Source organism: Acipenser ruthenus, chromosome 3, assembly GCF_902713425.1.
Source record: "Acipenser ruthenus chromosome 3, fAciRut3.2 maternal haplotype, whole genome shotgun sequence".
Lineage (NCBI taxonomy): Eukaryota > Metazoa > Chordata > Actinopteri > Acipenseriformes > Acipenseridae > Acipenser > Acipenser ruthenus.
The window spans coordinates 390,740-462,500 of record NC_081191.1 but is presented as its reverse complement, the minus strand read 5'-3'; the positions used below and the strand labels follow the sequence as shown (position 1 = coordinate 462,500).

At 40.7% G+C, this 71,761-nt stretch overlaps 3 protein-coding genes across 3 annotated transcripts; 1 reads left to right on the top strand and 2 right to left on the bottom strand.

Moving 5' to 3' along the window:
• Positions 1 to 14,580: 14,580 nt before the first annotated feature.
• LOC117435453 (uncharacterized) lies at positions 14,581 to 26,148 on the bottom strand. The gene is made up of 3 exons (XM_034058609.3): positions 25,912 to 26,148; positions 24,855 to 24,985; positions 14,581 to 18,456 (listed from the first exon to the last, which is right to left on the bottom strand). The coding sequence occupies exons 2-3, from the start codon at positions 24,928 to 24,930 to the stop codon at positions 15,707 to 15,709; spliced, it is 2,826 nt and encodes a 941-aa protein (XP_033914500.2). The 5' UTR covers positions 24,931 to 24,985; positions 25,912 to 26,148; the 3' UTR covers positions 14,581 to 15,706.
• Positions 26,149 to 27,630: 1,482 nt separating this feature from the next.
• fbxl6 (F-box and leucine-rich repeat protein 6) lies at positions 27,631 to 43,004 on the top strand. The gene is made up of 10 exons (XM_034059109.3): positions 27,631 to 27,755; positions 30,453 to 31,044; positions 32,091 to 32,249; positions 32,793 to 32,856; positions 33,258 to 33,389; positions 34,788 to 34,895; positions 38,425 to 38,538; positions 38,769 to 39,000; positions 41,196 to 41,436; positions 42,437 to 43,004. Exons 2-10 carry the CDS (start codon positions 30,488 to 30,490, stop codon positions 42,591 to 42,593), a joined length of 1,764 nt encoding a protein of 587 aa, XP_033915000.3. The 5' UTR covers positions 27,631 to 27,755; positions 30,453 to 30,487; the 3' UTR covers positions 42,594 to 43,004.
• A 7,384-nt stretch (positions 43,005 to 50,388) lies between these two features.
• Positions 50,389 to 70,467, bottom strand: LOC117435818 (epiplakin-like). Its single transcript, XM_059010041.1, has 2 exons — positions 70,348 to 70,467; positions 50,389 to 60,580 (listed from the first exon to the last, which is right to left on the bottom strand). The coding sequence occupies exon 2, from the start codon at positions 60,535 to 60,537 to the stop codon at positions 51,583 to 51,585; it is 8,955 nt and encodes a 2,984-aa protein (XP_058866024.1). The 5' UTR covers positions 60,538 to 60,580; positions 70,348 to 70,467; the 3' UTR covers positions 50,389 to 51,582.
• Between the last annotated feature and the right edge of the window lie 1,294 nt (positions 70,468 to 71,761).

The following is a 71,761-nucleotide window of genomic DNA, read 5'->3' as shown; positions in this document are numbered from 1 at the left end:
TGTGACGTGGCCAGTAACTTCTATAATCAATTCAAAATGAAAAAAGATGACAGCCAAAACAGGGTTTATGTTTTAATATATATACCAAGAAAATCCATGAAAACCAGAGTGGCAGTGGATTAGGCACTAAGACAACATTAGTAAGACATCACCTAGAATATTGTGTTCAGTTCTGGTCACCTTGTTACAAAAAGGATATTGCTGCTCTAGAAAGAGTGCAAAGAGGAGCAACCATAATTATCCCGGGTTTAAAAGGCATGTCGTATGCAGACAGGCTAAAAGAATTGAATCTATTCAGTCTTGAACAAAGAAGACTACGCGGTGATCTGATTCAAGCATTCAAAATCCTAAAAGGTATAGACAATGTCGACCCAGGGGACTTTTTCGACCTGAAAAGAAACAAGGACCAGGGGTCACAAATGGAGATTAGATAAAGGGGCATTCAGAACAGAAAATAGGAGGCACTTTTTTACACAGACAATTGTGAGTGTATGGAACCAACTCCCCAGTAATGTTGTTGAAGCCGACACCCTGGGATCCTTCAAGAAGATGCTTGATGAGATTCTGGGATCAATAAGCTACTAACAACCAAACGAGCAAGATGGTCTGAATGGCCTCCTCTCGTTTGTAAACTTTCTTATGTTCTTATGTTCTTAACACTATTGTACGGAACAGGCTGGAAAAGGGATCTGAATAAACATCAATACATTTGGTCAGCTGTTGGTCCAGAAGAAAATAACACATTAGTAACGTCAGACCTTCTAAATTAGAAATTGCCATTCAAAATGAAATGCACGCTCTTTCTCAAACCTCCATTTTCGATAATGGTATTGTTTTGAGTTATGTTAATTATATGGGTTGAATAAACACACCTGGGGGAAAAAAAACACCACAGGAGTATCAGCAGTATTTTGATCTGCCACTTCATACATCATTAACATAGACCACACCCAACTTAAAGTGACCAGAGGTTAGATCATTGTGTGTTTGAAAGCATTTGGTCTTTATCATCCAGAAAAAAAACAGATCACAGGGGAAAGGTTACTGACATTTTGATTGAGGAGTTTCCATGCATTTGAGAATATGAAGACATGCCTCAAGCCATCTCAAACAGTCTTACAGCCGTCCCAAAAGCAGCGACTGCTGCACTATCTAGGTTCATTCTATTAATACAAGTTACATACTGTACGGCTTGGAAAAAATATATGTGCCATTTGTATAAAATACTGTAACCCGGAATTGAAATATGGATTAGGAATGCCTTTGAATCATTTGAACAGCAGTTCCTTATTTAACAGACACTTTTATGAAGCTACAGTAGCTGGCATTATTGATTGATCCCTCAAGTGCAATGCAATTAGAGGTCTGTACCCTTTTACCCAGCATTGTGCCTAAATCAGCGCTTCTGAGACTATATGGGAAATCAAGACTCATTAGTAAAGAGGCGAAAAAGGACACTTAAAACCTTCATGGCTTTCAGAAAAGAATGATGAGTCCTCATAAAAGTGCTTAGTATGCAGTCGTGTTGATTACACTGAAAGCAGGGCTGTGGTGGCAAAACAATACTATAGCTGTCTGCAAATCATAATGGTACAATAATACAGCAAGCTTGAACTTACTTCCTATTTCCATCAGGGTTGCATTTAGCCTGACAGCAATAGCTTTTTATTGATTGTAAATATGTATTAAAGTACCAATATACTCTTCATTTTACACGTCTCACCTGTATTTCTAAAGTACATAATAGCATATATCAATAGAAATGCAAAGTACAATCATATCTACTGTTGAGTAGGCTTATTAACATATTGGTATGAACACTATAGGTAAGATATAAGCAGCTGATGAGTGCTTCAGTTCAAATTTTCTTGCTGCTTACTACATATAGGTGTCAAATGTGCAGTTTTGAAAGAAACACATGTTACAGCAGACATGTTTTTTCATTTATAACATGATATCCGGAACTACTTTACAATAAAGGAAGCTCTTTATCAGGTCATCTGTTACACTTGCACTTCCGGGGTCATTTTACCTCAGGAGTTTCTGGATCAAAGCATATCACTGGCTGGAACATGGCAGTCAACAGGGGTGCAGCTGGTTGGTTTCTGACATGAAAGAAACAACTGACCAAGCAAGCGAAGCATGGCTTTCAAACAGGGATTTCTTTAACCTCGTGGAGCATCAGGTTTTAAAATAACAAATACTGCTGTTTACTAAAACATGTTTCTTTCAAACTTGCCCATTTTGAGACATACTGAATGCACAGCAGGCATGATTTACTGAATGGTTTTGTTTGCTACAATCATTTCAATGGAAACTTTCTTTCTTGCACCAGGCCACTGCCTGTGGTGTAACAGGCAGGCTTGTTTGCACAGTGGTCACAATGCTCGCTTGCAGTGTAACGGGCAGGCTTGTTTGCACAGTGGTCACAATGCTCGCTTGCAGTGTAACAGGCAGGCTTGTTTGCACAGTGGTCACAATGCTCGCTTGCAGTGTAAAGGGCAGGCTTGTTTGCACAGTGGTTACAATGCTCGCTTGCAGTGTAACGGGCAGGCTTGTTTGCACAGTGGTCACAATGCTCGCTTGCAGTGTAACAGGCAGGCTTGTTTGCACAGTGGTCACAATGCTCGCTTGGGTGTAATGGGTAGGCTTGTTTGCACAGTGGTTACAATGCTCGCTTGGGTGTAACGGGCAGGCTTGTTTGCACAGTGGTTACAATGCTCGCTTGCAGTGTAACGGGCAGGCTTGTTTGCACAGTGGTTACAATGCTCGCTTGCAGTGTAACGGGCAGGCTTGTTTGCACAGTGGTTACAATGCTCGCTTGCAGTGTAATGGGCAGGCTTGTTTGCACAGTGGTCACAATGCTCGCTTGGGTGTAACGGGCAGGCTTGTTTGCACAGTGGTTACAATGCTCGCTTGCAGTGTAACAGGCAGGCTTGTTTGCACAGTGGTCACAATGCTCGCTTGGGTGTAACGGGCAGGCTTGTTTGCACAGTGGTTACAATGCTCGCTTGGGTGTAACGGGTTGCTGGTTCACTCCAAGCCTTCGCCCTGTTAGATACACTCACACTTTTAAACTCCTTACTGATCATGTTAGGCAAGACTTGAATGAAGCTCGGAAATACTGCTGGTTCCATGCGCAGTGCCAAGACGACAAGCGATGATTAGAACTTTTAATACGTGGCTAAAAATCTGGTGTAGACAAGAGAGGCGCAGGTTTATGGGTCCCTGGGGAAACTTTTCGACGGGGCGTGGGCTGTCCAGGTGGGACGGGCTGCACCGGAACAGGAGAGGGCATACAGTGCACTGGGGGAGACAGTTAACAGAGTAATCAGGCAGAGTTTAAACTAGGGAACTGGGGGGCAGGTAGGCTAGAGCCAGGGGCAGCTACACTACAAACTACACAGCAAACAATAATCAAAAACAGGATTGGAAACCATGTAGAGGGAACAAGAATAAAACATACAAGTGCAACTAAATTGTCACAGATGTTAAAAAACAGATTACTATATTTAAATGCAAGAAGCATTAGACATACATTCTAGAATTAGAAGCCATTGTCAATGTGGATAATTATGACATCATAGGGATAACAGAATCCTGGTTAACTCCAAATGATGGAGACGAGTTTTACATGTAAGGATATAGGTTAGTTAGGAAAGATAGACGCAATAAAAGAGGGGGAGGGGTCTCGCAATATACATTAAAACAACTTAGAAAGGGAAATACTGGAAAGTAATGGTACTGTAGCGTTACTGAAGTGGTGTGGGCTAAAGTATATCTGTCCAATAACACACTGAAGTATTTCTGTCCAATATCACACTGCACGACTGAAGTATATCTGTCCAATACCACACTGCACGACTGAAGTATATCTGTCCAATATCACACTGCACGACTGAAGTATATCTGTCCAATATCACACTGCACAACTGAAGTATATCTGTCCAATACCACACTGCACGACTGAAGCATATCTGTCCAATAATACACTGCTCGACTGAAGTATATCTGTCCAATATCACACTGCATGACTGAAGTATCACACTGCTCGACTGAAGTATATCTGTCCAATATCACGCTGCATGACTGAAGTATATCTGTCCAATAACACACTGCTCGACTGAAGTATATCTGTCCAATATCACACTGATGTATCCCTTTTTTACATGGATTTTTATTCCTTGGTCATCTTTCTGGCTCTTTTGAATAGTTAAAATCAAACAGTTCAGAATCACCAGTGATTACAGTGTACTGGGACTGAGGCTGGGGTTCCGTAGCAGCACAGGCACCCTTGCGTAGAAGATGATCTGAGTGTCCGAACCGGAGGTCAGTATTTATTATTAAACTTGATCCTTAATGTATTTTAGCTAGCTGCCCGCATAGATACCGCCCCCTATGTGCCAGCACGTCCAGTATATATCACCTTGGCACGTCCAGTATATATCACCTTGGCACATCCAGTATATATCACCTTGGCACGTCCAGTATATATCACCTTGGCACGTCCAGTATATATCACCTTGTTATGTCCAGTATATATAACCTTGGTATGTCCAGTATATATCACCTTGGCACATCCAGTATATATAACCTTGGTACGTACAGTATATATAACCTTGATACGTCCAGTGACTGCTGTGAATAGTGCAGCTGGCAACAAGGGAAAGACCACGTGACAGCCTGGAGAGACAGCTGACAGGAGGAAAGAGACCCCATTGGGGCTGGCAAGGGTTAGCTACCCTTGTCGGCAGTATCCAGCTCTGTGTTTACAGTTTGCTGGAGACACCCGCCCAAGGCTTCTAAGAAATTAAAGAGAAAAATACCCCTAGAGTCTGCGAGAGCGGGGGCGGAAGATGACTCAACGTTGGACAACACGGTTAACTTAGGAACAGAAACGGATATGAGTATGGAGAGTACTTCACAAAAGACTAGTTCAAGATCTGCAGTTAATAAAGACTTGGAACTCCAGGTTTGTGTCTGTGACTGGAGCAAGGCGACAATGGTCAGGGGTTTGAAGATTCATCAAGGGAGAATGAAATGCTTGAGGGAGAAGGGACAAGGGCCTCGCATTGATCAGTACTTCTTACGAAGTCAGTCAAGTCAGTCGAATGAAATCCAGCGACAGGAATCAAACTACAGTTTGCAGGATATCAGCACCCCTGTCATAGACGTGAGGAGGACTTGCATGGACACAGTTAGTGATGAACCTAATGATCCTTGTGAACCCGGTCAGACAAACCAGCATAAGAGAGAAAAGAACCTCAACAGGCACAAGCCTGGAGTTACATGGCCAAGGGCTTGTGAGAAAACTGTATGGGACACAGTAAACACAGATCTCTGCTTTGCATTGGAAAGGTTAAGTGGAACAGTTGAAAAGAAGCTGGATAAATTTGGGGACATCATCTACGCATATGGAAGCGAGAGGTTTGGAGTTGAAAAAAGGAAGGACAAAGTACAAACTATTCCTGGAAAGTCTAGACAGCAGCAGAAGATTGAACGCTTAGTTAGAGAAAAGAGACAGCTGAGGAAGTAATAGAGAAGAGCAGAACAAAGTCAGAAGGAGGGATTCAATCTCTTACAAAGGGTCATAAAAGATAAGCTTGCAACATTGCGCAGAGCTGAGCGCCTACGGAAACGCTACAAAAAGAAGGAGCGTGCGAGAACTAACTTTTATAAAGACCCATTCAAATTTGCAAAGAAGTTATTCACCAGCAAGAAGAATGGCACACTAAAAGCATCTAAGTTTGAGCTGGAGAGATATTTGGAGGAAACACATACAGATTCAAAAAGGCAGGAGCCTATGTCAATTCCTTCAGACATCCCACCTATCAATCCACCAGAATACCAAATGGAGGACTGTGCACCTAAGTGGAAAGAAGTAGAGCGAGCTGTGAAAAAAGCAAGGGCTTCATCATCTCCAGGGCCTAATGGAGTTCTGTACAGAGTGTACAAGAGTGCTTCAGGAGTTCTACGAATCCTGTGGAAATTGATGAAAGTGGCTCTTCGAAAAACAGGCTGTACCAAGAGCATGTCGCCGAGCAGGTGGAGTCTTTATACCTAAAGAAAAAGATTCTACAAGCATCAGTCAGTTTCGCCCTATTTCCCTATTAAACAAAGAAGGCAAGATTTTCTTCCTGCGGGAGGTCCTGATTGGCTGGCAGGCGTGCCCGGGGAGACATCGTCCGCTTCGCAGGATAACAAATATGGAGCCCTTCAAATGCCAGTCAAATGTTGGCGATTTTAATACAAGCATCACTATACTGTAGTCCAATTTAAGACACAGGCTCACATCAGGATATGATTAAATAGTGATAGTTACATCAGGATATGATTAAATACAAAATGCTGCAGGTTAAACACTTGGCAGATTACAGTATTCTGAAGTACAGGATTAAATGCAGTAAAATAGGGGGCAGATAAGAGCAAAATAAAGCACATTTAAATGAAGGGTGATAGTGTCCCAGGATACAAACAGAGGAGTTCTACAGGTGCTGTTTGAAGAGGTGAGTCTTAAGGAGGCGCCGGAATGTGGTCAGGGACTGGGCAGTCCTGACATCTGTAGGACTGCCCATCTCTCTCTCTCTCTATATATATATAATCTAGGGCTGACAATGGACCGTGAAACAAGCAATGTGATTGGTCGAGCAAGGTTCCAGCTTTCTGTATATTGGATGGATACGGACAGTTGGAGCCTTGTCACATATTCTAAATCTAAAATTCTAAAAGGTATAGACAATGTCAACCCAGGGGATTTCTTTGACCTGAAAAAAGAAACAAGGACCAGGGGGTCACAAATGGAGAATAGATAAAGGGGCATTCAGAACAGAAAATAGGAGGCACTTTTTTACACAGAGAATTGTGAGGGTCTGGAACCAACTCCCCGGTAATGTTGTTGAAGCAGACACCCTGGGATCCTTCAAGAAGCTGCTTGATGAGATTCTGGGATCAATAAGCTACTAACAACCAAACGAGCAAGATGGGCTGAATGGCCTCCTCTCGTTTGTAAACTTTCTTATGTTCTTATGTTCTTATGTCCAGTATATATAACCTTGGTATGTCCAGTATATATAACCTTGGCACGTCCAGTATATATCACCTTGGCACGTCCAGTATATATCACCTTGGCACGTCCAGTATATATCACCTTGGCACGTCCAGTATATCTCCCCTTGGCATGTCCAGTATATATCACCTTGGCACGTCCAGTATATATCACCAAGCTGCTTGATGAGATTCTGGGATCAATAAGCTACTAACAACCAAATGAGCAAGATGGGCTGAATGGCCACCTCTCGTTTGTAAACTTTCTTATGTTCTTATGTTCTTATGTCCAGTATATATAACCTTGGTATGTCCAGTATATATAACCTTGGCACGTCCAGTTTATATCACCTTGGCACGTCCAGTATATATCACCTTGGCACGTCCAGTATATATCACCTTGGCACGTCCAGTATATATCACCTTGGCACGTCCAGTATATCTCCCCTTGGCATGTCCAGTATATATCACCAAGCTGCTTGATGAGATTCTAGGATCAATAAGCTACTAACAACCAAACGAGCAAGATGGGCTGAATGGCCTCCTCTCGTTTGTAAACTTTCTTATGTTCTTATGTTCTTAAATCACTGCGCTGCCTCATAGGGTCTGTGTACACTCAGGCCAATCGTTTTTGCATTGTAAATCGGAAATCGGAAAACCAAAAAACGACTTGTTTTTAATTTTCTAATTTCTGAGTTTAAAATACAAAAATGGATTCAGGCTTGTTTTCACATTTTTCATATTGCTTTTTGCAACAAAAATATTCGTAATAGAATAATCTGTAATACAAAAATAAATAATAGACTGTAGGGACGAAAAATTAAATCAATCTCCAAGAGTCGGTGATAAAGAAGGTAGTCTTTATTCAAACAGATATCTGGAGAGACAACACTTCACAGGCAATCTGTTAATGCTTCTCTAACAGGTTCACACTTAAACAGGTTAGTTTGTAATCCCACCTGGTCTCCCCAAGTCCTGCTTCACTTAACGACACAAAGAACATTATGATATATACATCAACCAAAACCTTTATTTATCCAGATGAGTCAAATCGAGAACAAATTCTCATTTACAATACAGTCTTGTTTGTCCAGACAGTGGCATGTCTTGAAACACTATAAGCATCATAACTGTATGCTAATACAAAGAGGGTTCTGTAACCTGACTATGTATTCCCACGTGGATTAGGACATCTGAAGTCTACAATGCTCTCGACACAGACACACTTCTGAGGCGAGGAAGCTCTGCAGGTCTCTGCCTCCCTTGTTCACAGGCTGCAGTTGTCCGCACAGTCCTGGGCCCTTTGGAATGTGTGGTAGACGCTGACCAATAGGAACACGAGAAGAGCTCCTATCAGTGAGCCAGCTTGGATTACCACCCCACACCACAAGAGGGCAGCATGTCCGGCCTCATGGAGCAGAGACCCAATCACGACCTTCAGGTAGGAGAAGAGTCCAGTGAACACAATCCAGGAGATTACCTGGGGTGGAAGAGAGCAAGAAGACTGTGTCCTTGTATCTTTCAGCAGTCTCTATAGTCTGACTGAATTATGTACGCAATTGACAACTTCGGTTTTGTTTCTTACTCTGTCCCACTACCTCTTTTTTTACTGCCTTAATAGCCATCTTTAAATGTGTCAGGACATATTTGCAGTAATCACTGCAGATGTCAATAACAGGATATTGTTCTTATTCTTAAAATACTGCAATCTGAAGCCACACAGGTTGAAGTGTAAACACCCCAGTACAGCTACAAATCCAACTGAGCTACAAACCCAACCGAGCTACAAATCCAACTGAGCTACAAATCCAACTGAGCTACAAATCCAACTGAGCTACAAACCCAACTGAGCTACAAATCCAACTGAGCTACAAATCCAACTGAGCTACAAATCCAACTGAGCTACAAACCCAACTGAGCTACAAACCCAACTGAGCTACAAACCCAACAGAGCGACAAATCCAACTGAGCTACAAACCCAACTGAGCTACAAACCCAACTGAGCTACAAACCCAACAGAGCTACAAACCCAACTGAGCTACAAACCCAACTGAGCTACAAACCCAACTGAGCTACAAATCCAACTGAGCTACAAACCCAACTGAGCTACAAACCCAACTGAGCTACAAACCCAACAGAGCGACAAATCCAACTGAGCTACAAACCCAACTGAGCTACAAACCCAACTGAGCTACAAACCCAACTGAGCTACAAACCCAACTGAGCTACAAATCCAACTGAGCTACAAACCCAACTGAGCTACAAATCCAACTGAGCTACAAACCCAACTGAGCTACAAATCCAACTGAGCTACAAATCCAACTGAGCTACAAACCCAACTGAGCTACAAACCCAACTGAGCTACAAACCCAACAGAGCGACAAATCCAACTGAGCTACAAACCCAACTGAGCTACAAACCCAACTGAGCTACAAATCCAACTGGAACCATCATCAGAGGCAACTGCTAAAAAAGTTGCCTATAACATTAAACTAACTGTTTTATAACTTACTAATGCATTTCCTTATTGTATTTCTCTGTATAGTGTTAGATTGAAGTTTTAACATGTTCACTGAGTTTAAGAATTTAATGTTAAAATAGGCATGTGATTGTCACGACAATATATATATATATATATTTATAGATATATATATATATATATATATAATTTATTTCTTAGCAGACACCCTTATCCAGGGCTACTTACAATTGTTACAAGATATCACATTATTTTTGCATACAATTACCTATTTATACACTTGGGTTTTTATACAGGTGTAGAATCGGAGAATGATACTCAAATTTGTCTCAATCTCTTAGTGTTGGTCTCACATGTACTGTTTTTACACATGAGCAAAATCCAGTGATGCCTCGCTTCCATTGCCTTCTCAGGTACAGCTGAGGTGTAGTTAAAGATGGCTGTCTGCGTTCCAGTGGAACTGTCAGGTAGAGCTGATCAAGGAAGTACTAGTGCAGCAGTTAATGGTCAGGTTGAGTAATTATCTTTAATCTGGTATTCATTTTCAATGTTTCTATTTTATCTCGACATCGAATAACAGATCTCCTGGTGCTGCAGAATTTCCGTGATTGCTAACTGCCCGAGTGCTGCTCTTGAATGTGGTTTTCTGCCCCAATGTTGAGGAGAAGCTGAAATTTCTTCTGCGTCCCACAAAGCAGCAACTTTGTTGGGTTAGTTTTGAGCACAGCCTGTGCTTACAGCAGCCATTGTTCAAATCAGTCTGTCTCTTCATTACATGCATTTCAATGACGTGCTTCCTGGGGGACCCCTGTGTCTGCTGGTTTTCATTCCAACTGAGCTCTCAATTAAGAAAGAACATAAGAAAGTTTACAAACGAGAGGAGGCCATTCAGCCCATCTTGCTCGTTTGGTTGTTAGTAGCTTATTGATCCCAGAATCTCATTAAGCAGCTTCTTGAAGGATCCCAGGGTGTCAGCTTCAACAACTTTACAATTACTGAACTAGACCCTAAATTAAATAGATAATTTGCTTAAACTAGACCTTTTTAATGGTTTTCAGCTCTTAAACAGCTGCAGATTTCAAGTTAGCTAGTTGAAAACCACTGCTCTAGGATATCATAAAACAATGAACAATATGTGCCACCTGGTGGACATGTTACTGTACATTTTTAAAGAGACAAGTATCTATTCAGGGATATCAAGACATTTAGTAAGTAAAGGGTCTGAGGGAGGAAACATGGGCAACACAATCCCCACTCCTAGGCTTGCTGTAAATCATTGTCTCCAAACTTTAGAACACCACTGTATATCTGCAGATACAGTACATGTATAATAAATGGAAAGTTCAGGCACCTGAATATCTGCATCGACATGTGTCAGGCACAAAACAAAGTGTTAAAGTTTGAGATCTACACGTTCTGCATACTTCAGATGTTGGTTCAACAATGTTTTAGTGGATGAGAAACCATAAAGAACCAAACAGAGGGCATAAAAACTCATTTTGCTAATAAACAAAAGTTGTAAAACAGTCAGATGCAGTTTTGAACTGCCATGTCTACTGCAGAAATATCATTCTCAGCAAGGTGAAAAAGTATCAGGCTTGAAAGAAACATGCATAACAAAGTGACTGCTGAAACAGTTCATTAAACTACAGACACACCTGTCCAATGCACAGTATTGAGCACATGGATGGTGAACGTTTTGCTTGAGCAATCACTGCCACCTAGTGGATAACAAAACATATACAGCTGAATTGCACACTACCAGGGAACATTAGTAACAATGATTATTTTAAGAGTATGTGGTATGTGTAAGAGATTCATCTAAACTAGTTGGGATGAGTCCATCTTAATCCACATAATTTTCATTATCAAAAAATGAGTAATGAGTGAATCTGTTTCTTTTGGGTCATTCCATACCAACTCAACCACAGCCGTTGCCCGACTGTCTCAGATTTTGCTAGAAAAATTCACCTGGGGGGTTTCGGGCCCACTGAGGTCTGAAATGCTGATAACATTTTTTTTTGTTTGTTTTTAAATTTCCCCTTTGAGCTGTGACCTGGGAAAGGTCAACCTAAAGTGACCCTAACCAGAAAAAAATCACAGTGGGCTCAACTTAAACATTACCATCATGTGTAGCACCTCGTTGGTGTTTGAGAAGTTTCACGTGACGAGTTTTATTCAAACTTGTGGGATTGTACTGTGTTTTGAAGAAACCTTACAGTAACAAATAAATGTAACTATTACAAATAAAAAGGAGTCTGGTTAAGGAGGAGAGCCAGGGTGTGTTGTGTTTGTCATGAACGTGGCTTCAGACTTTTATCTTGTGTTCCGAATCAGGATGAACATTGTTCATTTAACAAAGGGCTCTGCATTTGGTGACTACAATAAAAACAAATAAAATAAAAGCTTACAGAAAAACAATAAAAGAAACGGTCACTTGCATGCTTTACGGACATGAGAGAATGGAAGTGACTCTGTTGGGTTCTTCTCCACACGCGCTTCCTTTGTAGCCAGTTTGGCTTCCTTCAGTATTTGACAGAAACCTGACCGGGTGGCCACGCTCAGCTGCTCCTTGTCAAGGGGGTGAAATGCACGGGGCCTGGAAATGAAGTCTTAGGACATGTAGTTCTGTCCAGCTAATTACAAATTAAGAAAATATATAAAGTCTAAATATTTATTTGAAATTTAAATATTAATACAAATTAACCGTATAAAACTATTCACTAAAACCATTATCAAATTAAATAACATCACAATTGCTATTTTTGATTCACCCAACTCTTGAATTACATGACAAAACACACCCTACTTTAATACAAGGCTACTTAAGGTGTGACTGTGTGTGTGTATATATATACACATACACACACACACACACACACAGTCACCTCCAAAATTATTGTCACCCTTGATAAAGATGAGCAAAAAAGACTATAAAATAAATAATACCAGTACTGAGCTATATTGTAATTTTCCAACATGTCGAATATATTTGACTTTATTAATGATTCAATGGAATCAACCAAATTCACACATTTCTCAAATTATAAATTTATTTCCAAAAAAAATGGTGTGTCACAATTATTGGCACCCTTGTTTTCAGTACTTTGTGCACCCTCCCCTTGCAAGGATAACGGCACTGAGTCTTTTTCTATAATGTTTAATTAGATTGGAGAACACATTGGGAGGGATCTTAGACCATTCCTCCATACAGAATCTTTCCAGATCCTTGATATCCTTCGGTCTGTGCTTATGGACTGCCCTCTTCAATTGAAACCACAGGTTTTCAATGGGGTTCAAGTCCAAAGACTGAGATCGCCATTGAAAAATGTTGATTTTGTGGACAATTAACCATTTCTTTGTGGATTTTGATGTGTGCTTGGGGTCATTGTCTTGCTGGAAGATCCACTTGCGGCCAAGTTTCAGCCTCCTGGCAGAGGCAACCAGGTTTTTGGCTAAAAATGTCCTGGTACTGGGTAGAATTCATGATGCTGTTGACCTTAACAAGGGCCCCAGGACAAGTGGAAGCAAAACAGTCCCATAACATCAAAGATCCACCACCATATTTTACAGTAGGTATGAGGTTCTTTTCTGCACACGCATCCTTCTTTCGACGCCAAACCCACCGCTGGCCTGCGTGGCCAAAGATCTCTATTTTCGTCTCATCTGACCATAGCACCCAGTTCCAATCGAAGTGCCAATGTCGTTTAGCAAACTCCAGGCGCTTACGTTTGTTGGTTGCTCTCAATAAAGGCTTTTTTCTGGCAACCCTTCCAAACAGCCTATTGGCATGGAGGTGGCTTCTAATTGTAGATTTGGTGACCCCAAGATGCAACCAAGTTCTGTAATTCTCCAACTGTGGCCCTTGGATTTCCCTCCCAAACCATCTGCCTCACTGTGCGTGGGGCCAAGATACACTTGCATCCTCTACCAGGCAAGTTTACCACTGTTCCAGTGGTTTTGAACTTCTTAATTATTGCCCTAATAGTGGTAAGTGGTATATGTAGTTTTTTTAGCTATTGTTTTGTACCCATTGCCTGATTTATGAAGGTCAACAACCATTTGTCTCTTTTCATTTGTGAGTTCTTTGCCTTTCGCCATGGTGATGGACGACAAATGGATTTCATATGCGTGTTACCTCATTTTTATACCCCAGTGAAACAGGTAGCTATGGAAGGCCACAATATAGTTCCGTAAGACTGAGATGAACTTAAAGAAGTAGAATGTTAATGCAGATTTAATTTTGTTTGATTTTATTTATAAGAACCTTTAGGGGTGCCAATAATTCTGACACCTATCTGAGTAAAAAATGTATTAGTTGTTAATAAAAGACTTTTTCTCTGAGCAATTGTATTAGAATAAAAGAATATGGTTTTCTCATATATTTGAGCATAAAATATAGCTCATTACCTGTGTTTATTTTATACAGCCTTTTTTGCTCATCTTTATGAAGGGTGCCAATAATTTTGGAGGTGACTGTATATACACACACACACACACACAGAGTAACTAAAGGTTTTATTTGAAAATGTACTGTAAAATGTGCCTATTAAATCATCACATGAAGATATTATAATTATGCACAAAAATACCAAATGAAGAGTAATGTTAGAAACCCTCTAAATAGAGCTTTAAAATGATGGTTGAAATGTGCCGCTCTCCTGTCCCCACCCCTCTCACTTCCTCCATCCATGCACAGTGTAGAAACGAGCTGTCTGACCCCGACGGCTGTAAGGAAGCTGGGATTGTTACTAAGACAGTAGAGCTGGGGATGATCCAAAGAGCTAGTACTCAACTTCCTACAGAATGAAGGACTACATTCTAAAGTGTGTTGCAATTGACCAATTTAGTCATAGTCTTCATAACTGCATTTTAAAAACAAGTTAACATATAGTTTACACATTGAATTTGTCACCCAAAAGTTAACACTGTATACACTGTAGTCTTCTCTCCTTGGAAAGAGCCTGCTCTTTTAAGACAACAAAACCCAGCATTCCCCTGCACAGACAAACCCACAATCCACTGGGTTAGCAGAAGAAAAACACACCTGCAATCTGTTAGTGAACAATGTGGATTTTATTTACAATTAAACTGTCATATAAAAAGTACATCATCTCCAAGTAAGACACTAAACGACATCTCCAATGTCAAGTCACATTAACAACCTGTTTTATGAAAGACAATTGAAAAGTTTGTATTTAGAAATCTGAACTGCAGGTACGCTTGGAACATACAAGAGTGGGTATTAACTACAGTACATAATACTTTGTCATCGGACACGTGTATGAATATTATTAATGCTTTAGGTGAGCAATAGGACTACATATAATTTCTGAAATCCCATCATTAGTGTAAACAAGCCCACAACATTTACTCATTACTGCATATATGAAATACATTTCGTTTTCATACTAACATGCTTACTCAAGACTGGATCCAGGATTTGTTTGTATATGATAGGCTCCATTATTCAAGCATGACTGGAAGGCTACAGACATCCTCAGCAGACACGGCTCAGGATGGTTTACTGTAAAGCTACACATATACACTGTAAGGCAGCTAAATCTATTTTAGTACTACTCCTATTTTCATGCCTGCACTAATGAAGAAAACACAACGGCCGTTAAATTCATGTTTAAAAGAAAACTACTGGGGTCCCCGGAGTGGCTCATCCACTTAAAGCACTGCCGCTGGGAGCACAGGATGAGTCACACAGCTTGGACTGCACCGGTTCATGTCTGCTCTCGGGGTGGGGGATGGGAAACTGGCATGGACTCCCTCTCCTCATCGCACAACAGTGAACCCTACAGGCCAGACACTGAGCACATTCAGAGTGGATAAGAGGCAGGGCTGATCTCTGTTCTTCGGTAGCCCCACCCCACCTCTGATTCTGGCTTTAGGCTTGTGAGATTGGAGGACGCTCACACAGCCTCAGAATATCTGTGCTGTGTGGCGAGGAGAAAAAACATAAAATTGGACATTCCAGCTTGTTATTTTATTTATTTTTTCCCCAATTTGTCACTATAAAATAAAAAAAAACCACGCACACCCACTGCTTTGTGGAATTTGCTACAGTTCTTTGGTTAGATTTGTAAGTCTGCATATTCTTTCAGAGCCAGTGAAAGGAATTGCATTTTCCAAATGCCTGATGTACATAAGTCAATACAACGCATCTCAAGGACATTAATCTACAAACACAAAAGACTGAATTTCGATTTTGGGCAATTCAGAACACAATTTCATGCTGGATTTGTCAATGTTTTCAAAATGGCAATGTTGTAAAGGATGTTGGGCTGCACTTCCCATTCCACTGGAAGGGACTACCTCACCCGGTCCTGCTTGGGCATTGTGGCTAAACACTGGTCTATACCCGGGAACAGGGATCTGTGGGCACTTATCATCTGCCAACACCAACTTGAGTTTTTCCACCATATCTTTCAGAGAAAACCCTACATGGTTTAAGTTTTTGTCTTTTAAGCCAAGAACAACTTTCTGGTAACTAATCTGCAATCGGATTGCCTCACGTTTCTTTGAGTGACTGGCCCCTTCCAGGGTAGACAAAAGGTAATCCACATCTCTTTTAGTTTTGCAAGGTCCTCCGTTTCTCACCACTGCAGCCATGATCTTTGTCTTATTTGTGATATCCAGCAGCTGCTTTTCCTGCAGTTGATTCATCTCTCTACCACTCAGTTGCATACGCTTCTTGTGTCTTCCTGTCTGACCGGAGGTACCAGATTGATTGTGCAAGGGTCTTTGGTGATTCAAAGCATTGTTAGGCCTTCTGTACTTGTCAGTGTAAGTGTGTCCAAAGGGGTATTCACCCATTAACTGTGCAAGCTGGCAGTTTCTCATTTTTGCACGAAGTTCTGGCTTGGGCTCTTTACTGTGAACTCCCCCTGGCAAGAAATCAGAAAGCTCTCTCTGAGTCACAGCAACAAATGATTTCATGATTTGTTCCAGTGCCTTCTTGATGAGGGTGAAGTATGGATTGTCAGGATTACAATATGAAAACAAGCCATCAAAGCTCCCCTCATGATGAAACTGGTGGAAAACGTTTGTGTCGCCGAGTTCTGGCAGGAGGAGAGGTGTAGCATCTAAGGACCATTCGTTGAGCTTTTGGTGAAGACGCTGGATGTATTTGTGGAAGTCAAGGTATTCTGTATTACTTTTCAGGAATTGCCAGTAGGGACCTATGACTTGAAGATAGACGACAGCAAAAACACAAACAAGAGCTTGCAGTATGGGATCTTGCACATCATCACGGACGCTTTCCTGTATCACATTCAGCCTCTTTAACACATGCTCATCAGAGAAGAAAGCAACAATATCCATGTGATGATGAATGAGAGCAGCAGCTCCTTCAAAGAAGCTATTAAACCGATTTGATCGACCGCTTGGCACTTTGGAAGCCTTGCCATTGGCCTCGCAGAACGCAAGCCACTCCTTTCTGCATCCAAACTTTTCTTCGCCACGAGGGCTCAAAACATCACAAGCCATGCGGATGTAACGCGCAGAAGCACTCTCGGAAAAGTTCAAGAAATTTGTAAACTTTGGATTCTTGTCACGGCCCAATTTCTCCCCAGTAACAGCTGAGATTTCATTTTCAAAAGAAACAGTTTCTTGTTCCGCTGCATGACTCAGCCCAAGTAGATAGTGGGCATTGCACCCCAAGAAGTGCAAAGGTGAAGGGACGTCAGGATGACCTTGTTGGCACAGATTCACTCTCTCATTAAAGGTTTTCATAACACTGGTATAATCAGACATCAGGACAAAGTGCTTTCTCAGCAATTCTTTGAAAACCTGATTGGAGAGCTCTGTTTCAGTGCCGTACACACTTGATAGCTTTTGAAAAGCGAGGATAGAAACATCCAGTAGTGTCAAGGCCTGCTCTTTAGCTACACTACAATGAGTCACGTTGAATGGTTCCTCTGATTCCACGCTGGTTTGCTGGTCAAACGCATCATTACAGTATGCTCCATTTGGCTGTAAAGCCCAGGGGCTTGACTGTGGAATGGGCTTGGTTGTCAGATACGGGTACTGACCGGATACCGATTGACTCTTAAGGTTCTGTTCCGTTTTGTGATGCGACAAGCTTTTGATTCGATTCTGGTACAGCTCTGTTCCCGTAACATGCAGATTTGGAGGCTCGTAGGTTTCATCAGCTACGCCGCTTGCAAGTTCAGAATTTCTGACTTTTCTTGATCGCATTTTGTTTGAAATCCAATTTGAGCCAAAACGCCTCTTCTTGAGGAGACCTTCGTTCCACAGTTTGCCATCTCTCACCCCGCCCTCTGATGCACTGGGACTCGGAATGAATTCAGCCTCAAGAAACTGATTGAACAGACTGTTTTTTTTAAATTTATTTTTTTGATGGATTCGATAATTAACCTTCATTTTTTTGATTTGCAGTTGCAGAGTTTTATATGCTTTGTGAGTATTGCCATCACTGCAAAACTGGGGGTAAAAGTTTTTCAACCAGGTCACTATAATTGATGGATCAATCTTCTCTTTTCGAACAAAGCTATCCCATTCCAACAGAAGAGCATTCGTGACAGGATCTCCAGATGGGATTTTTTCTGAAAGGTCAGCGCATTCCAACAGATCGGTTCTTCTTATGCCAAGACCGTCACACACCGGACCAACATACTCTAGATTAACTTCTTCCTCTAGAAACATTGCTCTCTCTTGTGCACTTAACCCCAGTGCGTTTGCGCTTGCCTTTTCAATCAGACTCCGTAAACGTGCAGATCTATATTTTGGGAACATCGTTTCAAGCCAGTCTTGTACATATTTCCAAGCCACTTGGTTTTCTTCTTTCAGAAGCCCGATTTGCAAAAGCATACGATTGTTGTGTGGAACTAGTAAAGGATTTTGATGGTTTCCTTTTGCTGTTCCCAAGAAGACTTCCTGAAGCCTAGAATAGTAATCATTTCCTGAAATAAAGAAAAGAGAACACAACAATTAGCTACTCTCTTTTGTATTCAGCAGAACCGTCAAAACTTAGGATCTTACAATGAGAATTTAATACATACTCCAAATTACTAAGGGATATCCGGAGGTGTATAAGTACTATAAAATCACCAAACCTTGTATTGAAACAATGCCCAACACCCATCTACAGTCACTTACCTGCACAAGAGAACGGGTGAAGTGTCAGCTGATGGAAATATATAAACATTACAATGACTCTGCTCATCTCCAATGTGGATATACAGCTCAATGTTTTATAGAACGCAATTTGCAATTCGAGGGTTTGAAAAAAAAGAAAAAAGCACCTTTTCATACAAATCGGTGCATCCAGAAAGAGTTAGTTTAGGTCACAAGCTGTTTAATTGTACAACCTCATTCAATTCTTGCTCTTATTGTATTACTCTTGCTCTTATTGTATTACTTGTATTGTAACGCTTGAAATGTTTTTGCTTACGATTGTAAGTCGCCCTGGATAAGGGCGTCTGCTAAGAAATAAATAATAATAATAATAATAATAATAATAATAATAATAATAATAATAATAATAATAATGAGTATGTCAATCTGCGATCAACATGAAGCAGTCTGCCCTGCCTTGTGTGACCTGTGCAAACTCGTCACCTTCTAAAAAGGTATTAAAACTTTATTCTCAGAGCCTCTTGGATAACAGTAATGCATGCAGGTGTTTACACACTGACTCCCTTTCATCTGAACACAAATATGCAAAACGCAGCTGCACCATTCATACTAGCAGAGTATGAATGAACAGTATGAACATGGCGGTGAAACAGACCCAGGAACTGAACTTCGCTGAAAGAACCATGGAAAACAGCTGCCTATCAATTGTATACACTTTGTGGTCTGGATCACTGATTTGGCCATAGGCTAAATAAAATTGTGATAGTTAAAAAGGTTAATTGCCATGCATTGTGACAGGCGTTTCCATATTTTAAGTTACCATATGAAATGCAGTGGTAGATATACAGCTAATGTCTTTGTTATAGTGCTGGGACGAATATCAGCATGAACATTTACATGCATTCAACGACAAATAAAACATTTCTGGTGGACAAAGACATGACAATTGTTTACAATTAAATATGTATCACAGTGTGTTTTGCCACCTTGCTGGAATGTGCAGGACAGATAGCAAGTGGGACACAGATTCATATATATTTTATATCTTTTTTTCTCTCTCCGTTTTGTAATTCACACACACAGATGTATTTAGTTTGACTAACTACTGTACAACATCCTTTGTTTTGTAGTTCATTCTAGGGCTGCAACGAAGGGTACATTTTGACCTTCAAAGGTTCAGAACACATAACCGAAGGAAGGTTCGAAACTTCGATGGGACTCATTTGCATAATTTACTGGGGACGTCACCATAGCTACTTGTTTATATTTGATTGAAAATCCTATTTTACGAGTAATCCATATAAATGCAATAAAACAGTTACATGTGGTTTAAAAATATGTTATACAGAACGGTAATCATGATTTTATAATTTAAAATGCACGTTGTTTATTTACACGTAATTGAACATGTACAGTAATCTTTCATTGCAGAATTGCAGCGGACTGAGGGAGAACAAAGCTTTATCTAACAGACACCCCTCCAAGCAGATTATCAGTCACATTATACTACTACTAAAAATAACAACAACAACAATAACAACTAGAGTTGCGAACAACTTTATGGCTTCCAAGCAGTTATCATGAAATTTAAGTGCATTGGTTATTATAGATGAAACGTTATCATCACAACTGTAATGTATACCCAAGATTCACGTCAATCAGCCATGAGGGTTCATGAAGAGTTGTCGTTTAAGCGTTTTACGCAAAATCCAACAGAACTGCCACACCATGTGACCGATCCATTATTCCTGAAGTAGAATCAGTTGTGGACATGAGCGCACCATGTACAAAAATTCACAGCTGTACCATTTACCGTTCATGAGAAGAAAACTTTTGAATATTGTCCAAACTTTTCATTAAATCCAAGATGGCTGCCACACCATATGACCAAAGGCTGCCATATTGACCACGACACAACATCCCATAGTCCTCTACATCCGTGTCAAATTTTGTGCATTTTGGTGCAACCAATAAGTTATACGCAGTTTTATAGCCAGTTGCATATGTTGATGATGTCATGCAGTGTGGACACCATGATTTTCACAGTAGCAACTTCCCTTGAACAAGCGTAACAGATGACCATACTAAGATGTTTTATTCCCATTTCTGTTTCAATCGGATAAGCGGTTTCAGAGAAGATGATGTTTGAATTTTGATCATTTTATATTTTTATGGTAATTTTATGTCATTAATCAATGTGGTTGCCAAACCACAGAACCAATCAGCTTCATATTAACAGCAGTTAATCATGGACTATCCCTCAACATGTATAGCAATTTTCAGAACTCTGCAGTAAGCGGTTTCCAATACATAGGCGTTTTAACAAATTCCGCAAAATCCAATATGGCTGCCGAACCATGTGACTTGCGCAAATTTGCTGAATATCACCGACTATCATCCATAGGCATCTACCAGTGTACCGAATTCTGCAAGGTGTGCAGAATTGATTTCAGTGTAGAGCACGGTGATGTAATCCAACATGAGAAATCCCAGAAGCACAGAAAGGCAACCGAGGCGCAGAAAACAAGTGGCACCATCACTTTTATTCATTAACTTTTATTGCCAATGAGAGAATGGAGGTGGAGAAGGCAACATATGCAGAGACAAAAATTGCAATGTTAGTCTCCAAACAAAACGTCTCTCTTGCTTTCTGCGAGGAATTTAATAAATGTGTGGGAGATATCTTCCCAGACTCCGCTACTGCCAGGAAATGTTCCGCAGGGAAGACCAAAACCGCACAGACAGGGAAAGGTAAGCAAGCGTTTACTGTTTCTTTAAGAGTCTCTGATCCCATTTTTTGTTCTCATTAGTGCAACCAGCCCCTGAAGCAGCGGGTAGTACCGTATATTATTTAGCCAACTCTGGGTAAGAATGTTTAGCGATTGTATTTCTTATATTAATATTGTTTTTCTGCTGGGTAGCCCAGCTTCCAGCTATGATAGGGAAGGGCGGGTCAGATTATCAAATTAAATATGGTTGCCAAGCTGAATAAAACTTCTCAGTGGACCCACAGAGTGTGTATTTTATTTTTTATAATTTGAGAAATTGCATAGTGTCCCGGATCCAGTGAACAAATGTCGGTGGGGCAGCTTGCTTTCAATTCAGAAGTATAAGGAGTCTCACCAGGAGAGTGGCAAAGGCTAGGCTATCAGACTGAATTTTGAACAATTGGACGTCGTCTGATGGGACACCAAAGAGAGCAATGAGAGGCGTAGGATTAATTTTAAACTGAGAGAAAGTCTCAAATACATAAGACCAGAAGGGACCCAACCTGGGACATGTGCAGAACACGTGTAAGAGTGGTAGGGGCCTGCTTGCACCGGTCACACGTCGGGTCCAAATCTGGAAAGATCCTAGCCATTTAGACACATGGATACGGTGTAGGACCTTTGATTGTATAAGCCCATGTCTGGCGCACACAGATGAGGACTGCACCAGCGATTTGTTTCATGGTCATCATGAAGCCAGATTAAGTCTTTCTTCCACTCCACTCTTTAAAATTGGGTTTGTAAATTCGTTTTTGCAGCTTTTTGGCACACTGACCCATTTTCCTGCGTTCATGAAACGGAAGCCATGTGCACTATACTATACACATTATACACTTAAAAAATGTTACCGTCCAGTTGTGCCTGTGGGGCTTCATAACTATAATAAACTGTGATCTCTACCAGCTGCGGGACATGGTTAGTGTCAAACCCTGGACATATAATTTGATGCAAATGAACAAATGTTCGAATACTTGTCTGAATCTTGAACAGACAATGTTCGTCCCAGCACTACTTAATTACCACCACTACCTGACAGAAAGCTTACAGAACGTACATTACAGCTGGATATTACCTTTAAGTATCTATAAACCCAACAGAACTGCAAATGTAGTTCTATGCAAGAGCATATATTTTATAGTAGAATTTCCAACATGGCATGAAAACTGTCGGTTTACTTTCATCATAAACATGCATTCAGAATATACTGTGTATTAGCACAGTGTCAGAAACACACTAGAGGTAGAGTTTGAGCAATCAGACCTCTTAATAAATACACTGTCCCTCCACTATGGCAGTATGAACAGAAACCTGCACACTGATCAGACTCACTTATGTTGTGTGTGTGTGCGTGAGTGAGTGAGAGTGAGAGTGAGAGTGAGAGTGAGAGTGTGCGTGAGTGCGTATGAGTGTGTGAGTGAGTGTGTGATCAGTTAAAAGCTGTTAGAAGGGGTCTGATTCCTCAAATTACTGACCCCGGTCATATCAACAATTTAACTTTAGCATAAAAGATGAATTCGCAATCCTGGGTCTAACGTGAACTTCTAAACTGGATTTCATATTTGTAGTATGAATTGGTATTGCACTAAATTCAGAAATTGAACACATCTGAATGCAGATGCTGTTCCATAAACTCAGACTTAGTCAGTGGCCTAATGTTATGTATTACTTTATCATAAGCAATGAAAATCACCACTAATATATATATATATATATATATATATATATATATATACACACACACACATATATATATACACACACACACAGTACTGTGCAAAAGTTTTAGGCAGGTGTGAAAAAATGCTGTAAAGTAAGAATGCTTTCAAAAATAGACATGTTAATAGTTTATATTTATCAATTAACAAAATGCAAAGTGAGTGAACAGAAGAAAAATCTACATCAAATCAATATTTGGTGTAACCACCCTTTGCCTTCAAAACAGCATCAATTCTTCTAGGTACACTTGCACACAGTTTTTGAAGGAACTCGGCAGGTAGGTTGGCCCAAACATCTTGGAGAACTAACCACAGTTCTTCTGTGGATTTAGGCAGCCTCAGTTGCTTCTCTCTCTTCATGTAATCCCAGACAGACTCGATGATGTTTAGATCAGGGCTCTGTGGGGGCCATACCATCACTTCCAGGACTCCTTGTTCTTCTTTACGCTGAAGATAGTTCTTAATGACTTTCGCTGTATGTTTGGGGTCGTTGTCATGCTGCAGAATAAATTTGGGGCCAATCAGATGCCTCCCTGATGGTATTGCATGATGGATAATTATCTGCCTGTACTTCTCAGCATTGATGAGACCATTAATTCTGACCAAATCCCCAACTCCATTTGCAGAAATGCAGCCCCAAACTTGCAAGGAACCTCCCCAATGCTTCACTGTTGCCTGCAGACACTCATTTGTATACTGCTCTCCAGCCCTTTGGCGAACAAACTGCTTTCTGCTACAGCCAAATATTTCAAATTTTGACTCATCAGTCCAGAGCACCTGCTGCCATTTTTCTGCACCCCAGTTCCTGTGTTTTCGTGCATAGTTGAGTCGCTTGGCCTTGTTTCCACGTCGGAGGTATGGCTTTTTGGCCGCAAGTCTTCCATGAAGGCCACTTCTGACCAGACTTCTCCGGACAGTAGATGGGTGTACCAGGGTCCCACTGTTTTCTGCCAATTCTGAGCTGATGGCACTGCTGGACATCTTCCGATTGCGAAGGGAAGTAAGCATGATGTGTCTTTCATCTGCTGCAGTAAGTTTCCTTGGTCGACCACTGCGTCTACGGTCCTCAACATTGCCCGTTTCTTTGTGCTTCTTCAAAAGAGCTTGGACAGCACACCTGGAAACCCCTATCTGCCTTGAAATTTCTGCCTGGGAGAGACCTTGCTGATGCAGTATAACTACCTTGTGTCTTGTTGCTGTGCTCAGTCTTGCCATGGTGTATGACTTTTGACAGTAAACTGTCTTCAGCAACCTCACCTTGTTAGCTGAGTTTGGCTGTTCCTCACCCAGTTTTATTCCTTCTACACAGCGGTTTCTGTTTCAGTTAATGATTATGTTTCAACCTACATATTGAATTGATGATCATTACCACCTGTTTGGTATAATTGTTTAATCATACACCTGACTATATGCCTACAAAATCCCTGACTTTGTGCAAGTGTACCTAGAAGAATTGATGCTGTTTTGAAGGCAAAGGGTGGTCACACCAAATATGGATTTGATGTAGATTTCTCTTCTGTTCACTCACTTTGCATGTAGTTAATTGATAAATATAAACTATTAACATGTCTATTTTTGAAAGCATTCTTACTTTACAGCATTTTTTCACACCTGCCTAAAACTTTTGCACAGTACTGTATATATATATATATATATATATATATATATATATATATATATATATATATATATATATTTTTTTTTTTAAAAAACAGAAATAATGAAACACTTCATACTCACGTAACTCAGCAGCAATATCAGAAACACATTGGGGTCTGCCTCCCAGGAAAGTGCAATCTCGCTCACAATCCCCCATAGTGCAATCTTCCAAGGCCTCAGAGGTACCGATAACCTGTGCAGATGAACTCCAGCTTCCAAACAAAGGTCACATGATTGTTTTTATTCAATAAGTTCCATTTTTATTGCGATACCTTTAATAACTGGACAGCTAATGTATAAACTGAATTTAACTCTGATTTAGTATTGATCAAGAATAAGTCTTGTTCTGTGGATTCAGGGACTCCAGAATGCTGCATCTTACAACACATGTCCCATGCTATCCAGAATGAATTTCATGCAGAGGAACATTGATAAGAATAACAAAAGCAAATGAAATCAGCAACAGACAATTTTGGAGTTATGTGAATACACACACAGATATTTTATATATATATATATATATATATATATATATATATATATATATATATATATATATAAACACACACACACACACACACATTTCACATGGCCATATAGCCACACATAAACAGGTACCTGTAAACTATCATTATATGTCACAGAAGTCATTCACAGAACATTTCAGCAAAAACTCTGATTAAATACGTATCATCAGAAAACCTACAATTCACTTTACACAGTTAAAATAGTCAAACGTATGTTAAACAGACAAGTATTATAACGTGTTACTGCAAGGATATAAATGTATTCTAATTGGCTAACACGAGACATCTTCCAGTGCTGGATAAGTACGTTACAAAACTAGCCTCGGAATACATATGAATAAGCACTCGATAGGTGGGTTTGATCAAACTTTGTTCAACCTGAAAAAGACAACCGCTCATTATTTACACATTTCCGTGTAGACTTGTTTTTAGTTTACACTTGGGTTATGTCGCCTTACTTTTACCTAGCTGTACTGTTACCGTGTCAGACTAAGTTAATACGAATTTACTGGTGCAGCAATCTTTTTTGTTGAGAATCGGAATTCGATACAACCTTTTTTTTTGTAACCGCTGACGGTTTGCTTCCAGTCCCTTGCCCTTGTTTAACTTACCGTGCTAATGGCGTTCTCTCCTTCAAGCGTGTTTGTATCTCTGCACGGTTTGCACGGTCAGCTCGCTTCCACTCACTCACTCATGGGCAACCCGAGACATCCACAACAACGCCACTCTTCAGTATCGCCAACACCGACTGGGTAAAGTTTCAGCCAATTGGCACGTCCCTACTATTAAAGGGGCTAGTGCTAGAATGTATGTATGTATATATTTATTTATTAAAATCTATCCCATAAAACAATCGTTAATACAGCACTGTATAAAAACACTCCATATTCCAAAAACATTACTTCTGACACAATCTTGTTAGCTAGTCAAAAATAATAGCAAACTGAAACTTCGTGGTTGTAAGAAGGAAAGATCACGATTATCTGAAAGATCACGATTATCTGAAAGATCACGATTACCGCCTTAACCCACCCATTACAACAAATGAAACGGTCGGATAAATTAAATACCCCTCCCTCTCCCTTTAACTATCCTCAAACGTAAGCGATACGCAGGGTTTCTCAAACTCTGTCCTGGGGACCCCCTGTGTCTGCTGGTTTTCATTCCAACCAAACTCTCAGTTACTGAACTAGACCCTTAATCAAACCAATAATTTGCTTAATTAGACCTTTTTACTTGTTTTCAGCTCTTAAACAGTTGCAGTTCAAGTTACTTATCAGATGTTATAGCTAACTTGAAATCTGAACATCAATCTGAACATTAAGCAGTTTGAAATCTGCCTTCACCAAGCCGGAGCTCCTGTGTCAGCCGATGATATTCGCCGTACCTTTTTCTTTTCTTCAGGATGTCATGGACCCACAGCGATCTTACATTTTTTTTCTTTCTCCGGTAGAGCAGGGCGATCGCAATGATCTTTTTTGGTTTCATGTTCATTGTTCCAGGTATTGTGTTGTCAGATGCACAGTACCACTGATTGTTGCCGCTTTTACAGTTTCCCTCTCAAAAGTTTGATATGATGGACTGGCAGTAGTTGCATTTTTTAATCATGTTATATGATAATGCTCAATAATATAAATGTATAATGATACCTTTAACTCAAACTCTCTTTGCATATACCCAGCAAACCAGAAAAAACTCAGAAAGAAAGAAAATATCTCCATTTTTAAAAGGAACATGTTTTATTTTAAACAACACAATTGCCTGATATTTTCGGTAGTTGTGGAGGGGATTATGATGGTGTGTGGGGGTTACAATTAGGTTTTATAATATATGTATCGTAGCAGCTGGCACTTTGATATATATATATATATATATATATATATATATATATATATATATATATATATATATAATAATCAAATATATATATATATATATATATATATATATATATATATATATATATATATATATATATATATATATATATATATATATATATATATAATCAAGCATTAATTCGCATAAATAACAGTCACTCACTTTATATTAACAATCTTTTGTATTGTTATTAAAACAATACCGGCATACCCTGGCGCTGCAACGCAGCATCGCCGCAATGTATTCAGTACTGAGTGGGCTCCACAAATGGCGCCTGTAATGGAGTACCGAAATGCATCACGGGATTGACTGTCCTATCCTTCTTTATATCGTCACACCATGCACATGCGCAGTAGCGCCACAGCCCCAGCCAAAGCCGCAAGCACATGCGCAGTAGCTCACGAGTATCTGTCCTGTGCACTGATCGTAAACGACTGGATGATTGATAATAAAATAAGCCAATCACCTGAAAGAAGTTCTTCACGTGACCAAATAAACAGTATAGCCAATCAGGTTCATGAGTGTTACGAGACGTCTACGCGGAAAAAGCAAATATCGAAAGCACTGTGTTGAGGTTAGTGCTATTTACTGTTTTTAACCGGGTTTGTTTTCTTGCTGCGGATTGTATAGTCGTAGGTTACATTACACTTAACGTCTTAAATCTGATGTTGAAACAAACACAATTCTGCCAGGTTTGTCATGTTTACGCTTTATTAATGAGGTTGACATTGTACATGGAATGAAAAGTGACGATTTTAATAACATTATAAACGTATTTACAAGACCGGTAGTAGAATATAATGCAATGGAAATGAGCAGCGAGCTGTTTCATCGCGCTCACGCCGAATGGCTTCACAAGCGCGCCCCCCACCCAACCAAAAAAAAGAAAAAATAAGACCGCTGAAGAACAATAGGGTCAGGGTAGGGAACGCCATGTTAGTGCAGCCCATTTCCTTCAGGGACACACGCACACAAACACACACGTCTGTATATGTGTATATGTGTGTGTGTGTATATATATATATATATATATATATAAGCATCTGTGACCGTTTTTTCAAAACTTTTAATCTGGATAACAGTGATCCGGATTTTGTAATCTGATATTTTGTGATCGAGATCTCTTTTAGTACTGCATTTTGTAATCGTCATTATTTATAATCCAGGAGTGACATTTCCTTGAAGGTTATGGTAAAAGTATTCTTCTTGACGTTTTTTTGCAGACTTTTGCAGACCCTAGTGACTTTTATCCACGGATATGTATATTACAGGACTTCTGAGTTTATTGATGACAATTAACTTGTTTTGTCAACATGGAAATATTCTAGGGAACGCTTTTATTTTGATGTTTGTATTATTTATATTAAGCGATTTATTGATCTTTTAAAATAGACTAGTCGCACGCATCGACTATAGAAAGTCTACACCCTCTTTAACTTTTTTCATATTTGGTTGTGTCAGTGCCTCAGAGTTTCATGCATTTAAATGAGGATTTTTTTCCACTTATCTACACACCATATTCCACACTTAAGGGGGAAAAAAGTTATATATTATAAATACAAAACTGAAAGATCATAATTGGTTAAGTCCCCCCCCCCCCCCCCCCCCCCCCCCCCCCCCGAGTTAGGCTGTAAGGCAACAAAAGGTGAACATTTTGAAAGGGGGTGTAGACTTTCTGTAGGCACTATATATTTACAGGACATCCCAGTTTAATGACTATTAACTTGTTTTGTCAACATGGAAATATACGCATTTAATGTGACGTCTATATCGTTTATATTTAAACGATTTATTTCTGTTTTAAAATTGAACATTTGCATGCTAAAAATATCTTTTTTATGTAATAATAAATATATTAAAAAGGTCTAGTATGCGTGGGATTTGAAACTATAACCCTCAGTTTGAAGGCGTGCTGTGTTATACTCTAACGGGAGGTTATATAATAATAATAAGGGGGTGCATGAGAATTCAACACAGTCTCCCTGAGTAATACTTCCTATTATTATTATTATTATTATTATTATTATTGAATAATTGAACCCACGACGCTCCAGTCAAGAGTCCAGAGCCCTAACCACTACTCCACACCGCTGCCCTAAACATGAAAATGTTACAATATACAAAATGAATGGAACAAGTTTATTGTGATAGTTTGATAATACATCAGGATTAAAATGTAATCTCCACGCAATTAAACAATTAAACACATTTAATATGATTTGAATACATGTTGGTGTGATGCTCTCCTTATAGAATCTCCACGCACTTAAACAATTTAACACCAACTCCAATGTGGAATTTGGAACGCATTTAGTTGCCATAAAATTCAAACCCAAATGTTACAAAATGAATCTTTGCCTTTTGAGAACGTAACACAGGAGCAAGCATTTATTGCATTGTGATACAACTGGGTAATATTTGAGCCTCCCGAATCGTGGTGTTGGATAAACACTAGCCCCAGATTGAACCATTCGCAGACCAGCACTCCTAGTCTCGACACTGGCCCCAGATTGAACCATGTCCATTCGCAGACCAGCACTCCTAGTCTCGACACTGGCCCCAGATTGAACCATGTCCATTCGCAGACCAGCACTCCTAGTCTCGACACTGGCCCCAGATTGAACCATGTCCATTCGCAGACCAGCACTCCTAGTCTCGGGAATCAGTAGCCAACTCTACTTGTTGTGTTTTCTTTCTCCCCTCACTCAATCCTGGTTAAGACCGAGACTAAACTGTGGAGTTTTATGATCCACCCACTGTGATTATGCCCTGTCTGACCTCCCTGCAAATAGAGAAGTGCTTATTCAGCTTTGAAGAAATGTGTTTGTTGCGAATCAGAATGTGGGGTATGGAGGCATCTGTCTATCTGCATGTCAAACTTACATTTTTTTGCATACAGTCCTGTGTAGTCATGGTCAGCTCCTTCTTGTACTAGCGATACTGTAGCGCTCATTTTCTCTTTACAGCCGTGGAGGTGGAGGAGTGTTACCCACATGCTTGTGTATTATATTAAATTAACATCTGGTGCCACCTCATGTCGGCACAATTAACAATAATCCATTTCAATGGTCTAAGCAGTTGGTGGATCTGAAAACTGCCAGCCTTTATAGCATTTATCCTGCTCTTATTTTTGTCAAGGTGTTTTAATTGAAATAGTATACAAATGCAGTAAAAAAAGGTTTGTAACAGATCCGTGTGTTTAAAAGCTTTGGTTGCTACAACGTTAAGGAGAATTTCATTTTAACTTGAAATATCCTGTTATTCTTTACAGCAGTTGAAGCTGAAGACTGAATTAGGAAAGACTTGATGGAAAACCCATGTGAATCCCAGCGTGTTGCTGGCACCAGCCAGACAGGACCTGCAGAATGTGTAGAAGAGGCTCCCTCTAGTGGTTCTGCCAGACCAGGAGCCACTCAAAAAAGGAAAAGGAACTCAACATCCAAAGAGACTGGTAAGAGGGCAAAGGTGAAAGGAAAGTCTGAGCCAGCACCCAAAGGGAAGAAGAAGAAAGCGCGCAAGACCGCCAAGTGGAACGCTCCGAGATACACTATCCAAGAAACCGACAATGACATGCTGCTGCTCATCTCTGACGTGGACCAGTATGAAGTGCAGAGGAGGACTAAGAGGAGAGCCAGGAAAGTGACAAAAACAGCCCCCAGGAGCAGTACCAAGCGTGCCACAGCTCCAAAAACAACTGTGAAGGCAGAAAGGAAGCGGGACAGTCCGCCCTCTGCAGGCTTGGTGGGAGTGAAACTGGAGGAACAGGCATATGGAAGCTGGGGATTAAGACTTCCAGCTGAGATCCTGGTGAGGATTTTCCAGGTGGTGATCAGTCGAGATGGGGCTGTACCCTTTTTGTGCAGGTGAGAGTCATTGGCTCACATTCAGAAAGGTGTAGGTCTAAGAGGGAGTCTACTCTGCATTTCTTTCACTGCACATCCACTCGCTCTAGACAGTCATTTCAACCAGAAGTCTTTTGTCATGTCTTTCAAAGACATTGATTTCTTTCTGAAAAACTTTGAACTATTGCAAATTTGTATTTAGTACTCCTGTTTTATTATAATTGAGGGTTTAAAGTCATGGATGAGCCAATAAACGGTAACAAGTTCTGATGTCTTCTGTGCTGAATATGTACACTAGCTGTCGGTTTTTGGCAATGTTCTTTTGTGGCAGCGTTCACAGTGAGAGTGGAGTGTTGTTTTTCTAGATTTTTTAAATCACTGTAACACCATCTTACTATGCCTTTGTAGGTTTTGGAAATGGGGTAGGCCAGTGCCAGTTTGATTTGACATTGTTCCATGGGTCAAAATGCATCACATTTCAGGGTTAAATGGAAGTCCTCCTCTTACTGAGACAGAAATACACTTAGCATCTTGTGTTGTGTAATGCTGTTGAAAGTCTCATGTTAGTAAATGCTTATCGCACAGTATTTTAATTCAAAGGTACACTACTTCTCTTAGCTATTAGTAGTTATAACCTCTCTTAGAAACTTGAATTGATTTGGAGTTAAGAATTAGATCTTTTACTAGACATGTTTTGTTGTCATTGAAATTCCTATAACTGAAGCTTTTGATAGTGATGATCTCATTGCGTAATAGTATATAGTTGAACCACTGCAGGCACATACAGGGTGTTCTCAAAATCCCATAACAAGTGCAAGGTAAGAGTGAAATGTGATTATGATGATGCGGTTATGATGAAACTTGAAGAAGACATCTTGATCTGATCGTCACCAGCATGGATTTTGACAACGTGTTTGTTTGCTTAGCCAGTCCAAGACCAAACGCACCTTGATAGTTTGGTCCAACTGCCCCTGTTCATTCCTAATCGTCCGTCTTTGAAACTTTTGTAAACTTCAGAAGCATAGCAACCAGCTGCCTTTCCCCCTCGTTTGTATCGCCCCCTGCAGGGTCTCTCGGGTGTGCCGGCTGTGGCACGGTGCTGCCTCCAGCCCCGTTCTGTGGCGCAGCACAACACTTGGTTTCTGCTGGACTGAACCAGGCAAGCAGCAGTTGCTAAAAACACAAGTGAAGATCCAGAACACTGTGAGCTGGCTGGCCCAGAACAGGTTGGTGTTGAGCAGAGACACAGTGTATCATGTGAGGTCATTCATTTCACAGAACAGGCTGGTGTTGAGCAGAGACACGGTGTATCATGTGTTGTCATTCATTTCACAGAACAGGTGGTTGTTGAGCACAGACATGGTGTATCATGTGTATCATTCATTTCACAGAACAGGTGGTTGTTGAGCAGAGACATGGTGTAGCATGTGTATCATTCATTTCACAGAACAGGTGGTTGTTGAGCACAGACATGGTGTATCATGTGTATCATTCATTTCTTCATCTTGTAAAGCGCTTTGTGATGGTGGTCCACTATGAAAGGCGCTATATAAAATAGATTGATTGATTAATCGATCATTCATTTCACAGAACACATTTCTTTAGTGCAGGGTCGTACAACTTGTGATATCTCTTTGTGGTACATTTTAAATGGTGAACGTTTTATATGGCTTGATAAATAAGTTATTGCTGTAAACAAATATATAAAAAATAACTTGTTGTCCAACCCAAGTTAGAGCAGAAGTTCTGACATTCACTTGTATTTTAAGGTTTTCTCAACTCAGAGAGTTTGCCCTATGCCACTGGAAGCATCTTGTGAACTATACTGTACAGGTAGGTTGGAACAGATCCTTTCTGTTGCATCTAACCCATCCTCTCAGTCCCTGTGAAACTCGAGGGTTGACATTGTGATAATGCTACTTTTTCAGGGGCAGCACCCTTCTCTTCTACAGCAGGGTGGGACTAAAGTGGGTTAGCACTTTGCAGCATTCTCATGTAAAGCACGCTCATTCTAACCCATGCAAGGCTGGATGAAATTCTGAGCTGGTCTTTCACCATCGAGCAGATAGCATCTAAATGATGGAAGTTAGTGCAATGCTTGCCCTGCTGTTTCTCTGGTCTTGATGGAGACCTTCAGTAATGATTTCATGTTACTAACTGGATTGTTGTTTTGTGATATGAATACACTGACACTGTTATCAAAGTATACATGCTGCTAACATTTTTCATTTTAGACAATTTCTCAGTTCTGCCCGCATCTCACTTCGCTCAAACTGCAGGACTGTGCAGGTGTGACATCAGAGGCTTTTCTGAGCCTTGCCAGTGGCTGCACCCAGCTGGCAAGCCTGAATCTGCAGCATTCACAGGTATGTACCTCATAAGGTGCAGATCTTTTTCCTGGGGACCTAGGCGTTGATGCTGATTTCTACTGTATATTACCATGCATTTGTAGAATATTCCTGAATTCAGTCTACATTCAACTTGTAGTATTCCATATTGTATTTATTTTCAAAGTGACCTGGGATATTACTCATTCCTAAGGGGGTCCCAGGGCAAGAGGCAGCAAGTTTAAGCCAAATGCATTACACAATACGAAACACAAGAATTAAAAAAACAGTTAAAATCAAGCCATGGATAGAGCCTTTACAGCTGTGTGTGCTTTTAGGGTGTGGTTTATGTTACATCATTTTCAAAAAAGTTGTCAAACTGCTTTGGTTGCAAAACCTTGCAGTGATCTAAACAGTTATTTAAATACAGCAGACAGTATTTTATTGAATTTAGTGATTAATTAGGGGACAATAAGCACGATTAATATAGATGAATGGGGATAGAAGTTAGATCATGTTGCATATTTTTTCATCAAATTAAATTAGGTGTTCCAAAAAAAAAGGAACGTTCTACTCCATACAGATCAGTTTCACATTGTACTCTACAGATCAGTTTCACATTGTACTCCATACAGATCAGTTTCACATTGTACTCTACAGATCAGTTTCACATTGTACTCCATACAGATCAGTTTCACATTCTACTCCATACAGATCAGTTTCACATTGTACTCCATACAGATCAGTTTCACATTGTACTCCATACAGATCAGTTTCACATTGTACTCCATACAGATCAGTTTCACATTGTACTCCATACAGATCAGTTTCACATTGTACTCCATACAGATCAGTTTCACATTGTACTCCATACAGATCAGTTTCACATTGTACTCCATACAGATCAGTTTCACATTGTACTCCATACAGATCTGTTTCACATTGTGCTCCATACAGATCCGTTTCACATTGTGCTCTACAGATCCGTTTCACATTGTGCTCTACAGATCAGTTTCACATTGTACTCCATACAGATCACAGTTTCACATTGTACTCCTACAGATCACAAAGTTTCTCCTCATACCCAGACAGTGTTTCACATATAGTGATACCTCTTTGAGTGTTAGTTATTATTCTCCTATTGTGACCAATTCATTTCAACATTTTAACCAGTCACATGTTCAGCTTTTAACACAGTAAGTGTGTGGCACAGATGCATACCTTTCAACCAGCAAGTGTGTGTTATTATACGAGTCTGTTCGTGCTGGATACTTCCAATATTTGATATTCATGCAAATCTTGTACAAAATCAAACTGTCTGCTCAGGCATTTAGTTAAGAAAGAGCAAGTGAAAGAGGTGCTTTCTGTAGAGTAAGAATGAAACCTGGCCACGTTGCTACCTGTTTTCAGTTCTGTTTGTACTCTCTCTCTTCATAGGTGCATGTTCCAGACCTGATATCTTTTTTGGAAACGTACGGCAGTCGCATCAAGCAGCTTCTCATCACCTTTAACAGCAGAGTAATGGCATTGATTAATGCAATTTCAGTACGTTGTATTAATCCAGTTATTCCAGTTTTATACACGACAGGCAGTTTAGAGTTGGTACCAAATGAACTGCATTAAAAGTTTAAGCACTCTAAACAAGACTTTTCTGGAGTTACCAAAAGGGTGAGGGGATAGTTATTGTATAGGGGTGGGTATTGGGACTGAGGATCTGTATTGCAATATATTGCAGTAATGAAGACAATATTGTGATATGTATTCAATACATATTGGAAGTCAATGCTGAATGATGCTGATGTTGAATTTTTGCTACCAAAATCAATCTAGATATAAAGTGTGCTTGTTGTCATGTGTATGGAATTTAAAGTATTAGAATATAATAAGACAAATTAAACTCTCATATGAAATGCCCAGTAACTTGTTTTTGTTGGATCCTCTGAAGTATGTGCATGGTAAGTATGTTATAAACTATGTATTTATGTATCTGCTTTGCTCGGTTTTTTTTCTCACAACTTACAGTACCAGAACAGTTTTTTTTTTGTTTGTTTTTTTGTTTTTTCTCTCGGATGAGATCAACTGCGGTGGGGGGGGGGGGGGGGGGGTCGAGATACTCACAATCTAATGTAAAATGACATTGTCTAACTGTTGGCAGATAGTCTTTAAAATAAATGTAAAAACAATTAATTTCACCGATACAGTTCTTAAATTGGTGACAAATAAAAAATAAGTGAGCATTTGTGTGATTCGTAATTGTATTGGATGCAGAGCTCTAGAATAAAGGGGCGTGGGGAGAAGACACGTGATATACTATACAGGGCATCACTATGATTGAAGACAGGGAGCATGTGATATACTATACAGGGCATCACTGTGATTGAAGACAGGGAGGATGTGATATACTATACAGGGCATCACTGTGATTGAAGACAGGGAGCATGTGATATACTATACAGGGCATCACTGTGATTGAAGACAGGGAGGATGTGATATACTATACAGGGCATCACTGTGATTGAAGACAGGGAGCATGTGATAAACTATACAGGGAATCATGATGATTGAAGACAGGGAGGATGTGATATACTATACAGGGCATCACTGTGATTGAAGACAGGGAGGATGTGATATACTATACAGGGCATCACTGTGATTGAAGACAGGGAGCATGTGATATACTATACAGGGCATCACTGTGATTGAAGACAGGGAGGATGTGATATACTATACAGGGCATCACTGTGATTGAAGACAGGGAGCATGTGATATACTATACAGGGCATCACTGTGATTGAAGACAGGGAGGATGTGATATACTATACAGGGCATCACTGTGATTGAAGACAGGGAGCATGTGATATACTATACAGGGAATCATGATGATTGAAGACAGGGAGGATGTGATATACTATACAGGGCATCACTGTGATTGAAGACAGGGAGGATGTGATATACTATACAGGGCATCACTGTGATTGAAGACAGGGAGGATGTGATATACTATACAGGGCATCACTGTGATTGAAGACAGGGAGCATGTGATATACTATACAGGGAATCATGATGATTGAAGACAGGGAGCATGTGATATACTATACAGGGAATCATGATGATTGAAGACAGGGAGGATGTGATATACTATACAGGGCATCACTGTGATTGAAGACAGGGAGGATGTGATATACTATACAGGGCATCACTGTGATTGAAGACAGGGAGGATGTGATGTACTATACAGGGCATCACTGTGATTGAAGACAGGAAGCATGTGATATACTATACAGGGCATCACTGTGATTGAAGACAGGGAGCATGTGATATACTGTACAGGGCATCACTGTGATTGAAGACAGGGAGGATGTGATATACTATACAGGGCATCACTGTGATTGAAGACAGGGAGCATGTGATATACTATACAGGGAATCATGATGATTGAAGACAGGGAGCATGTGATATACTATACAGGGAATCATGATGATTGAAGACAGGGAGGATGTGATATACTATACAGGGCATCACTGTGATTGAAGACAGGGAGGATGTGATATACTATACAGGGCATCACTGTGATTGAAGACAGGGAGGATGTGATATACTATACAGGGCATCACTGTGATTGAAGACAGGAAGCATGTGATATACTATACAGGGCATCACTGTGATTGAAGACAGGGAGGATGTGATATACTATACAGGGCATCACTGTGATTGAAGACAGGGAGCATGTGATATACTGTACAGGGCATCACTGTGATTGAAGACAGGGAGGATGTGATATACTATACAGGGCATCACTGTGATTGAAGACAGGGAGGATGTGATATACTATACAGGGCATCACTGTGATTGAAGACAGGGAGGATGTGATATACTATACAGGGCATCACTGTGATTGAAGACAGGGAGGATGTGATATACTATACAGGGCATCACTGTGATTGAAGACAGGGAGGATGTGATATACTATACAGGGCATCACTGTGATTGAAGACTGGGAGGATGTGATATACTATACAGGGCATCACTGTGATTGAAGACAGGGAGGATGTGATATACTATACAGGGCATCACTGTGATTGAAGACAGGGAGGATGTGATATACTATACAGGGCATCACTGTGATTGAAGACAGGGAGCATGTGATATACTATACAGGGCATCACTGTGATTGAAGACAGGGAGCATGTGATCTACTATACAGGGCATCACTGTGATTGAAGACAGGGAGCATGTGATCTACTATACAGGGCATCACTGTGATTGAAGACAGGGAGCATGTGATATACTATACAGGGCATCATGATGATTGAAGACAGGGAGGATGTGATATACTATACAGGGCATCACTGTGATTGAAGACAGGGAGGATGTGATATACTATACAGGGCATCACTGTGATTGAAGACAGGGAGGATGTGATATACTATACAGGGCATCACTGTGATTGAAGACAGGGAGCATGTGATATACTATACAGGGAATCATGATGATTGAAGACAGGGAGCATGTGATATACTATACAGGGAATCATGATGATTGAAGACAGGGAGCATGTGATATACTATACAGGGCATCACTGTGATTGAAGACAGGGAGCATGTGATATACTATACAGGGTATCACTGTGATTGAAGACAGGGAGCATGTGATCTACTATACAGGGCATCACTGTGATTGAAGACAGGGAGCATGTGATATACTATACAGGGCATCACTGTGATTGAAGACAGGGAGCATGTGATATACTATACAGGGCATCACTGTGATTGAAGACAGGGAGCATGTGATATACTATACAGGGCATCACTGTGATTGAAGACAGGGAGCATGTGATATACTATACAGGGCATCACTGTGATTGAAGTGCTGCGCTGGAGATGACATCATAATCGAAAGGAATAGAAAAAAAAAGCACAATATTTATTGTTTACTGTTTGTTTTGCCGTCAGGCACGGGACACAAAAATATCATTAAGCAAACTGTCAGCACCTGGATTATAATTGTCTGTCTGTTCACTGATCACTATCAACCACTTTGCCACAGTAACATATATATATATTCTTTTTTTTAGAAAGGATGCTGTCCTGAACTACAGCTGCTGGAGATAGACAATAAATTTGTAAGAGACTCTCATCAGCTTACACTCTGCATAGAAACACTACAAACTGGCTGTCCAAAACTGCAGGTAGGAGTAACATAAAAGCTATAGATGAGCAAAAAAGAAAAGTGGCATGAAAAGAATAAAATGACATTGTAATGTTTTGTATCCCAGGTACTACCTTTTATATTCTATGTACACGTTTAATTCATATTCACTTCTGTGCTTTATCTAAACTGAGCTCTCCAAGTAAAGCATTTCTTCATAGATCGGAGACCTCCACTCTAAAGCCCTGTGTGCTGTCCCTCCACCTGCAGGTCCTCCGTCTCTTGAATCAGACCTGGTTGCCCAAGGTGGTCCGCGGGGCTACTGTCTTCCAGTCAGGGTTTCCCCAGCTTGAAGAGCTGTGCCTGGCCACTTCCTCCTCCTCGTCTGTGGAAGAGCAGGTTCTGCACAGGCTGCTCCATGGCTCTCCCCGCCTGCGAGTCCTGGACCTGCGAGGCTGTTACCGGGTCACCCCTGCGGGCCTCGCCACGCTGCCCTGCAAAGGTGGGTGCGGTGTGGCATCAGAGTTACAAAGGACCCCCGGGGCCACCCTAGGGGTTATTTTAAAGTAATTGTAGCAAACAAAAGAATTCAATAAATCTTCCCCATTTTGAACCTCCTGTTTAGCTGTATAGGTCTCGCATGCAGTTTTTAAAGAAGCAAATTGAATAGCAAATCATGTATTTTCATTTTAAAACAGACATCTGATGATAGACCAAGTTCCCAGTTTGCAATGTATAACGAGGCCATTACGATGTACAAATAACACAATAAAACATGTGTTCATGTGGTCCAGTGGTTAAAGAAAGGGACTTGATCAGGAGGTTCCTGGCTTAGCCACTGACCCAGTGTGTGTGTGTGTGTGTGACCCTGAGCAAGTCACTTAACCTCCTTCTGCTCCATCCTCCAGATGAGATGTAAAACAAACAAGGTCCTATTGGAAATGACTCTGCAAAAGAGTCTGCTAAATGACATTATTATTATTATTATTATTAATGTGTGGCTCAGACTTAATCAGCAGCATACAGAGATATACAAACAGAATAAATAAGACATATCTATATATTAATGTGGACTGAAGGAGTAGCATTGGCAGCAGGTAGTGAGTCATTCCTCAGTACAGTCTTTAAAACCAGAGAAGGAAAGATGATGATACACTGATATGCAAAAGAGAATTCCTCTGTATGCATTTGAACCCTTGAACAGAATCGTGAGCCAGTGCGAGTGCTCTCTACCAGAGCAAGCCTTTAGAAACCTTACACAAAACAGTAGCAATGAAAAAGCCTGGTTCACAGGTGAGAGCCAGCCTGGTAGTATGTACACGTGACAGTGATGTGTCAAAGGGGAGCAAAGGGGACTGCTTACAAGCAAACTGATACATATAAATCCCCATAATCTGAAACAGTCACTAACGTTAGCATGTCAGACGGGGGAAAGTCTTCTTCTTCCTAAAAAGAAAACCTAATTTAGGACCCAATTTTAAAACCATTTTATCAATATGATAATTAAAAGTAAAATGCTCCTCCATATACCTGGATATTTGTAAAAGGAAAGTTTCTCTGGTAACTCTCCATGCAATACAACAATAACCCAGGACAGATTTCTAATCTTCCTCCTATTGGAACAGAACAGCATTGTTTTTGTCTTGGAGTAATAATCTGTCCTGAAATCACCTGTGCTGTACAAGATTCAACTCCCCAGTAATGTTGTTGAAGCTGACACCCTGGGATCCTTCAAGAAGCTGCTTGATGAGATTCTGGGATCAATAAGCTACTAACAACCAAACGAGCAAGATGGGCTGAATGGCCTCCTCTCGTTTGTAAACTTTCTTATGATTAAATACAGCCTGCAAATCTCTCTGTATGGAATGTCTTGCTGTACCCAGAATAGTTTCATTTGCATATAAATGTACATTAATATGACCCATATCCGATCCCAGCATGTGGAAGTTGTACCTCTTTGGATGATGAGTGACAGTAGCTAACAAAATAATTCAACAAATCTGCCCTGTTTTGCTTTAGCATTGTGGAGTTTTGAAAGGAACACATGCTGCATTATAAACGCTGTTTAGAAAGTTTCCATTCTGTTACACTTGCACTTCCTCAGACACGTGGTCAGCATAAAGCAAGGCTTGCAGGAAGATTTCTTCAACCCAGAATCCTATTTTAAAATAACTTTAAAAACAGCACGTTTCAGACGTGTAATAAACGGAAGTGCACAAAAGGAATTATTTTGTCCACTGCAATTTCAGATATTTCAATGACAATGCTAGCAGTTAAACTGGTGCCGTTTCCAGGCGTTTCACGTGTTGTAATTAAATCTGTATTTACTTTCTTGAGCTTTTCACTAGTCCTAGTACAGTTACACTGCACCAATGAGCCCCAAATAGCTGCTGTAGTCTTTTAAACACTGTGAATGTAGAAGCCTTTTGGCGACTTTCACATGATTTGATTGGCTCATGTAATGCTGAAATTTGCATACCCCGATTACCCATGTGTTCTAATTGAAACTTAATCTAGACTATGTGACCAGGATGCAGCAGTTTATATGAAACTTGTATGTATCCTGAATAAACATTAAAAAAAGCAAAGAACAAGAAGTAAACCATAAAGGAGCCCATTAACAATGTGGATAACGCAAATATAAGGAAGGATTTAAAGCATCTTTGAAAACTTAACAAAACCCGCCCCTGGTTACAGAGCTGGAATGTCTGTATTTGGGGCTCTATTGCAGCAGCAACAACCTGACATTGCCTAAGGAAGGGAGCCACCTGCTGACAGGGAGGTGGAACTGCACCCTGCTGGAGCTGGATCTCAGAGGCCAGGCCTTCTCTGAGGAGGACCTGGAGATTGCCATGGCAAAGCTGACAGGGGGGGAAGGCAGCAGCCCACTGCGCTCTCTTAACCTAGAAGGGACCAAGGTTCCCCTCAGTGCACTCAGGTAGGAGAACATTTACATGTTTTATGGGTCACCTGTGCTTGTTTATGCACCTTTCTTTCAATACTTTAAATCTTTATTTCAAGTGAAGATCTTATTTGTCGTTTTGAAAAATACAGTGACTAATATTACTCCTGATAATGTCCCTCTCAGCCTACTCTGACCACATTGAAATGTCATGACCAAAGTACAATGCAATGTGTGGGCAAGGTCCTGCTGGTGTCTGATTAAATAAATACCACGCTTTAATCCGGTTTCCACCTCACTTAATATCACTTTGGGAAATAAAAGCTTACCAGTAGAAGATGTATATGTTGTAAGTTGCTGCATGTTAATAACATGTTCCCATTCTAAACTGTGGTTGCACAATATAACATACAGAACACTGCGATGTGCATCTTCAAGGCTTTCTTCTGCTCTTGCTGATTGAAATGCACACAACTATATTATTATTATTATTATTATTATTATTTTTTATTTTTTATTTATTTATTTATTTTTTTTTATTTAGCAGATGCCTTTATCCAAGGCGACTTAGAGACTAGGGTGTGTGAACGATGCATCAACCGCAGAGTCACTTAAAATTACGTCTCAACCAAAAGATGGAGCAGGAGGTTAAGTGACTTGATCAGGGTCACATAATGAGTCAGTGGCTGACCTCCTGGTTACAAGCCCTTTTCTTTAACCACTGGACCACACAGCCTCCTATAACTATAATCATGCCAGGTTATAGGTGAGCTCCTGATAGTCTGCTCCTCTTATTGTTCAGGCAAACTAATGTCTATGTTTTTGTTTCAATCCGGAATGTCTTTTAAATCCCCTGCACATAATCTTCTCTGTTTTACTCTCTTAGCTTTATGTTGATTTACAGTCTGACACTGTGTCTCTTGAAATGAGTCCCGTCGCACTACACAGGGCACTGCTTGAGCCACTAGCATGCTTGCTCAGATAACTGCCTTTCACACAACTAAACACACCCGTCTGATTCGTCTCCTTCTCTTAGACTGGTTATCACCCTGTGCCCTCAGCTCACATACCTCAACCTAACATCCTGCCGATATCTTCCCCGTGGGCTGAAAAGGGTCTATCGAGGACAGGAAGACATCCAGCTGCTCTATGACAGGCTGATGAAAAGCACACAGGTAGATGTGGATGACTGAGTGATCTGCATTGAGGACAGTGGCAGGCAGTGACCCATTCATCCTGAAGTATGAAGAACTGAAGGAGGTCATTTAGGTGTAACAGCTGATGCAGCACGACGTTGGCTGGGCTTGAGGCTCGGGTGAACCCTCCTTCCAAGACTCCTGTTATCAAACTACTGGATTCTTTGCTTTAATTAAATAATTGGACGTTGACTAGGTGATTAGTTCAACATTTGGTAGATTACAAATATCAGTCCTGAGAAAACAAGAGCTATGTGGATATTCAGTAAGAAAAAAAATTGTAAAATCTGTTTGAACTTTGAGGACAATGAGACTGTATAGCCAGAACGTTTGTTATTGAATTTTGTTTCCCTCGGTGTTACTATAATTTGAAAGGAAATAAGAAGTAAATCAATAAAAAATTGAAAACTGATCATATATATATATTTATATATATATTTATATATATATATATATATATATATATATATATATATATATATATATACTGTGTGTGTGTGTGTGTGTGTATATGTATATGTATATGTATGTGTATATATATATATATATATATATATATATATATATATATATATATATATATATATATATACATACACACACACACTACCGGTCAAAAGTTTTAGAACACCCCCATTTTTCCAGTTTTTATTGAAATTTAAGCAGTTCAAGTCCAGTGAATAACCTGAAATGGTACAAAGGTAAGCGGTAAACTGCCAGAGGTTTAAAAAATAAAAGTTATACAAAAAGGCCTTTTTCAGGGAACAAGTAATGGGTTAACAACTTACAGCTGTTCTGCAGCAATGGAAGTAAATTAAGCCTTGAAAGTTGATGCTAACAATTCCTACAGGTGTCCCAACTTTTGTTGATTACTTACAAACCCTCTGTCTGTTTAAAAGCAGTGTTGGAACAGACTGTGTTACTACACCCTCTTAAGCATTATTTGGACAGTATTGTACTGCAGGAAGACAGAAAGACCATTATAACCCTTAAAAGTGTAGGTCTTTCCTTTAGAGAAATTGCAAAGAAAGCCAAGGTGTCAGTGAGTACAGTTTCCTACACCATCAAAAGGCACTTGGAAACTGGAGGAAACTCTGACAGGAAGAGGTCTGGCAGACCCAAAGCCACAACAGAATCAGAAGACAAATTTCTGAGAGTCAACAGCTTGCGTGATAGGCGGCTCACAGGACAACAGCTTCAAGCACAGCTTAACACTGGTCAAAGTAAGCAAGTCTCAGTTTCAACTGTGAAGAGAAGACTTCGATCTGCAGGTTTGACAGGTCGAGTGGCAGTAAGAAAGCCACTGCTAAGATGGCAAAATAAGAAAAAGAGGCTTGCCTGGACTACTGAAGACTGGAAGAAGGTCTTATGGACCGATGAATCAATATTTGAAATCTTCGGTTCATCACGCAGGGTTTTTGTACGCCGTCGAGTAGGCGAAAGGATGGTTCCTCGTGTGTGACACCAACTGTCAAACATGGAGGAGGAAGCGTGATGGTCTGGGGCTCTTCTGCTGGATCGCACAGAGTGAGTGGCACCCTGAACCAAAACTGCTACCACAGCATTTTGCAGCGCCATGCAGTACCCTCTGGTATACGCCTAGTTGGTCTGGGGTTCATCCTACAGCAAGATAATGACCCAAAACATACCTCCAGGCTATGTCAGAACTACCTTAGAAGAACAAGACGGTAGGCTTCAAATCATGGAATGGTCATCACAGTCTCCAGACTTAAACCCCATTGAGCTGGGTTGGGATGAACTGGACAGAAGGGTGAAAGCAAAGCAACCTACAAGTGCAACACATTTGTGGGAACTTCTGCAACAGTGTTGGGAAGAACTTTCCGAACAATATTTGATTTCCATTGTAGAAAGAATGCCACGAGTGTGTTCGGCTGTTATATCTGCAAAAGGTGGCTACTTGATGAGTGAAAAATTTAGATTAAATTTTGTTAAACAAAACGATTCCATGATTTTTTTTTTATCTCCAATTGTTTATTTGTTCTATGCTTTAATTTCAGAGTACATTGAGACATTAAACTGCGTAAATTTCAATAAAAACTGGAAAAATGGAGGTGTTCTAAAACTTTTGACTGGGAGTGTGTGTGTGTGTGTGTTATATATATATATATATATATATATAAGATTTTATATAAGATTTCCTGGGGTTTTTTGGTTTAAAAAAAAAAATCTATACTGTTAAGAAACTTTTACTGTTGTGACATTTTTGCTAATAAAAAAATGCTGTCAAGTTTGTGTTTTATCGACCCTTAAAAATAACATTTTTGTTTATATAAAATACTGTTTTGATGAAAGTAAAAGGCCCTTCTCTAATAATGTTTCAGCTACAATTGAAACGTATCTTCTTCCTTTTTTAGAGGAAATGGTCCTATAGCTTCACACCCTCACTACGCTTCTCTGTACCCATCTAAACGAGCAACACCTGACCCCAGCTGTATCTTCATTAACAGATCGCAAACCCATCTAGACCAGCAACACCTGACCCCAGCTGTATCTTCATTAACAGATCGCAAACCCATCTAGACCAGCAACACCTGACCCCAGCTGTATCTTCATTAACAGATCGCAAACCCATCTAGACCAGCAACACCTGACCCCAGCTGTATCTTCATTAACAGATCGCAAACCCATCTAGACCAGCAACACCTGACCCCAGCTGTATCTCCATTAACATCGCAAACCCATCTAAACGAGCAACACCTGACCCCAGCTGTATCTCCATTAACAGATCGCAAACCCATCTAGACCAGCAACACCTGACCCCAGCTGTATCTCCATTAACAGATCGCAAACCCATCTAAACGAGCAACACCTGACCCCAGCTGTATCTCCATTAACAGATCGCAAACCCATCTAGACCAGCAACACCTGACCCCAGCTGTATCTCCATTAACATCGCAAACCCATCTAAACGAGCAACACCTGACCCCAGCTGTATCTCCATTAACAGATCGCAAACCCATCTAAACGAGCAACACCTGACCCCAGCTGTATCTCCATTAACAGATCGCAAACCCATCTAAACGAGCAACACCTGACCCCAGCTGCATCTCCATTAACAGATCGCAAACCCATCTAAACGAGCAACACCTGACCCCAGCTGTATCTTCATTAACAGATAGCAAATGCTTCTGTAAACTGCACCTCACTTAAACCGAGGTACGCACACTACGATAGTAGTGCTATCATTCCTGAAGAATTTCATTCTGGGTGCAAAAGTCATTGTAAACGTAGCCAATGATTTCCACTGCCAGTGATAATGCAGGGAAGTCTGTGTTAGAAATCTGGAAAAAATGCTCTGTTTCTTATTGGCTCATTCAATCATCGCTTATTACATCGTAATTTAAACATCAGACTAAAAGTATGTGCTACATACTGTGGGTATTTCTGTATGTTTGATGTATTGATCATTTTGTGTACTTGTTATCAATAACCCTAGATGCAAGACTGGATTATCCTCGAGTCTAATTGTCAGTGAAACATTCCCGCACAGGTGGTAGTGTGTTCCCTAGTACAGTGTATTATGTAAGGTTGTATCTGAACGTGACAGAAAGGAGGGGGGAAAAGGTGCCTGTAAAAAAAAAAAAAAAAAAAAAGAGTTTGTAAAATCCTTTAATTGCTGTTGTACCTAAAGGATTTTTTCAAGGTCTTTACTGTTTGTTTGTGTTTTTTCCCTTGCCTCTAGCATAATGTTTTAGTTCTGTACTATCTTTTACCACAGGGTGGCAGTGTACTACAGTAGTCTCCGGTAAGAGAACAGACCTCCGGAAGCAAGCCTTAACCGAGTGTTGTCCACAGACACAATATCAATCGTTCAATATGTATTGCATGACGTGACATGACCCACACGCACAACATATGAAACGCACAGAGTACGTAATAAAGGCAAAATGCAAGTGTATGTTGATAAACTATAACAATAAAGTAACAGACAAACTAACTGTCAATAAACTAAATCAGCGTTTCTCAAACTGGGTCCTGACCCAAAAGGAGGTCTGGTGATCACGAAAAATACTGACGTAAATTTAAGATTAGGACTTCTGATTTTCGATTTTAACCGATGAAACACCCGATACAAAAATGCAAACACTGCAAATGGTTACTCAATTCACGTGGACTTCACCCCTTTCCCATTAAAAAAATAAATAAAAATAATACTGCAGTACAAAGAAACTAACACAAAACCAGCTTTCACCAGTGCAACAGGACAGCGTCCCTCCTTCCTGATTTGAGGTCAGAGGTGGTGCGCTGCGTGGAAATCACAATACAGAACGAAATGATCAACTGAAAGACTGAATAATATAATCAGTGTTCGCAATGACAAGTCCGTTTTGAAAAGATGGAATTCAGAATAAATCATTTTAATTTATGTGTGAAGATGATGAGTTATCAGGTTACAAAACAGTACTGCATCCGTTGTGAACGAATCGCCATCGGTGTCAAAAAGGTGTTCTTTTAAGCGAAGTTCCTGTTCCTTTAGGCCAGTGGTGGCCAATACAGCAAACTGTGATCCATTTTGATGGATCTCAACGGGCTCCGCGATCCACCAGTAACCTATGTCTAAGAGCAACCAGAATTATCCCGGTTTTAAAAGGCATGTCGTATGCAGACAGGCTAAAAGAATTGAATCTATTCAGTCTTGAACAAAGAAGACTATGTGGCGATCTGATTCAAACATTCAAAATCGAGCAAGATGGGCTGAATGGCCTCCTCTCGTTTGTAAACTTTCTTATGTTCTCATGAGTCCAGAGCCCTAACCACTACTCCACACTGCTGCTCCAAGGGTTGCTGTACCCTAACTTAGTCACGTGCGCCTAAGTTTAAAAACAAAACCAAAAAAAAAAAAAAAAAAAAAAACAGACTTGCACTGATAATAATAATAATAATAATAATAATAATAATAATAATAATAATACAATCTTTGCTCAAATGTATTGTTGAATATCTACAGATCTTTTTTCCCCTTCCTTTCTTACATAACACTTGTGCAGTTCAGTACTTTTGCATCAACAAAATTAAAAGGGACAACTTTTATCTGCCTGGAGTGGTCGCATGCTCCTCAGAATGTGCTGCTTGCTGTTTATGGTAGCGGGCTGGGCCGCCTCTCCGCACATTGCGTGCGTTTTGAAGCACTGTGTTTAACGACACAAAAATAGGAGGAGTGGCAAACACTGTTGCAGCAGCAAAGGTTATTCAAAATGATCTAGACAGCATTCAGAACTGGGCAGACGCATGGCAAGTATTGCATGCAGGAAATAAAAATGTGCATTATAAATATCATATGGGAGATACTGAAATTGAAGGAAGCTATGAAAAAGACCTAGGAGTTTATGTTGACTCAGAAATGTCTTCATCTAGACAATGTAGGGAAGCTATAAAAAAGGCCAACAAGATGCTCGGATATATTGTGAGAAGTGTTGAATTTAAATAAAGGGAAGTAATGTTAAAACTCTACAATGCATTAGTAAGACCTCACCTAGAATATTGTGTTCAGTTCTGGTCACCTCGTTACAAAAAGGATATTGCTGCTCTAGAAAGAGTGCAAAGAAGAGCGACCAGAATTATCCTGGGTTTAAAAGGCATGTTGTATGCAGACAGGCATTGAATTGAATCTATTCAGTCTTGATCAAAGAAGACTACGTGGTGATCTGATTCAAACATTCAAAATCCTAAAAGGTATAGACAGTGTCGACCCAGAGGACTTCTTTGATCTGAAAAAAGAAACAAGGACTAGGGGTCACAAATGGAGATTAGATAAAGGGGCATTCAGAACAGAAAATAGGAGGCACTTTTTTACACAGAGAATTGTGAGGGTCTGGAACCAACTCCCCAGTAATGTTGTTGAAGTTGAGGATCCTTCAAGAAGCTGCTTGATGAGATTCTGGGATCAATAAGCTACTAACAATCAAACAAGCAAGATGGGCTGAATGGCCTCTCGTTTGTAAACTTTCTTATGTTCTTATACTTTCATGTTTGAACTTCTGGCTCCCTGTTAAATATGCAGTTTTGCCTGCCATCAGTTCCATTGCATCCTGATAAAACAGCGGTGGGCAATACGTGGATCGCAAAAGATTTTCGGTGGATTTCGGAACAAATCAGAACAAGCACTAGCATATATAAACATGCAACAGTTTTTGTTTCGTTTGATGGGCAGAGCCTTCTGTGTCGTCCTGTAGCACAGATGAAGATATCACAAGTGTCTGCATATGAGACTAACAAAATGCGTGTGTGAATTTTAATTTAGGCGCACGTATGCGACTAGAAATTCCTAAAGGTTGACTGTAAACAATAAACGTGATTTGTTTTTTTTTAAAAACCCTCACATTCGGATCTAAACTCGTAGCTCAATCGTAATGTACTCTGGGAATGTAGTTTATTGGTGTCCACTGCCCTCTGACACATTAAAAACTACAAATCCCATACGCCGCCAATTTCAATGATTCAGTGCGATGGCTACTCGTTTCCAGACAGTTTGTCAAACCAAGATGAGGAAAATAACAAATTCATATATGTCGGCGTCTTTACAAAAAATGAGCAATGCAGGTGTGTCAGAAGATGAAAGCGAACAGGGAACTTGGAGTTAGTTACAGCGTGTTCACCGTTAAATACAAGTTCAACCAACAGTGGCTAAAAGATTTCACCTGGCTTAAATTTGACAATGTTAAAAAGATCGATGTTTTGCACGTTTTATCAGGATGTAATGGAACCGATGGCAGACAAGACTGCATATTTAACAGGGAGCCAAGTTCAAACATGAAAATATATTAAACACAGTGCTTTACAACGGCACGCAATGTGCGGAGAGGCGGCCCAGCCCGCTACCAAACAGTTCCCTGTTCGCTTTCATCTTCTGACACACCTGCATTGCTCATTTCTTGTAAAGACGCCGACATATATGAATTTGTTATTTTCCTTATCTTGGTTTGACAAACTGTCTGAAAATAAGTAGCGATCGCACTGATAAATCACTGAAATTGGCGGCGTATGGGATTTGTAGTTTGTAATGTGTGATTAACAGTGGGCAGTGGACACCAATAAACTACATTCCCAGAGTACATTAGGATTGAGCTATGAGTTTAGATCCGACTGAGGTTGTTTTTTTTGTTTTGTTTTGTTTTGGTTTGGTTTTATACTTTGTTTGGCCATCGCTGCTTTTACAATGGGAGAAATCAATTTCACCACAAAGGAGATGTTTAGGAGGTATATACGCGGAGACTAATACTGTGTTAAAAAAAGGTGTTTTGAAAAATACCACAGAAGGAAATGTTTGTAGGCATCAGAGAAACAAGCTGCATGTCCTTTAGCCGCCAGAATTGGCCTGTTTTTTTATTATTATTTAAGGTGTGAGAAATGTATTTATTTACGTTCCTTCAATTGTAAACCCTAACTATTTCATTGCATTTGTAAGAGCTGTGATTTTGCATTATAATATTATTTAACAAGGTGTCTTGCCACCTGTGACTTGAATTTCAAAGTCAGTTTGTAATTTGTAAAATGAGATTGTCAGAGGAAATTAAAATGCATTTGTTTACCAAGTTTGACTTGAATGAATTCAGTAGAACATTGAATAACTGAAGTGATGTCTTGGTGGTAGGGTGGGTAAACATATATCTATATTAATCAATAGGTTTTTTATCTCAAGAAATCACGTTTTAATGTAAAAAAAAGTATAGATATTGGGGAAAACAGTAAGGTTTTACAACTTTGTTTGAACAATGAAAAAAGCGGTAAGTATAAGTTAAATAAGGAGATAAAATGAAAAACCACAGAGAAATACAATTTTCAATTTATTGTATGCATTTAGAAAGATAGCGAAAAACACCTGTCAAATTCAACACATCTTTATTGCCATATAAAAAAGTTAAACCCATTTGAGGTTAATATGTGGGTTAACTCAATTATTTTCACCATGGTAAATAGAAAATATTGTTTTGCGGATATGTTTTAATATCTTATAAAGACGTACTGATATCAGAATATCAGAGTAAACCTAGTTAGGGCTTGAATTTGATTTTTGTGTGCTGGGGGGATTTCCCCCCCTATGCTGCAGCCAATGGGGGGATTCTAAAATTTTAGGGGGGAACACTGGTGTTGCTTTAAAATAAGCTGCTTCCAGGAGACCTACAGCTGTTCATCACTGTGAGACAGCGCCCTCTCCATTGCTCTTGCCGTTGCCTGATGTGAAGTTTCCACTTCACTTTTCCTTTTTTAAAGCTGTGTTGTGTGTACTGCCACTAGAATGTCTCAATAATGTAGACTTTTTGTAAAAGCGGCTAGCAAACGTTACAGTTGCATAGAGACTGCAGACTGAACAGCTCATTTTAAACTCCAGCCATGGGTAAATCTTATGCCAGTTTGGCAGAAATGTACCTTTTTTGCCTTTCCCTTCACTGCTATCGTTTGTTTGTGTTGTACATTCTGCACTGTTTTCATTTAATGGCTCCTGCAAACTTTTTCTTTGCCTGCAGCAGAAGTAAAAGGTGCTTTTCTTTTTAACCAGCGCTCCATTTCTATTTTTTTAAGTGAAAGTCACCGCTTTCAAAACAACACCTAGACAGATTTAATATTGTTTTTTTTTTCAAAACTGTTTACTTACTGCAGGGTTACTGAGTTTCTATAATGCTTAAAGATGGCGACCGAGAATCACATACGAGAGAATAAAGTCTTGCGGCATTTAAAATATCGAACACTACTTATATTTATGCATTTATTTTATACAGAACTACTCAGAATGTGGCTCATAGTGCTTTCGTCACTGACACCCACTTCCTTAGAAATTGTTGTAGTGAAAAATGCACTGGAGTCTTAAAATATCTCTGCAGGATTTTCCTGCACTGAAAGTTACAGGTATGCGGTAGCAACTTGGAAAATGCACGATTCCCACGATTCTGCGCTGAAATTCAAGCCCTGCTTGTCCACATAATATTTAAAATGTAATTTCTATTCCATATTAATTATTATTATTATTTTATTTCTTCAAGCTAAGTAGGCAGAGTCCGGTTTGTGGATCTTTTACACCCCTCTCCAGCAGCTGCATGTAGGTGAGATTCTCGTGAGTGTTGGGGTCGAAAAACCCTTTGGTGTCATCGCTTGGGTCAGAGAGAATCAGACTCATCTCTTCATCAAAGTATCCCCGCTTGTAGGCCACCTCCACAGGCACACGGTGGCTGTTGATCGGGTCAATGATGCCCCCAGTGGCGATCTGAGCTTCCAGCAGGCGTATCCCGTGATCCTTTACTATCAGGTCTTTTTTCAAGGCTTGGAACAAGGAGATTGTATTCTTAGTGTAAGGATCAGTGTACCCAGTGACAGCCCTCTCTGCTGACAAGAGTTTCTGCTTCAGTTCTGTGCCCACCAGTCCTTCAGCCACTGCTTGTTCTACAGACAGCTTTTTATTCTTCACTGGGTCAATAAGAAATCCAGTTGCGGCCTGGGCTTCCAGGAGAATCAGTGCAGTGCCTGGTCTCAGAATTCCTTTCCTCATGGCCTGGTAGATACTCATCTTCTCTGTGGAGGACTGCACTAGCACTCCTGCAATGCTGTTGGTTCCTTGCAGGTACTTCTGCACTGATTCCATTTTGTTGACTGCTTCAAAAGTCACCATTCCTTGTTTCAGTTGATCAAACAGCTCCTTCTCAATGATTTTAGACACTAATAGCTGACTGGCTGTGACCTGTCTTCTGAGACCTTGGAATTTTGAGTCGGTTTCTGTTTTTGTGGTTGTTGTTGTTGTTGTCGTCGTGGTTGTTGTTTTAATACTCTGCTCAACCATGGTAATGATGGTCTCTGTGAATTGCTGAATTGTTAAACTTCCCGACTTGTACTGCTGCAGAAGCTCTCTCCTTTTCTCCTCGGTGATGTATTCAGAATAGAGCAGTTCCCAGATGGAAACTGTCTGGCCCTTGAACTTCCCTGCTACCCTGTTGGTTGTAGCTGACTTGAGGGCACTCTGCATTTGTGCATCATTGTAAACATACCGTTCTCCTTCCTTAACCAGGCTAAGTAAGCAGAGTCCGGTTTGTGGATCTTTTACACCCCTCTCCAGCAGCTGCAAGTAGGTGAGATTCTCGTGAGTGTTGGGGTCGAAAAACCCTTTGGTGTCATCGCTTGGGTCAGAGAGAATCAGACTCATCTCTTCATCAAAGTATCCCCGCTTGTAGGCCACCTCCACAGGCACACGGTGGCTGTTGATCGGGTCAATGATGCCCCCAGTGGCGATCTGAGCTTCCAGCAGGCGTATCCCGTGATCCTTTACTATCAGGTCTTTTTTCAAGGCTTGGAACAAGGAGATTGTCTTCTTAGTGTAAGGATCAGTGTACCCAGTGACAGCCCTCTCTGCTGACAAGAGTTTATCTTTCAGTTCTGTGCCCACCAGTCCTTCAGCCACTGCTTGTTCTACAGACAGCTTTTTATTCTTCACTGGGTCAATGAGAAATCCAGTTGCGGCCTGGGCTTCCAGGAGAATCAGTGCAGTGCCTGGTCTCAGAATTCCTTTCCTCATGGCCTGGTAGATACTCATCTTCTCTGTGGAGGACTGCACTAGCACTCCTGCAATGCTGTTGGTTCCTTGCAGGTACTTCTGCACTGATTCCATTTTGTTGACTGCTTCAAAAGTCACCATTCCTTGTTTCAGTTGATCAAACAGCTCCTTCTGAATGATTTTAGACTCTAATAGCTGTCTGGCTGTGACCTGTCTTCTGAGACCTTGGAATTTTGAGTCAGTTTCTGTTTTTGTGGTTGTTGTTGTTGTTGTCGTCGTGGTTGTTGTTTTAATACTCTGCTCAACCATGGTAATGATGGTCTCTGTGAATTGCTGAATTGTCAAACTTCCCGACTTGTACTGCTGCAGAAGCTCTCTCCTTTTCTCCTCGGTGATGTATTCAGAATAGAGCAGTTCCCAGATGGAAACTGTCTGGCCCTTGAACTTCCCTGCTACCCTGTTGGTTGTAGCTGACTTGAGGGCACTCTGCATTTGTGCATCATTGTAAACATACCGTTCTCCTTCCTTAACCAGGCTAAGTAAGCAGAGTCCGGTTTGTGGATCTTTTACACCCCTCTCCAGCAGCTGCAAGTAGGTGAGATTCTCGTGAGTGTTGGGGTCGAAAAACCCTTTGGTGTCATCGCTTGGGTCAGAGAGAATCAGACTCATCTCTTCATCAAAGTATCCCCGCTTGTAGGCCACCTCCACAGGCACACGGTGGCTGTTGATCGGGTCAATGATGCCCCCAGTGGCGATCTGAGCTTCCAGCAGGCGTATCCCGTGATCCTTTACTATCAGGTCTTTTTTCAAGGCTTGGAACAAGGAGATTGTCTTCTTAGTGTAAGGATCAGTGTACCCAGTGACAGCCCTCTCTGCTGACAAGAGTTTATCTTTCAGTTCTGTGCCCACCAGTCCTTCAGCCACTGCTTGTTCTACAGACAGCTTTTTATTCTTCACTGGGTCAATAAGAAATCCAGTTGCGGCCTGGGCTTCCAGGAGAATCAGTGCAGTGCCTGGTCTCAGAATTCCTTTCCTCATGGCCTGGTAGATACTCATCTTCTCTGTGGAGGACTGCACTAGCACTCCTGCAATGCTGTTGGTTCCTTGCAGGTACTTCTGCACTGATTCCATTTTGTTGACTGCTTCAAAAGTCACCATTCCTTGCTTCAGTTGATCAAACAGCCCCTTCTGAATGATTTTAGACTCTAATAGCTGTCTGGCTGTGACCTGTCTTCTGAGACCTTGGAATTTTGAGTCGGTTTCTGTTTTTGTGGTTGTTGTTGTTGTTGTCGTCGTGGTTGTTGTTTTAATACTCTGCTCAACCATGGTAATGATGGTCTCTGTGAATTGCTGAATTGTCAAACTTCCCGACTTGTACTGCTGCAGAAGCTCTCTCCTTTTCTCCTCGGTGATGTATTCAGAATAGAGCAGTTCCCAGATGGAAACTGTCTGGCCCTTGAACTTCCCTGCTACCCTGTTGGTTGTAGCTGACTTGAGGGCACTCTGCATTTGTGCATCATTGTAAACATACCGTTCTCCTTCCTTAACCAGGCTAAGTAAGCAGAGTCCGGTTTGTGGATCTTTTACACCCCTCTCCAGCAGCTGCAAGTAGGTGAGATTCTCGTGAGTGTTGGGGTCGAAAAACCCTTTGGTGTCATCGCTTGGGTCAGAGAGAATCAGACTCATCTCTTCATCAAAGTATCCCCGCTTGTAGGCCACCTCCACAGGCACACGGTGGCTGTTGATCGGGTCAATGATGCCCCCAGTGGCGATCTGAGCTTCCAGCAGGCGTATCCCGTGATCCTTTACTATCAGGTCTTTTTTCAAGGCTTGGAACAAGGAGATTGTATTCTTAGTGTAAGGATCAGTGTACCCAGTGACAGCCCTCTCTGCTGACAAGAGTTTATCTTTCAGTTCTGTGCCCACCAGTCCTTCAGCCACTGCTTGTTCTACAGACAGCTTTTTATTCTTCACTGGGTCAATAAGAAATCCAGTTGCGGCCTGGGCTTCCAGGAGAATCAGTGCAGTGCCTGGTCTCAGAATTCCTTTCCTCATGGCCTGGTAGATACTCATCTTCTCTGTGGAGGACTGCACTAGCACTCCTGCAATGCTGTTGGTTCCTTGCAGGTACTTCTGCACTGATTCCATTTTGTTGACTGCTTCAAAAGTCACCATTCCTTGTTTCAGTTGATCAAACAGCTCCTTCTCAATGATTTTAGACACTAATAGCTGACTGGCTGTGACCTGTCTTCTGAGACCTTGGAATTTTGAGTCGGTTTCTGTTTTTGTGGTTGTTGTTGTTGTTGTCGTCGTGGTTGTTGTTTTAATACTCTGCTCAACCATGGTAATGATGGTCTCTGTGAATTGCTGAATTGTCAAACTTCCCGACTTGTACTGCTGCAGAAGCTCTCTCCTTTTCTCCTCGGTGATGTATTCAGAATAGAGCAGTTCCCAGATGGAAACTGTCTGGCCCTTGAACTTCCCTGCTACCCTGTTGGTTGTAGCTGACTTGAGGGCACTCTGCATTTGTGCATCATTGTAAACATACCGTTCTCCTTCCTTAACCAGGCTAAGTAAGCAGAGTCCGGTTTGTGGATCTTTTACACCCCTCTCCAGCAGCTGCAAGTAGGTGAGATTCTCGTGAGTGTTGGGGTCGAAAAACCCTTTGGTGTCATCGCTTGGGTCAGAGAGAATCAGACTCATCTCTTCATCAAAGTATCCCCGCTTGTAGGCCACCTCCACAGGCACACGGTGGCTGTTGATCGGGTCAATGATGCCCCCAGTGGCGATCTGAGCTTCCAGCAGGCGTATCCCGTGATCCTTTACTATCAGGTCTTTTTTCAAGGCTTGGAACAAGGAGATTGTATTCTTAGTGTAAGGATCAGTGTACCCAGTGACAGCCCTCTCTGCTGACAAGAGTTTATCTTTCAGTTCTGTGCCCACCAGTCCTTCAGCCACTGCTTGTTCTACAGACAGCTTTTTATTCTTCACTGGGTCAATAAGAAATCCAGTTGCGGCCTGGGCTTCCAGGAGAATCAGTGCAGTGCCTGGTCTCAGAATTCCTTTCCTCATGGCCTGGTAGATACTCATCTTCTCTGTGGAGGACTGCACTAGCACTCCTGCAATGCTGTTGGTTCCTTGCAGGTACTTCTGCACTGATTCCATTTTGTTGACTGCTTCAAAAGTCACCATTCCTTGTTTCAGTTGATCAAACAGCTCCTTCTCAATGATTTTAGACACTAATAGCTGACTGGCTGTGACCTGTCTTCTGAGACCTTGGAATTTTGAGTCGGTTTCTGTTTTTGTGGTTGTTGTTGTTGTTGTCGTCGTGGTTGTTGTTTTAATACTCTGCTCAACCATGGTAATGATGGTCTCTGTGAATTGCTGAATTGTCAAACTTCCCGACTTGTACTGCTGCAGAAGCTCTCTCCTTTTCTCCTCGGTGATGTATTCAGAATAGAGCAGTTCCCAGATGGAAACTGTCTGGCCCTTGAACTTCCCTGCTACCCTGTTGGTTGTAGCTGACTTGAGGGCACTCTGCATTTGTGCATCATTGTAAACATACCGTTCTCCTTCCTTAACCAGGCTAAGTAAGCAGAGTCCGGTTTGTGGATCTTTTACACCCCTCTCCAGCAGCTGCAAGTAGGTGAGATTCTCGTGAGTGTTGGGGTCGAAAAACCCTTTGGTGTCATCGCTTGGGTCAGAGAGAATCAGACTCATCTCTTCATCAAAGTATCCCCGCTTGTAGGCCACCTCCACAGGCACACGGTGGCTGTTGATCGGGTCAATGATGCCCCCAGTGGCGATCTGAGCTTCCAGCAGGCGTATCCCGTGATCCTTTACTATCAGGTCTTTTTTCAAGGCTTGGAACAAGGAGATTGTCTTCTTAGTGTAAGGATCAGTGTACCCAGTGACAGCCCTCTCTGCTGACAAGAGTTTATCTTTCAGTTCTGTGCCCACCAGTCCTTCAGCCACTGCTTGTTCTACAGACAGCTTTTTATTCTTCACTGGGTCAATAAGAAATCCAGTTGCGGCCTGGGCTTCCAGGAGAATCAGTGCAGTGCCTGGTCTCAGAATTCCTTTCCTCATGGCCTGGTAGATACTCATCTTCTCTGTGGAGGACTGCACTAGCACTCCTGCAATGCTGTTGGTTCCTTGCAGGTACTTCTGCACTGATTCCATTTTGTTGACTGCTTCAAAAGTCACCATTCCTTGCTTCAGTTGATCAAACAGCCCCTTCTGAATGATTTTAGACTCTAATAGCTGTCTGGCTGTGACCTGTCTTCTGAGACCTTGGAATTTTGAGTCGGTTTCTGTTTTTGTGGTTGTTGTTGTTGTTGTCGTCGTGGTTGTTGTTTTAATACTCTGCTCAACCATGGTAATGATGGTCTCTGTGAATTGCTGAATTGTCAAACTTCCCGACTTGTACTGCTGCAGAAGCTCTCTCCTTTTCTCCTCGGTGATGTATTCAGAATAGAGCAGTTCCCAGATGGAAACTGTCTGGCCCTTGAACTTCCCTGCTACCCTGTTGGTTGTAGCTGACTTGAGGGCACTCTGCATTTGTGCATCATTGTAAACATACCGTTCTCCTTCCTTAACCAGGCTAAGTAAGCAGAGTCCGGTTTGTGGATCTTTTACACCCCTCTCCAGCAGCTGCATGTAGGTGAGATTCTCGTGAGTGTTGGGGTCGAAAAACCCTTTGGTGTCATCGCTTGGGTCAGAGAGAATCAGACTCATCTCTTCATCAAAGTATCCCCGCTTGTAGGCCACCTCCACAGGCACACGGTGGCTGTTGATCGGGTCAATGATGCCCCCAGTGGCGATCTGAGCTTCCAGCAGGCGTATCCCGTGATCCTTTACTATCAGGTCTTTTTTCAAGGCTTGGAACAAGGAGATTGTCTTCTTAGTGTAAGGATCAGTGTAACCAGTGACAGCCCTCTCTGCTGACAAGAGTTTATCTTTCAGTTCTGTGCCCACCAGTCCTTCAGCCACTGCTTGTTCTACAGACAGCTTTTTATTCTTCACTGGGTCAATGAGAAATCCAGTTGCGGCCTGGGCTTCCAGGAGAATCAGTGCAGTGCCTGGTCTCAGAATTCCTTTCCTCATGGCCTGGTAGATACTCATCTTCTCTGTGGAGGACTGCACTAGCACTCCTGCAATGCTGTTGGTTCCTTGCAGGTACTTCTGCACTGATTCCATTTTGTTGACTGCTTCAAAAGTCACCATTCCTTGTTTCAGTTGATCAAACAGCTCCTTCTGAATGATTTTAGACTCTAATAGCTGTCTGGCTGTGACCTGTCTTCTGAGACCTTGGAATTTTGAGTCGGTTTCTGTTTTTGTGGTTGTTGTTGTTGTTGTCGTCGTGGTTGTTGTTTTAATACTCTGCTCAACCATGGTAATGATGGTCTCTATGAATTGCTGAATTGTCAAACTTCCCGACTTGTACTGCTGCAGAAGCTCTCTCCTTTTCTCCTCGGTGATGTATTCAGAATAGAGCAGTTCCCAGATGGAAACTGTCTGGCCCTTGAACTTCCCTGCTACCCTGTTGGTTGTAGCTGACTTGAGGGCACTCTGCATTTGTGCATCATTGTAAACATACCGTTCTCCTTCCTTAACCAGGCTAAGTAAGCAGAGTCCGGTTTGTGGATCTTTTACACCCCTCTCCAGCAGCTGCAAGTAGGTGAGATTCTCGTGAGTGTTGGGGTCGAAAAACCCTTTGGTGTCATCGCTTGGGTCAGAGAGAATCAGACTCATCTCTTCATCAAAGTATCCCCGCTTGTAGGCCACCTCCACAGGCACACGGTGGCTGTTGATCGGGTCAATGATGCCCCCAGTGGCGATCTGAGCTTCCAGCAGGCGTATCCCGTGATCCTTTACTATCAGGTCTTTTTTCAAGGCTTGGAACAAGGAGATTGTCTTCTTAGTGTAAGAATCAGTGTACCCAGTGACAGCCCTCTCTGCTGACAAGAGTTTATCTTTCAGTTCTGTGCCCACCAGTCCTTCAGCCACTGCTTGTTCTACAGACAGCTTTTTATTCTTCACTGGGTCAATAAGAAATCCAGTTGCGGCCTGGGCTTCCAGGAGAATCAGTGCAGTGCCTGGTCTCAGAATTCCTTTCCTCATGGCCTGGTAGATACTCATCTTCTCTGTGGAGGACTGCACTAGCACTCCTGCAATGCTGTTGGTTCCTTGCAGGTACTTCTGCACTGATTCCATTTTGTTGACTGCTTCAAAAGTCACCATTCCTTGCTTCAGTTGATCAAACAGCCCCTTCTGAATGATTTTAGACTCTAATAGCTGTCTGGCTGTGACCTGTCTTCTGAGACCTTGGAATTTTGAGTCGGTTTCTGTTTTTGTGGTTGTTGTTGTTGTTGTTGTCGTCGTGGTTGTTGTTTTAATACTCTGCTCAACCATGGTAATGATGGTCTCTGTGAATTGCTGAATTGTCAAACTTCCCGACTTGTACTGCTGCAGAAGCTCTCTCCTTTTCTCCTCAGTGATGTATTCAGAATAGAGCAGTTCCCAGATGGAAACTGTCTGGCCCTTGAACTTCCCTGCTACCCTGTTGGTTGTAGCTGACTTGAGGGCACTCTGCATTTGTGCATCATTGTAAACATACCGTTCTCCTTCCTTAACCAGGCTAAGTAAGCAGAGTCCGGTTTGTGGATCTTTTACACCCCTCTCCAGCAGCTGCAAGTAGGTGAGATTCTCGTGAGTGTTGGGGTCGAAAAACCCTTTGGTGTCATCGCTTGGGTCAGAGAGAATCAGACTCATCTCTTCATCAAAGTATCCCCGCTTGTAGGCCACCTCCACAGGCACACGGTGGCTGTTGATCGGGTCAATGATGCCCCCAGTGGCGATCTGAGCTTCCAGCAGGCGTATCCCGTGATCCTTTACTATCAGGTCTTTTTTCAAGGCTTGGAACAAGGAGATTGTCTTCTTAGTGTAAGGATCAGTGTACCCAGTGACAGCCCTCTCTGCTGACAAGAGTTTATCTTTCAGTTCTGTGCCCACCAGTCCTTCAGCCACTGCTTGTTCTACAGACAGCTTTTTATTCTTCACTGGGTCAATGAGAAATCCAGTTGCGGCCTGGGCTTCCAGGAGAATCAGTGCAGTGCCTGGTCTCAGAATCCCTTTCCTCATGGCCTGGTAGATACTCATCTTCTCTGTGGAGGACTGCACTAGCACTCCTGCAATGCTGTTGGTTCCTTGCAGGTACTTTTGCACTGATTCCATTTTGTTAACTCCTTCAAAAGTCACTTTTCCTTGATTCAGTTGATCCACCAGCTCCTTCTCAATGATTTCAGCCTCTAATAGCTGACTGGCTGTGACCTGTCTTCTGAGACCTTGGAATTTTGGATTTAAACCAGGCTCTCCATTGCTGTACTGCTTTTCACCCATGATGCCTGTCAGATGGGTATCACTCTTTTCTTGGTTTGCCATTGTCTCCTTTAGTTCAGAAATGTGGTCTACTGTTTTTATTTTTCTGCAATTAAACAAAAAGATGGATAAAATTAGAAACATCCTGTTTATATATATATATTGTGAGGAAGCAGGTGGAGTGAGACAGCAGGGAGGGGGTTAAATCCTCCCTGCGAGAGAGAAAAGATGTGCGAATGCACATTGGTTTAATTTAGTTTGCTAATTGCTTTATTGTTTTGTGTAATTGTTTTGTTATTAATGATCATCCGCACCTGGGCATTATTGGAAATTAGACCCAGGTGCGGGCAGTTTAAAAGGAGAGCAGTAAGTCTGCTCAGGGCTGCTGAGGAGAAGGAGGCAGACGAGGTGCTCTGCTTCCCAGCAGTCAGAGAGAGCGAGAGAGTTAAGAAGTAAGTGCGGTACTAAACTGTTGTTTTGGGTGGACAGGGAAACGGCTTAGCCGTCCTGCGTTAGTTAGGTTCCTGCGTGTGTAGTTAGTGCTCGATAAGAGCTAGGTGTTTGTTTTGTGTTTTTGTTTGTATTATTAAAAGTGCGCGGAAGCGCTGAACTCTATTTCTGTGTCTGGGTCAATTCTTAAAGGGGCAACGAACCCGAGTGGGTCAAGTCTTTCACAATATATATATATACACAGTATATATATATATATATATATATATATATATATATATATATATATATATATAAACATCCAGTTTCTATATAGATATGTAATACATATCGAAACATTGATCAGCTGGCTCTTTGAGCTACAGGTATATACAGTATATATATATATATATATATATATATATATATATATATATATATATATATATATATATATATATATATATATATATATATATTATATACTGTGTATTCACATACACACACAGTTGTAGTCCAAAGTTTACATACCCTAATGGAATTTTATAATTTCTCAAAAATAAATAATTATAGGAAAAACCTTTTGTCGTAAAAGTTTTGCTTTTGTGGATGAGGAAAAAAAATACAAGAAACAGATGTCTAGAATTATTTATTTCAGCAATTTTTTTTGCAAAACCCCAGAAATGTTTTACAAAAAGATTGCTGAAATAAATAACTGTAGACATCTATTTCTTGTAACTTTTTTCCTCATCCAGAAAAGCAAAACTTTTGCTTCAAAAGATTTTTCCTAAAATTTCTAGAAATTATACATTTCCATTCGGTATGTAAACTTTTGAATACAACTGTATATACATATTTATAACAGAGCTTGGAAAAATAACAACCTCTGATTTCTTTTTAAGTAAAGGCTACTTTTTTATCTTTTTGGTAAGAAACTATATCTGCGCAACAACTGTAGATAAAGCATTCCGTACTGGAAGGCACACAGTTATTATTATTAATGTATATCACTGACATAAACCCAACAGGATGTTGTTTTGTTGTTTACTTTAGTTCCTGAGAAGAACATTTGCCATGGTTATTAATGAGGTGTACTTGTCAGTGCGTGTTATTGTTTTATGTAAAACCTTGAGATCCTGTCAGTTAAGAAAAGGCTTAATGCAAGCTTGTTTTAACGTTGTCTTTATTACGCTGGCCAGCAACCCACGCTTACAACTATGTTGTCATATTTTTGACCTCTAATTAATATATATATATATGAATCAGTCCATAGAGATTCTGGTATGTGATTGGTTAAAACATCATCACATGCCCAAACATTTATCCAACTATGGACCCATGTCACGGCAATAGTTTTTTAGAAACTCCCTTAAATTACATCATCACGCTGAACATACTTCCTCTGCACCCCAACAAAACAAAATTCCTGACAGATCCACTGAACAGCGATTTTGTGACATAACAGAAAAGGAATTACAAAATATACTACAAAACAAAGATGCTACAACCGCTAAAGTCGTCATAAAAAGTTTGCTGTCAGTGTTTTCTGACTTCCTAAAATTCAAAGAAACCTAACTCACTGATGTAAACAAATACGACGCTCAGCAACTGAACAGACTCGATCTCTCAGGTTAACCCTGAGTACTAGCTGGCATGCTGATAATCACTGAGTATGAAAATAAGAATCTCCTCTCCCATGCAACATTAGGGCAGCACTGTGGAGTAGTGGTTAGGGCTCTGGACTCTTGACTGGAGGGTCGTGGGTTTAATCCCAGGTGGGGGACACTGCTGCTGTACCCTTGAGCAAGGTACTTTACCTAGATTGCTCCAGTAAAAACCCAACTGTATAAATGGGCAATTGTATGTAAAAAACTAATGTGATATCTTGTAACAATTGTAAGTCGCCCTGGATAAGGGTGTCAGCTAAGAAATAAATAAATAAATAAATAAATAACCCTGAGTACTAGCTGGCATGCTGATAATCACTGAGTATGAAAATAAAAATCACCTCTCCCACGCAACATCTCTCAGGTTAAGGAGGCTGTGTGGTCCAGTGGTTAAAGAAAAGGGATGGTAACTAGGAGGTCCCCGGTTCAAATCCCACCTCCATTGCACATTGTGTGACCCTGAGCAAGTCACTTCACCTCCTTGTGCTCCGTCTTTCGGGTGGGACGTAATTGTAAGTGACTCTGCAGCTGATGCATAGTTCACACACCCTAGTCTCTGTAAGTCGCCTTGGATAAAGGCATCTGCTAAATAAGCAAATAATAATAATAATAATAATAATAATAACCCTGAGTTCTTCAGGTAGCTGAAGAATTACACTGTACTTAATAATAATAATAATAATAATAATAATAATAATACATCATTGAGAATGTACTAAACAATCACAGATTCAGTCTTTAAACTTATAATGTCAGCGCCCTCTCATTCACCAGCTGAGGTTCCTTTACTTCCAGCTCAGGTTCAGTTAAAGGTGGCTGCTGTATCCTGCTATAGAGATTGCACAATCTCAGTCATGTGTCTTGGAAAAGCTTAAAATCAACATGACCTTTTAAAAACGGAATGACCGTATCTCTTTGGAGGGAGTTGTTGACTTTTGAATGACACAGTGTGCAGCATGCCTGAGCCTGCTGTGTAGAACCTGGGTGTACACTATGGAGCCGCCATGCTGTTGAACTTTCCAGTAATCTCCCACGCACATTTTAAGAATTCTTACTGGAAGGTAACAAAGGAAAATCTCTCAGCTTGCCAAATTGATCTGTTTGGTTGTTTGAGTGAATTCACTGGAAGACATATTCATGCAATTGTGTGCAGTATGTATAAACAAAAAAAGCATGATTATAACCATAGTGAGATGAAGGATTCATTACATTTTAACACAGGCATTATTACCACACTTCTCAATGTCCCTTTTTGAGATACAGTATTGTTTTTACACTGGAAATGGATAGACTTCTCTTGTGTAATAGATTCAGTTTACTTTATGCATCTCAGACTTTTTAAACTGTAATGAAAACATTTCAAACTAACTAGACTATGTGTCTTGAGACTGCAAAAAAGTGTTAAATATAAAGGACTATGAGAATCAATGTTTACATTTCATAGACAATAAAGGGTTGGGTGTGGGGTTATAGGGAAATAAACGTATATGTGCTCAGCTACTGTATAGAAGCCAATAGAGATGCCAATAGGCATGTTACTGAAAAAAATAACTTATTACTCGTTATTCGTTTTCTTCAGAAAAGAGTAAAATAATGTCCTTACTTATTACTCACTGTAATAAAAAAGTAACGTTATATTACTTGTTATATTTCTTTCTCTCGTCTTCTGCGAAACAGTTGTTGTGACTGTTTACTTTTTAACCATCCATCTGGTAATTCATTTATTAACTCTGCCAAACAGGTTTTTAAAATGTGTGTAGTATAAATACATTTCATTTTTTGCTTATAAACATAATGTACTTTTTAATGTATATTTCCTGACTTTCAATAATTTTGCAGTATGAAGAGAAAATCCTACAAATGTTATAATTCAATAAAACCACTAATAGCAAATCAACAATAACAAACCAAAAACAAAAAAGGTCTCTAGAAAAACTAACTATATGATGATAAAGCAGTAAACGTAAAAACTAACTATATGATGATAAAGCAGTAAACATAAAAACTAACTATATGATGATAAAGCAGTAAACGTAAAAACTAACTATATGGTGATAAAGCAGTAAACATAAAAACTAACTATATGGTGATAAAGCAGTAAACGTAAAAACTAACTATATGGTGATAAAGCAGTAAACGTAAAAACTAACTATATGGTGATAAAGCAGTAAACGTAAAAACTAACTATATGGTGATAAAGCAGTAAACGTAAAAACTAACTATATGGTGATAAAGCAGTAAACGTAAAAACTAACTATATGGTGATAAAGCAGTAAACGTAAAAACTAACTATATGGTGATAAAGCAGTAAACGTAAAAACTAACTATATGGTGATAAAGCAGTAAACGTAAAAACTAACTATATGATGATAAAGCAGTAAACGTAAAAACCACTGTGTAAGCAAGCAAACAAATAAATAAAAGTGGTGTGTACAGTCAAGTAAGCCTCTCGACCTTGTCCTATTAAACTTCAAAATACCCAAAATGCCCAGTCTCTATATGGTTGGGACAGTACCGATTTCCTAGCAAATGTCCCGCGTCCCGATGCATAGAAAGAAAGTCCCGATATTTACCCATAGAAAAAAAAATTAGAGTTAGTGAAAACCACACGCTGTGCTCTTCGTGCGGCTGACACATCTGCTGATCACTAACTTATACAAAGGTAAGAACGCTTCATTATGTCTATTTTTACTGTCATGATGGTCGTGTCGTGTTGAGTGGGGGGTGTGGGGGATACGTCTATTATGATAATGAGTGATTTTTCCACATGACTGGAGAAGCTGGCTGACTGGAGAAGCTGGCTGACTGGAGAAGCAAGCTGGCTGACTGGAGAAGCAAGCTGGCTGACTGGAGAAGCTGGCTGGCTGACTGGAGAAGCAAGCTGGCTGGCTGACTGGAGAAGTAGGCTGACTGGAGAAGCAAGCTGGCTGGCTGACTGGAGAAGCTGGCTGACTGGAGAAGCAAGCTGGCTGGCTGACTGGAGAAGCTGGCTGACTGGAGAAGCTGGCTGGCTGACTGGAGAAGCTGGCTGACTGGAGAAGCAAGCTGGCTGGCTGACTGGAGAAGCTGGCTGACTGGAGAAGCTGGCTGGCTGACTGGAGAAGCAAGCTGGCTGGCTGACTGGAGAAGCTGGCTGACTGGAGAAGCTGGCTGACTGGAGAAGCTGGCTGACTGGAGAAGCAAGCTGGCTGGCTGACTGGAGAAGCAAGCTGGCTGGCTGACTGGAGAAGCTGGCTGACTGGAGAAGCAAGCTGGCTGGCTGACTGGAGAAGCAAGCTGGCTGGCTGACTGGAGAAGCTGGCTGACTGGAGAAGCAAGCTGGCTGGCTGACTGGAGAAGCTGGCTGACTGGAGAAGCAAGCTGGCTGGCTGACTGGAGAAGCTGGCTGACTGGAGAAGCTGGCTGGCTGACTGGAGAAGCAAGCTGGCTGGCTGACTGGAGAAGCTGGCTGACTGGAGAAGCAAGCTGGCTGGCTGACTGGAGAAGCTGGCTGACTGGAGAAGCTGGCTGGCTGACTGGAGAAGCTGGCTGGCTGACTGGAGAAGCTGGCTGGCTGACTGGAAGCTGGCTGACTGGAAGCTGGCTGACTGGAGAAGCAAGCTGGCTGGCTGACTGGAGAAGCTGGCTGACTGGAGAAGCTGGCTGGCTGGAGAAGCTGGCTGACTGGAGAAGCTGGCTGACTGTTTGCTTAAAAGGGAAATCCACTTTTTGTGTGTGCTTGTGTGTGTGTGTGTGTGTGTGTGTGTGTGTGTGTTATATAGGAACATGTAACACACACAAACATGTTCCCTTTAAGTGCCATGTACCTGCTGAAGCAAACATACCATTTACTTGTTTATTTGTTACTTACTGCCTGTAAAATATCTTACATCCTGCCTGGACCAGGACAGAAACAGAATTAATACTAATGATAATGACAGCGATAATGATAACTAATGATATAATTATATACAACAAATTCAAATTAGAAAAAGCTTCAGTACTGTCAGCCAATCGGCTTCCAGCATTAGCGTTACGAGCAGTAGATGCCCATTGGAACATCTCAGCACCAACTGCAAATCAAATTTAAAATCAATCCGCTTGTACACCGTTTTTATGAGTTGGGGGTTGAAAAGCTAAACAGAAAAGTAAAACAAAAAAATTTTGAATAAAAAAAATTGTTTTTCTCGTTATATGTGCTTCATCCTTGTTTTTTAATAATAAAAAAAAATGTCCAGGACTATTTTCTTAGAATGCCGTTACTCTGCGGAAGGGTACCCAAGCCCGTCATTATTGAGACCTCTTTTTTTAAACTTTGAAGTGTTTTGCTTGGAGGTCTATGGCATACAGTACGCTATATAGTGTTAGTTTTCTGTTGCTCTTCAAATGCAAATATTTTTACTTGACATGTCTAGTTTGGCCGCTATGGTGTCCCAGGTGTCTTGCTTCTTGCGTATCCTTATAATCTGGACGGGACGTATCATACAGTCTTTCGTTCGCCATCTCTCACTGTACATAGTGCAGATAACGTAACACAACAACACTTCAGATGATTGGTCTACATAAGAAAATAAGAAAGTTTACAAACGAGAGGAGGCCATTTGGCCCTTCTTGCTCGTTTGGTTGTTAGTAGCTTATTGATCCCAGAATCTCATCAAGCAGCTTCTTGAAGGATCCCAGGGTGTCAGCTTCAACAACATAAGAACATAAGAACATAAGAAAGTTTACAAACGAGAGGAGGCCATTCAGCCCATCTTGCTCGTTTGGTTGTTAGTAGCTTATTGATCCCAGAATCTCATCAAGCAGCTTCTTGAAGGATCCCAGGGTGTCAACTTCAACAACATTACTGGGGAGTTGGTTCCAGACCCTCACAATTCTCTGTGTAAAAAAGTGCCTCCTATTTTCTGTTCTGAATGCCCCTTTATCTAATCTCCATTTGTGACCCCTGGTCCTTGTTTCTTTTTTCAGTCAAAGAAGTCCCCTGGGTTGACATTGTCTATACCTTTTAGGATTTTGAATGTTTGAATCAGATCGCCGCATAGTCTTCTTTGTTCAAGACGGAATAGATTCAATTCTTTTAGCCTGTCTGCATACGACATGCCTTTTAAACCTGGGATAATTCTGGTTGCTCTTCTTTGCACTCTTTCTAGAGCAGCAATATCCTTTTTGTAACGAGGTGACCAGAACTGAACACAATATTCATGGTGAGGCCTTACTAATGCATTGTAAAGTTTTAACTTGATTTAAATTCAACACTTCTCACAATATATCCGAGCATCTTGTTGGCCTTTTTTATAGCTTCCCCACATTGTCTAGATGAAGACATTTCTGAGTCAATATAAACTCCTAGGTCTTTTTCATAGTTCCCTTCTTCAATTTCAGTATCTCACATATGATATTTATAATGCACATTTTTATTGCCTGCATGCAGTACTTTACACTTTTCTCTATTAAATTTCATTTGCCATGTGTCTGCCCAGGTCGTTCGCGGGTAAGGAGACGCAGCTGCAGCGGGTTGCAGGTTCGGGTCGGGTGCAGGTCTTATTAAAGTGACACTTGGAATATAAATGTGCTGAATTATGTAAAATAGCAAGTGGAAAAGCATTATACAAACAGACCAACACATACATTGCTAATGTAGGCAGAAGTTTAAAGCCTTCCACCTGTGTTGAGAGTAAAAATAAATAAATAAACGAATAATTTGATTAACCCTAATTACAATGGAGAGATTATCTTTATATGTATTAGAACACCCATTGCTTCTATTGTTTTGATTTGTTGTGATTATGAAATCAAACCCCTGGAATTGAAAATTGTCAAAATATGCAAATTAGTGATTGCCTAATTTAATTGATGACTGTGGCAGGAATGGCTGAGACGTGACGTCAGGCAGAAGCAAGAAGGTAAACAAACCAGTACTGCAGATTGAATTAAGTGACGCGGCGCGCCGTTTTTATTAACAAAAATAAATACAATATTCAAACAAAAACAAAAAAAAAGGTGTAAACAAAACAAATAACGCACACAAAATATACGATCAATGATCAAGGTCAGGCTGGGCAGTAGCCTTCACTGATCCTGGAATTATTTTTAAGTCTCGTTTTCACTGTCTCGTTTTCACTGTCTCGTTCCTCTCGCTCTCTCCGCTCCAGTAAAACACCCCACCTGGAACGGAGAGTGCCGCACGTTTATATGCAGGTGACCATCTCCCGATTTAGTAATAAATTAATCACTTAATTAAATCGGGAGATGGACACCTTCTGCACGAGTTTATTAATTACTACTGTGGATGGGGCTACCCATCCACGCTACAACAATCGTCTACGCCGTCAAAATGCAAAATAATAACAAACCCTGCAGCGCTCGACGTCATTTAAAATACATGAACAAACACACAATAACATAGGGGCGGAGGGGGGACCCCTTTCTGAAAATAAATAAACAAATAAATGTACACGGCACCTCGCCCTGTTACAATGACTTTAATACATATAGGGTCCTATGGAATCCGTGTTAACGAGAACACAGACAGAATCACCTGTAGTACTTTGTATTTAATCACATCCTGATGTAACTATCACTATTTAATCATATCCTGATGTAACTATCACTATTACCTGCTGTATTATTGAATTGTGGTTTGTCAAACTTGTACTTTACTTGAACAAAAGTTATTGTATTTCTTGCTCTTATTGTATTACTTGTATTGTAACGCTTGAAATGTTTTTGCCTACGATTGTAAGTCGCCCTGGATAAGGGCGTCTGCTAAGAAATAAATAATAATAATAATAATAATCACTGAATCATAAGAACAGCGCAGAATTAAGAGTGATATGGGGGGGGGGGGGGGGCAGTTAGTTGCTGTAGCTGGGTCCATTCTGTAAGGGATAAACAACGAGAAGAGTTGAATCCGTGAAAATAATTCACTGTTTGAGTGCGTTAAATAAATGCAATTATGGAAAATAAACAGAAACATTTTTTAAGGACTTAAACAATTAGATTACGCTGTAGACTATGGCAGTGAAACCACTTGCTCAGCAGTAAATACAGAATTGATCAATTTCAAAACGAAAAGTTACGAAACTTTTTTTTTTTTTTTTTTCCTACTGGGCTCCCTGCCTATCTGTTCCCTTTGGAGTGCCCCACACTGCACTGAAATAAAAACTACAACCCGTTTTTAAAGTTCACAATACTATTTTCCAATACAATTAGATAAAACAATACTCTTAATCCAATGAACACCAACTCCAACCAAATGGAAAAAGCAGAAGCCTGTAGGGTTACGTTTTTGTGTTGTTCATGGGTTCATTTAAATAAACCTCATTACATTTTTTAAAAACGGTAAAAACAGAAATCAGAACAAAATAACATGGATTCCACAGAGCCCTACACACAAAGCCACAAATGATAAAATGCATGCAACCTTTTAGAAGCTGTTTAAGCTGCCTAATTAAAGTACAAAGTGGTCGAACCTTTTCACTGATTGATTACTGACTGAAAATTTAACTTCTCACACCCAGAGGTTTTCATACAGGTATGAAAATTATAATGAATTTGCATGCTACTGTGTGTATATTTATAGTTAAGTAGTTTGTTTGTCTTTTATGTTATATATAAAAAATGTTTTTTAAGCAGAATCTATAGTACAAAAGACCGGGCAATAGAACTGACTAAACTCTATAGTATTTAAATTATTCTAACCCTTATACAATAAATCACTTGATGGGCACAGAAGAGTCCTGTGTGGATCGTTTGGGGTCAGTTTTTATGAAAGTGGTATAGAAATATAACAACATACCTTTAAGAGATGAGACTCAGGCTTTCCCACTGCAGACTCTGTCTCAGTGCCTCAAGAGAAACGTGAAGGAGAAACTGTGGCTTTGCTCCAGGGCTGTGCCAAATAATTAGGCAGCGAGTCCAGTGTGCTTTAATACTGAAAGACTCCACCCCACCCCCATCCCCACCCCCACTGGTATGTCATTAAAAACATCTTTTGCCACCAATAACAGTGATAGCCACTATCTTGAAAAACTCCAATCACACCAAAGAACAGACTAGCCTGTCGACCTGGGTGTGCACAGTGACTGCTGCATTCACTGGGGTTAGACTGACAGACTACCCTGTCGACCTGGGTGTACACAGTGACTGCTGCATTCGCTGGGGTTAGACTGACAGACTATCCTGTCGACCTGGGTGTGCACAGTTCTTTGACTGTAGTGGGGTAAACAGAGGAGACTGCCTTGTGGCACTGTAAACACTCTGTGGCTAGTATGGGGAATCAGGTTTGGTAACGATGGGGGGCTGTGTCCCTTGCATGGCTTTGTTAGGGTAGAAGTGCATATGTACAGGTAAACAGGCACCCTGCAGTAACTGCATATATTTAGTGTTGCTGGACTGGGCACTGTAACTGAATCTGTTACAATTCTGTAGCATACTGTTGGATTAAAAACCTTTTTTATGCGTTAAAAAATAGGCAGTTGTATGTGGTGTGTGTTGAAAGACGTCTATTATCTCATCTTGATCTTCTGCCTTAGAAATACATTCCAGCTCTTAGTTCTGTCATGTTCATGCAGGGCTTCAGTTAGGGGGGTGCAGTGTTACTCTATAGGCATACTCGGAATTGCTTTCAGGCAGGTATACAATACACTGATTAATAAGAAGAATGTCACCAAACATCTTCGGTAACAGGGTAGACAACCACCACATATAGCATCTTCAGTAACAGGGTAGACAACCACCACCTATAGCATCTTCAGTAATAGAGTAGACAACCACCACATGTAGCATCTTCAGTAACAGGGTAGACAACCACCACATATAGCATCTTCAGTAATAGACAAGACAACCACCACATATAGCATCTTCAGTAATAGAGTAGACAACCACCACCTATAGCATCTTCAGTAATAGAGTAGACAACCACCACCTATAGCATCTTCAGTAATAGAGTAGACAACCACCACCTATAGCATCTTCAGTAATAGAGTAGACAACCACCACATATAGCATCTTCAGTAATAGAGTAGACAACCACCACATATAGCATCTTCAGTAATAGACAAGACAACCACCACATATAGCATCTTCAGTAACAGGGTAGACAACCACCACCTATAACATCTTCAGTAATAGAGTAGACAACCACCACCTATAGCATCTTCAGTAATAGACAAGACAACCACCACATATAGCATCTTCAGTAACAGGGTAGA

Coding starts and splice junctions, on each gene's coding strand:
- LOC117435453 (XM_034058609.3), bottom strand. CDS start 24,930: ATGGGGGATTGTGAGCGAGATTGCACTTTCCTGGGAGGCAGACCCCAA. Junction 18,457..24,854: donor TGATATTGCTGCTGAGTTAC/GTGAGTATGAAG, acceptor TCTTTATTTCAG/GAAATGATTACTATTCTAGG.
- LOC117435818 (XM_059010041.1), bottom strand. CDS start 60,537: ATGGCAAACCAAGAAAAGAGTGATACCCATCTGACAGGCATCATGGGT.
- fbxl6 (XM_034059109.3), top strand. CDS start 30,488: ATGGAAAACCCATGTGAATCCCAGCGTGTTGCTGGCACCAGCCAGACA. Junction 31,045..32,090: donor GCTGTACCCTTTTTGTGCAG/GTGAGAGTCATT, acceptor CGCCCCCTGCAG/GGTCTCTCGGGTGTGCCGGC. Junction 32,250..32,792: donor AGCTGGCTGGCCCAGAACAG/GTTGGTGTTGAG, acceptor TTGTATTTTAAG/GTTTTCTCAACTCAGAGAGT.